Source organism: Calliphora vicina, chromosome 1 (assembly GCF_958450345.1).
Source record: "Calliphora vicina chromosome 1, idCalVici1.1, whole genome shotgun sequence".
In the NCBI taxonomy this organism is placed as follows: Eukaryota; Metazoa; Arthropoda; class Insecta; order Diptera; family Calliphoridae; genus Calliphora; species Calliphora vicina.
The window spans coordinates 26332626-26402367 of record NC_088780.1 but is presented as its reverse complement, the minus strand read 5'-3'; the positions used below and the strand labels follow the sequence as shown (position 1 = coordinate 26402367).

Genomic DNA, 69742 nt, shown 5'->3' with positions numbered 1-69742 from the left:
CAATTTAGAATAAAAAATTATTCGATCAATAATGGTCGATTAATCGATTACTCGAATAAATTTATGTTCAAGTTAAAATTGAAACAAGTAAGAGTGTTATATTCGGCTACGCCTACCTACCACCAATATGTGACAATAAAATATTTGTCTGATATAGCTGTCAAATCCAAATCTTATATACCCACCAACAATTTGTAGTTTTGTCCTTCTATGAGAATTTGATTGCATGAATAATTTCTTAAAACTTTAAATGACTTATGTTAAAATTTATGAAAAATGTAGAAATCACCAAAGGAATGACAAACTTATATATCGGTGGCTTAGTCGGCAAATATGCTAAGTTCACTTTATATGAAAATTGAGTTTTTAATGTAGAATGCTAGTGTAAATCAAAACACAAAAGAAAATGCCGTTATGTTGTTTTACAGTGGTAAACATGACAGATACATCAATATATCGGGAGATATAAGGAAAAAACCGCGACAACCTCTATTTTTGGCTTTTTTTTTTATCTATATCTGGTCATTAATATAGACAATATGGATATCTAATGATAGATAAACCGAATTTTTTTACCAAATATTTTTTTTGTCTTAAATATTTTTTCACTAATAAATTAAAAAAAACATCGAATAAAAATTTTAAATTTTTTTTAATTTTCAAAACAAAATTTTATTTTTTTTTATATAAAAAAATATAGGTCTCTTACTTGTTTTTTTAAATTTGAATACCGTCCAATTTTATAAAAGAATTTTTTCTGGATGCGGTAAAGGCGATACCAAAGTAACGGATATTCGTGGTATTAAATACACTCCAAAATGGATTTGACAGAAATTAACCCAAAAAAAAGTTATACTGAAAAAAAATTTACTACTTAAGCATATTTGTCGACTAAGCCAATAAATAATAAATAAATTTTAGGTCATTAAAATCCTTCATCAGCTTCAAAAGATACGAATATGTAAAGCTAAACCAAACCTTATTATACTGTATTTTTTCAAAAATCAAATTTTCGTAATTAGAAAATATTTAAATGGAAATGTCCAAACTACTCTAAAGAGTATGTGTCTACCGAATATGATCAAATGTGATATGTCAATTTGTTTGTGATGTCTGATGCAATATATGATATTGAAATTGTTTAGACTTTGTTCTCTAAAGATTTCAGTGATTTATTTTTAGTATACTATAATATGTTTATAATAGAGCTTAATTGAACTGAGTTTGAAAAAGCTCGTTTAAAAATGTGTCTACTCAAAATGCTATTAAGCATAGAAAAGAACCACGGCCGAAAATGAGAGAATAAAATATAAGAAATAATTACTCTCTCACAAATCATATGGCTGAGACAACAACTAAATCAGAGATATCCAAAGCTAAAACTGTAGTTGTGTTGGTGAGCGAAAGAGAGATCCACTGAAAGAAAAGTTTAGTGAACTAAATAAAAAATGCCAATATTTTTAAGGCTTTATTTGTTAATAATAATCAAGTCAACAATCTTAATCAAATTGTCGGCGACATATTATCTTAGCCCATTAATGGAGAGTTCGATATTAATCATTTTCGACAAATTTGTAAATATTTAGTATATTTTCTGATTTAAAGTTTTAAATTTAAATAATTATTTAAATATTTTATCTTAGAATTTCAAAGTAAACTTAATTTGGGGCAAGTGATTGATATTCTTTGAATTATTACAAATAAATTAAAATAAAATGAACTTAAGCATAATTGAAAAAGTCTGCTTCTGAGACTAGTCCATATATCTGGATGGTTATAGATAGAGGAGTCGATATAGCTATGTCCGTCTGTATGTTGAAATCTATTTTACGTAGTCCCCAAATAACTTACATACATGATTTATACATCAATATATAGCCGGGTCTATGGCTATTTAAAATCGATAAATGGCTGAGATGGAACTAACCAGGACAACCTGTATTTTCGTTCTATATCTGGATTACTAAGTCATCAATATGGACAATATCTATTGATAAATATTTCAAAGACGGACCTACAATGGATCAAAACTTTTTCACCAAAAAAAGATTTTTTTGCGTCACTACCAAATTTAAAAAAAGAAAAATATTTTTTTCGATAAAATTGTTCTCACTAATAAATTTAAAAATAAAATGTTGAAATAAAAATGAAAAAAAAAAATTTTAAATCATTTTTTTATTAAATTTTGTTTAGCTTAATTAAAAATATTTAAAAATGTTATTTTAATTTCAGAGATTTTTAGTAATTATTTGAATCGTTTTATATACATGCTTCTACATACCTATGTCCGCTATAGACTTCCACCGATGAGCTCCCGGTTTAATTAGAAAGGAAATGTGATGAATATGTTTTTATACACCTAAAACACTACAATTTTCCCAATCAAACATATTTAGCAATTTTGAACTAATAAACATGTTTATGTCTTGAAATTTTGTATATAGGCACCTCTACCGATGTATAGATCCACCAACAAGGGATGTTTTGAAGTTCTAATTTTAAGGGGGCAAAATCGGTATCTCGGTACCAAAATCAGAATTTATGAAAAACAAAATAAGTGGACAGGTTTGGTACTTTTTGATGACTGTGATGATGATGATAAAATGAGCGAAACCCCAGTTTTAGTACTTTCTTGTATCGCATTTTTCAGAAATTAAATTTAAATGAAATTCTTGTGCTTCTATAAAAATTTCAAATGGATTTTTTCACTTTTTTGAAATTTGAACGTAGGGTAGAAGGGGACCTTACGCCACTTTTTTTTTGAGGCGATCTCAAATTAAAACAACAATACTTATTCTTAATTTTTTTGTTGTTTCGGATACTTATATATGTTGGCTTTAGTTTAGGTAATTTCAATCTAGCCTATCTCATCTTAATATACATATTTTTTTAACATTTCTAGACTGACCAAAAACCGCGAAACCACCCCACCCATGGGATAAATACGCCAAAGGTGTGGGACAGTTTTGTCATTTGTATATTAAAACAAAAAAATCAAAAAATATAAATGTATTTTACTGTTTTAATCCTTAATTCACAAATCAAATTATAGTAAACAAGATATTTATTGTTTATTTCACATAATTTAACAAAAAAAAATTTAAAGAAATTGTGACTGAATTTTTCTATATTTTATTAAAATCAAAGGGATTCCTTGTATCTGGCGAATGTGCCCCAGGGGGAGTTATGATATTTAATATAAATTTTGTTCGTACCTCAAATTAAATTGTCGAAGAACCTATTGTTCACTATTATTGACATTATATCACCAACCAATATCTTTGTTGTATCACAAAAACTAAAGAAGTTAGCACAACAAATTCACACGCTGAAATATTTTCAAAAATTATTAAAAGCGTCTACCTCACAACATATATAAAATTAAACTTTCCAATTTTCAGGGATGATAAATAATCGATAAACTAAAACATATGGCGCATGATCCCCCTTCTACCCTATTGGTTGTTCCAATTGATCTCTCTTTTTGGTACTTTTTCTTACAAAAATATTTTTTATGTTTTTATTTTTTATAAAACACTTCCATTAATAAAGAATTAATGAAAAGAGTGACAGAAAATATACTAAAACGGGTCAATTACGTATAGTGCGGTTCTTTTTGAAACATCAACAAGGTTCCTCCACTAATTTTCGTAGTGGAGAAATATTAAAATAAAAGTTTATTTTTACTTAGAATATATCCATATTTACTTGTATATGAGTTTTTGTCTTCGTAGGATACCGCTAACCTATTCCCAGGTATGACTCCATTTTCAAATTTTTAAAAATTTTGTTAAACAAATTTCAGAATTTTTTGATCATCAAAATCATCAAAATATGACAATACCTCCTATAGTTTTTCCGTACCAGTGAGTTAAATTTTGAGATTTTAGAGAAAAACTAATATTTAGGCCATATTTTGGAGAATGGGCCGAATTTCCTTACTGTTATGATTTTAAAGTAAAAGCTATTCAGAATAGTATAATCCAGGTAATTCTAAATATAGTCTGAAAGTTTTACTAAAATCGGAAAACTTTAACCCTTAAATCGTGAAGGTCAAATTTCAAATTTTTCAATATTTCAAATTTCTCATGGAAAGATAGCGAAATGTTATATATTTTTGGGCCGATTTTGATGAAACTTAAGAAAAATGTAGCACAAAGTCCAGTATTTACAAAAACAACAGAAAAATTTAAATTAACCCATAATAGCACTTGGGATTAAAATGACCCCAAACTTCTAAAACCATTAAAAAATAGTAAATTTCAATAGAGCTGATGAAAATTTTATTTTTATAGGAAACAAACTTTAAAATATTGTGTTGTGTATTAGAAAATAGTATTACGAAGCCATTTTGAAAAATGTTCACAATTTTCTTCAATTTTGACCACACATTTTTCAAACGGCAAAATATTGTATTTATACCTGATTTTAGCTTTAATAATGTAATTAATATTTTATTGAGGATTTTTGAATAATAAAATTGATTTTAACCCTTTAGTGTACTTTTGATTTAATAGATTTAAAAAATAACTTGAATGATTGAATTTATTTAACTCTGAAAAACATTAAAGTTATCACCATTCATATTGAATGTATTTTTCGTGACTTTAAAAGTTGAGTGTCTTTTCAACCCCAAGTGCTATTAAGGGTTAATTTTAATTTTTGTGCTATTATTATAAATACTAGACATCATGTTATATTTTTCTTAAGTTTCATCAAAATCGGCCCAAAAATATATAACATTTCGCTATTTTTCCATGAGAAATTCCAAATATTGAAAATTAATAGGAGGAAAAACTATAGGAGGTATTGACATATTTTTTTCATATTTTTATTCCCTATTATGTTGTCAATAAATCCCCATGTGATGATCGAAAAATTCTGAAATTTGTTTAACAAAATTTTTAAAAATTTGAAAATGGAGTATTGAAACTGCCGTTAAAAAAAATATTTTTTTTTGGTCATACCTGGGAATAGGTTACCGATATCCTACGAAGACAAAAACTCATATACAAGTAAATATGGATATATTCTAAGTAAAAATAAACTTTTATTTTAATATTTCTCAAAATATGTTAATTTTGTTCCTACATTTCATGTTCTAGTGGCCCGAGACACGTTAATGGCCTGGCGATTTTTTAATAACTTTAACATTTTTTAACCAATTTTTGTCTTTTATTACAACGACAATTACGTACACATTTCGATTCTTTTAAATTAAATTGCTAAAGTAATTATTTAATAGAAAAATTTTTACAAAAACTGAAAAAAATGCATTTTTTCCCCTTGTAAATGCACCACAAAACTAAATCGCTAAGTCGGCACGGGTTGCCCTTCTTAAAACAAGCTAAACATTTTTTTGGTGGTATTTTATGTCATTATACAAGTTTTCAGGGGGTACCATTTCAACATTTCCAAAAATTTAATTCTAAGGGACACTCTAATGTATAATTATAAGATATGGCACAGCCGAATATAGCTCTCTGACTTGTTATAAAGTCCATTAATTTTTTTACTCGAAAACAATATGGATTTTAAATAATTTATAAAAACAATATCTTTCTTTATTAAGTATCTTAAAATAATGGCATTCATCAACATTCATTAAAAATTTATTCAATTAATTTTACTCTTATTTTTGCCCTTTCCAGAACTTTTCTTTGTTGTCTTTTTTGTGCACATAACTTTAACCACTAAACGTATACAAATTACTAAAACTGCAAAGAAAAGTAGGAAACCTCCAGCTAATATAGCAAATACATCAATATTATTTTGCTGGAAATAGTTTAGATCAAGACCAGCATTGCGCATATGTGGGGCACCCTCATGTCTCAAAACATACTCAACCCAATATATGGCCTTATCCAAAGGAGTCTGTGGCTGATCTCTATACTGTTTTGACAGCTGTTGCACTCTCTTAGTATAACGATCATTTATTAAAAGTTCCATTATGGTGGACTTAAATGATTCCTTAGTTAAGTTATTTAATTTTAATGATAAAGCATAACCGCCTTTAACAGCATTCTTAACATTCATGGGTTGATCACCAAATATGGGTATGCCCAAAATCGGTTTGCCATGGAATATAGTTTCTGTTGTACTCAGGAAACCACCATGTGATATGAACAGCTTAACATTTGGATGGGCCAAAACGGAGGGTTGAGGATACCAGGATTTTATGTAGACATTGTCTGGCTTATTGGGCAAAGTTTCAGCTTCAAATTTCCACAGCACTTTCAGTTTAAGTTCCCTAAAAGTATCCAGAATTTCCTTTAAAGTTTCTGCCGGAATATCTTTACTTTTCAGATTAGAACCCATAGAGAAATAGATGGCACCTTCTTTAGCATTGTCCAGAAATTCTTGTAGGTCTTGGGGCAAAGGGTCGGCTTTTTGTTTTATATGCAAACCACCCACTTCAATCATATTTGTGACATATGGCCTTGGATAACTTAAAGTGAAATGTTGATTTAATAATACCAAAGAGAAATTTGTGCGCGCCTCATCGAATGTTAGTTTGGAGTTGGGAAAATATTTGTGGAAAATTTTCTCTTGTGTCGGCAATCTCACATAGTTAAGATGTAAATCATCTATAATAGTGAAAACAGTATTCAAAATTCGTTCCTTAAGGCTCATGTGAGTGTCGTAAGGTAGGCCTACATGTGGTATATACGACAAGGGCGATATATTGCCCACTAAAACATCTATGAAATTCATGGTGCCAAAAGTAGATACACCCACCATGGGCGCATTAAAATGCTGACCAAAGCCATACAAAGCATCAGTCATTATGGTCTCCATAATAATCAAATCGAATTTTTCATTTTTCATAATATCTTTAACTTTTGGATTCTTCAGAACATTTTCCACCATTTCAGCGCCAATGTCGTTAAATTCACTCATTTCCTGAAAGAAATTGGATTCCTGTTCATCCACTATTGCTTCAGAAGTAAAACCTAAATTGGCAAAACAAATAAGTTTTATTTAATTAAGTGCAAATTAGTTAAGAAAATTTGTTCAACTTACCATCAAATAGTTTGGCATTTTCCATAACAGCTATATCTCTGAAATTTTTTACTGCGGTCTTTTGTGGAAACGTTGATATTGAGGTGACCTCATGGCCCCTTTCAGCTAAACCTTTTAATAAAGCCGAAGCCATTATATATTGTGAGGGTCCTGGATACCCAAATATCGATAATATTTTGGCTCCATTTGTTTCAGTTGTGAGAAATGTAAATGTAGTACACACTACTAAAATTTTAAAAACTGAAAACCAGTTCATTTCTATGACCGTGTGTTGTATAGCGGTGCGTTATGAGGAAATGCTAAACACCAACTGAAAATATATACTTGAATTCAATTGTTTAGTTAAATACTTAATACCTTATCTTGAAATCTATAAATTGTATTCGTAATCTAAAAATGGTATAAAAACACTATTTTTTAGACACAATGACGAAATTATTTTGTTGTGTTACTATGACATTTAGTTGCAGTTTCAGTCAATATATTATTGTTTGTTAAGTGTTTTCTACGTTATTGATATATTCACAATTGATTTAAAATCTGAAGATTTTTTTAATAAATATTTAAACAGATTCTGACAAGCTTTTTCTAAGCTATATTTACCTGCACTTGTTTATGCCACAAATTCATTGCTATTCCCATGTTATCTATTGGTGGTAAATTTACACCTAATTCTTCCTTTGCACTATAGGTTAAATGACTACTTTTTCTGTGCTAAATTAATAACGACTACAAAATCATTGTATTCAAACCAAAACCTTAAAGAATTTCGAAAGTAAGAATAATTCTATTAAAAAATAAAATTTAACCCACTAACGACCAAAAATTAACCCATTTACAATCATTAATGCAAACTTAATACATTAATTTATTTTAATTATACTAAAACTTTTAGTAATTGCTTAAATCTAATTCATTTTGTAAATTTAAATCAAAAAGGTACTCTTCGCTTTAAGAGGACAGTTGAATTACTTCTGGTAGAAGTGCGGAACGTAAGAGATTTATGCACATTGAAGTTATTTTCGGAAGTGGGTATTATATGGGAGCTATGACTAATTAAAATTAGCTGACATGAATTCCGTATAATTAAAATTTATTTGGAACAAAATTTGTGTAGATACCTATATAAATTAAACATTTATGACCGATAAAGTCCAATTACGGGAGGAAATTTGTATGGGGGCTAGGTGGTATAATGGACCGATTTCAGCCAATTTAAATAGGCTTCGTCCTTGGGCCGAAAAAATTATATGTGCCATATTAAGGTAGGTGTTAGACTAATATTCTTGGACTATGGTGGTGTAGGGTATAACAAATTTATTGTTTTTTTTATATGCTTCTCCACTTCATCTGAAAATATGTTTACTTCAATTTTGTCCACTACATGTTTGAAAAGTGCAAAAATTTTTTCTTTTTTTAATTTTCGTTAAGCTAAATTTCAAACAATAACCTAAAAATTATAGTATTATTCGAAAACGGCTAAAAATTGCTATTATATGTAAAAGAAAATTGGTTTATAATATTTCAATATATTCATTTCTGATTTCATTTAATCGAACTTTGCCGAAATTTTAAAAGCTTCCACGAAGTTACATTTTGAAAACAATCGCAGTAATTTTAAGGTTATGTTAAAAAAGTGGATTTATTTCAAGCAAGTTAAACAATTTTATCACATTTTTTAACAAAAAACATTACTTACATACTTAGTTTATTGTTCTCCATTTTCACTTTCTTGTTTGTAACTCAAGAAATTATTTAAACATGCAATTGAAAATTTGAAAGCAATAGAGGCTTTTCAACAAAATTTATTAAGTAATTACGATGCAATGTCTTTGACTGCTTGTTGTCAAATGGAATTTAATATTTACCAAAAACAAAAAGCTGACTTAGTTAATTTGGAGTATTGGTTACAAAATGGCATTAGAAAAGTGCAATATTTGCATTTGAAAAATTGGACTTTAGCACAGATTTTGTAGCCGTTTAACCTATAGTGCTTTATTGTATTTCACAGTGCAACACGAAAAAAATAACCATATACGGACACTACTACATGATAAAAGGCAAAAAATAAGACACGTGTCTCCCAGTTTTGCATAAATTCATGCACTTTTTGTTATGGTCTCCCAAAAATTTGGGGCTTCTGTGTCATTTTTGCAAAAAGTTATCATTTTCTCAAGCTCATATCTTGCAAACAGTTCGCCCCAGAGGGCTACAATTTCGCTCTCTGAGGTAGGTCAATATAAGTTAGTAAGAAAAAACTAAAGGAATTAAGTGTTTTGAGCCATAAACTATTAAATTATTATAAACTAAAGCATATTTTAAAAATATGTATTTCTAAATTTATTTCGAAAAGTTTTGCGATTTTGATCATGCAGATGTGCAAAAATGACACCGAGGCCCCAAATATTTGGGGGCCCATAAAAGTGCATGACTTTCACCGACAAAAATTTTTTGTCATAAGTTATTTTCACTAATAAATAAAAATTTTTTTTTTTAAAATTAAAAAATATTTGGAAAAAAATTTGTTTACCCAAAAATATTTAAAATTTGTATTTTAAGGTATAATTTGGTGAAGGGTATATAAAATTCGGCATAGCCGAATATAGCTCTTTTACTTGTTTTATTTGTCTTTTTATACTATATATTTAATCGTTCCCAAATTATCTATCACTTTACTGTTCTTTTGTGGCGAACAGAGGGATCAATTAGAAAGTAAACACAAAATAAAGAAATTGTAAACCAATTTTGCTTTCATAATAAAATAAGAAATCTATACTTTAGATTTTATTAAATACAAATTATCTCTTATTTCCGTTAATCTACGGTATGTAATGACCAGGGAAACCGGAAATATGCTCTAAAAAAAGTGTTTTAAGCGCTTTAAATATGCAGTAAAAACATTAAAATATGCTCTTAAAATTTAAAAAATATGCTCTTAAAAAACAAACTTTTACATAATTTTCAACCAAAAAATATACTTTTATTTAAAAAATAAACAAAAATAACATGAACTAAAACAAGTCTAACAAAAAATATAATAAAACATACATCAAGTAAATGAGTAAAAATATTTTTCTTTTAAAATATCAATAATTTATATTCGTGAGTGATTTTCGGAAGTGGGCCTTATATGGGAGCTATGACCAATTATGGACCGATCACCATGAAATTAGGTCGTGCGATTTATGTCTATATGTAAGTTATTTATGTTGAATTTTGTGTATATACCAACATTTTTAAGAGATTTATGCATGTTAGTGATTTTCGGAAGCGGGTCTATATGGGAGCTATGACTAATTATGGACCGATCGTAAAAAAATTTGGTGACATGAATTTTGTACATATAAAACTTATTTGGAGCAAAATTTGTGTAGAAACATGTATAAATTAAACATTTATGACCGATAAAGTCCAATTTCGAGAGGACATTTGTATGAGAGCTAGGTGAAATAATGGACCGATTTTAGCCAGTTTCAATGGGCTTGGTCCTTGGGCCGAAAAAGTAATATGTACCAAATATGATCGAAATATCTTCAAAATTGCGACCTATACTCTGCGCACAAGGTTTACATGGACAGCCAGCCAACCAGACGGACATCGTTTAATCGTCTCAGAAAGTGATTCTAATTCTCTCGGGCGTTACAAACATCTGCACAAATGCATAATACCCTCCCCACTATGGTGGTGTAGGGTATAACAATAGGAACTTAAGCTAAGAAAAGGCCTCGAAAGGTATTTTTTGATGATATTTTATATAAATATAAAGTCACATCTTCAATTAAGGTTACTATTGCAATAAACTACAAAATATTGACTTAAATTTTCAAATAAAAATCGCTGTCTATTGGATCTGAAAACATTTTTATACATAGAAAATGTTCTTTCGACATCAACTGATGTTATAGGAGGAAATTTAAAAGACAATATTTCTTTAACACTTAGAACGGTTAAGTTTGAATTAGAACTAAAATTTGATTTTAGATGGCGCTATTATGAAAATAGTGCTTATTTTATATTAAAAAAAAGCCATCTATTTTTCAATTTTGAATTTTAAACAAAGGAAGAAAGACCTGTAACAGAACAGCGAAAAATAAGTAAGACAAAATTTTTTTTTAATAAAGTCAAAATATGCTATTAAACAGTAAAATATGCTCTAAAAACGCAAAAATATGACATAAATATGCTCTTAAAACAAATATATGCAAAAATATGCATTTAAGGGTAAAATATGCAAAAATATGCACTAACAAATCGATGCCAAAATTCTTAAATATTTCTGAAACGTGTAAATATCTTATCCATGTGCTCATTAGACTCACCAGAAAAAACATGCATTTGCATATTTTGGTTTCCCTGGTAATGACCATTGACTGATAAAACTCTGTGGCATAAAGTAACGATTGAATTCCTTAAGTGTCTAACAGTTATGAAATTTTACGAAATATAATGAGCGTTAGTTGAACACTATGGACTGATGAAATTTTACAGTATGTAATAGAGTTGTCATTCGAATAAAAATTATTGGAATAATCGAGGTAAAATTATATTTTTCTTTCGAATGTGTACCATTTTTCCATTTAGAATAAAAAATTATTCGATCAATAATAGTCGATTAAGCGAATACTCGAATAAATTTATTTTCAAGTTAAAATTGAAACAAGTAAGAGTGTTATATTCGGCTGTGCCTAACTACCACCAATATGAGACAATAAAATATTTGTCTGATATAGCTGTTATATGGGGGGTAAGGTCAACTATGGACCGATCCTCACAAGATCTTGAAAGATTTAGATTCATATAAAACCTGTTTATATTAAATTTCATTGTGATATTAATTATTATAAGACAACAATGAATGTTCAATTGATTTTCTGAGGGGGCCATGTATGGGGACTAGGTACTATTGAAAAAAAAATTTTATTAGTTCGAATAATCAAGAAAATTTTAACAGTAATCGATAACTCGAATAATAAAAAAATTATGAAATTTTATTCGATTAAAATAAAACTCGAATAATTGACAAGCCTAGTATGTACCGACCGTTGAATTCGATGACCTCTTAGGATTAATAAAATTCAACAGTATATAGTGACAATTGAATTATTTGACCAATTAAGGCTGACGACAACACTCAATTGTTATTTAGTGATCGTTAAATTCATCGAAGGCATTGCACTGGTGAAATAATAATCTTCAAGGGGTTAAATTACTACCAGCTATGACACCCATTTTTTTAAAGTGATACGACAAATTGCCTGAAGTATTCAATGTTGATACTTTTTCGCCAGTCATACGATCGGTAGAGAACACAAATAAGTTTGTTACTATTAGTGTCAACCAACTACCTGCTACAAGCCACCTCTAATCTCTATGTACAAATAGACAAACTGTTTTCTTATCAACTATCAAAAACCTCTCGTATTATTTATAAACAAATAACAATTTCAAAATTCTATATTTGAAATCTTATCATTCAATGTTTAACAGTTGTACTAAAATTTTTATTATGTTTATTTTCTACCACCTGTAATTTAGTATTTAAAAACTTAATAAATTATTGAATTAAATATAATACTACTAAGTCAATAAACTGACGAAATATTGTTTCATTTGTGGTAATCAAATGTATTGACATTTAAATGATTTAGTGTAATGTTAACAAATTTAAAAAAAGACATAGCTGCACTTGGCTGGTATTTGGAATTTTATAATAAATAGGCTAAATCCAATTTTTCGACATAAAATGGTCACAATTTGGAAGAACCTATTGTACATTTAGTTTCCAGGGGCTTAGTTTTTTATGTGGGTTTTTGACTAAAATTCGGTAAAATTCTATCCCCCATATGCATAAACAGTTTATAAATTTATCAAAGGTTTATAAAACAGATTTTGTATGGAAGTTTTGTTTTATAAACCTTTTATAAATTTAAAAATTGTTTATGCATATGGGGGTATAACTTTAACTCAATATTTTTATAATATTTAACCAAAAATTTGGTCTCATGCTTTTGTCAATTGTGAACCAATCAAATAAATTTTATATGACCTCATAATTTTTTTAAATATTTCATTTGAAATGGGATTTAGTAGTTTCAGTACTGCTCAGAACAACTCTCTTGAGTTGAGATAGTCCTGTATAGAGTTTTGTGTTCGGTTTTATCCGTAGCCGAGGTTTTTCATGGAAAAAAATCGACCATTATTCTTCCGTTATCGGTTCCCTCTTTTTGAACTATTTTTAGTGGAAAAATTTTAAATTTTGAATTGGAGAACATATGTTCCAAAAACTGATTTTTTTAGAAAAGTGCCTACTGTGACGTTATTTACCGTGTGACAGTAAAAAAGCTTTTGTAAGTATTTAAGAAACATATATGGTTGTACTAATATGGAGCTTTTTCGAGGATTGCTGCTTTGTCTTTTAAGAACTTTTTACACAAACCTATTTTTTTTTTAATTTAGCCAAATTGGGATTGATCTAGGGGCTATTGTGTCTGCTGACACAATATTGAGCCAAATTAAGTTATCTTCCTGGATCATATAAAAATTGTATATAGTCCTGAAGAAATTTTTTTTTACAAAAGAAAAAATATATGGGCTCTTTTGGGGAAAAACGTAAAAAATACGGCCCTTTTTACATGTCCCAAAATTAGATGAGTGTAACTTTTCATAGAGACCATATAACTATTAGCAAGTTTTTTTTATTTTATTTATAATTGTATCGCCAATATAGATGATATTTTAAAAATAAATTTCGACCCTACGCACTGTGGGAGAAATCAACAAAAAAAGTGGTTTGGTATTGACAACTATTTAAATGTAAAAAAATTTTCAGAATTTTTTTTTTTATGAAGAATTGTTTTCAAAGTTGTTATTAAGCTGGATAGTACAAGGTTTTCTTTAAGATGTATTTTACTTTTTATTATGTAGATGGAATATGAGGCTTGGTAAATCAGAAAAATAAAAATATATTTTCCGCTATTTGTGATAACTAGGGGGCGGATTTATATGCAATTGCATGTTTTTTCTCTAACGTCCAAATACAATGTAGACTAATTATCTATTCGAATCGCACAGTTTGCTGTAAAATGGCATCGATTTGTTTTGTGCATGTTTTTGCATATTTTATTGAAACTGCATTGTTTGTTATATTTTACTTCAAAATTCATATTTATATGCATATTATCCAAGATTTTAATAGAAATATAATTTTTTGTCGTCAATGGACAACATATTGGCCAGACAAAAAGTTTTTTTTGTCGAATTTGTTATAGAAATAGTATTAAATGTTATCGATTAACTTCTTTCGATACCAAAAAACTGGCATTAGGTTCCTCATTTCTCTATCAGCAATTGAAAATTAAAAGTTCAAAACGTTTAGCTTCAAAAAAGTCTAGAGTTTTTTTTTTGAGTATCAACAATTCATTAAATGTATCGAAAACATTCATATTTGTTTTTATTGCAGTTTCGGTTTATAAGATTTTGTAACTTCACATTCACTATTGCCGGTAATGACACTAATTTCCCTGCAGTTCTAGGAGACTGTTCTGAACTAGTCGTGTTCTGTCGCCTCGGTATATTCTTGGTATTCATAAAAAAATATTATAATTAAATTAATATATCCATCGTTTGCTCCGAATAACAATTATAATTTTGTTTCTGGTATCGATAATTTAAAGAGTCATAACTGCTGAGAACACTGTTGTGTTTTTTTCGGACATTGCGCGATCCACAGTTAATTATTTTGTGTTTCTGCACAAAATATAAGTGCATATTTTTTAAATTTTTAGGTCATATTTTGATTTTTTTTGAAGCATATTTTAGGCGCATATTTTCCAATAATAAATGCATGAAAATCCGCCCCCTAGTGATAACCAATGGCCATATTCTTATAGAATTTTTTTTTTTTACTTTTTGAATTTTCGGAAGGTTGCCAGTTACTAGTAGTTCTAATTTTTTTTTACCAATATCAAGGCTACATTATTGACTACATATGGTGAACAATTTAGCTGCGAAAAAGTGGGAGGTGAATTTATATAATTGTTTTAAGAAATTATTATCGTTGGGACGATATAAAATCTCGTACTAAATTTGTTCCTTATTATACCCTTCAGCTTCGTGAGAAGGGTATATATAAGTTTGTCATTCCGTTTGTAATTTCTACATTTTTCATTTCCGACCCTATAAAGTATATATATTCTGGATCCTTATAGATAGCGGAGTCGATTAAGCCATGTCCGTCTGTCTGTCTGTCTGTCTGTCTGTCTGTCTGTCTGTCTGTCTGTCTGTCTGTCTGTCTGTCTGTCTGTCTGTCTGTCTGTCTGTCTGTCTGTCTGTCTGTCTGTCTGTCTGTCTGTCTGTCTGTCTGTCTGTCTGTCTGTCTGTCTGTCTGTCTGTCTGTCTGTCTGTCTGTCTGTCTGTCTGTCTGTCTGTCTGTCTGTCTGTCTGTCTGTCTGTCTGTCTGTCTGTCTGTCTGTCTGTCTGTCTGTCTGTCTGTCTGTCTGTCTGTCTGTCTGTCTGTCTGTCTGTCTGTCTGTCTGTCTGTCTGTCTGTCTGTCTGTCTGTCTGTCTGTCTGTCTGTCTGTCTGTCTGTCTGTCTGTCTGTCTGTCTGTCTGTCTGTCTGTCTGTCTGTCTGTCTGTCTGTCTGTCTGTCTGTCTGTCTGTCTGTCTGTCTGTCTGTCTGTCTGTCTGTCTGTCTGTCTGTCTGTCTGTCTGTCTGTCTGTCTGTCTGTCTGTCTGTCTGTCTGTCTGTCTGTCTGTCTGTCTGTCTGTCTGTCTGTCTGTCTGTCTGTCTGTCTGTCTGTCTGTCTGTCTGTCTGTCTGTCTGTCTGTCTGTCTGTCTGTCTGTCTGTCTGTCTGTCTGTCTGTCTGTCTGTCTGTCTGTCTGTCTGTCTGTCTGTCTGTCTGTCTGTCTGTCTGTCTGTCTGTCTGTCTGTCTGTCTGTCTGTCTGTCCGTCTGTCTGTCTGTTGAAATCAATTTTCTGAAGGCCCCAGATATCTTCGGGATCCAAATCTTCAACAATTCTGTCAGACATACTTTCGAGAATTTTGCTATTTAAAATCAGCAAAATCCGTCCATAAATAACGGAGATATGAGCAAAAATCCGAGACAACCTCTGAAAATTTCATCAAAAAACACAATGTATTGCATGCTTTGACAAAAAAACAACAAAACGTATGCTTGGATGTGCAAGCTTTGTGTATTTTGTTTTTTTTTGTGTTTTGTTTCTTTTGGCGTTGTTGTTTTTTATACAACTAAACTTTTGTTTGGTTGTGTGTTGGTTTTTTTGACAAAAAATCAACAAATCGTATGTTTGAATGTGCATGCTTTGCGTATTTTGTTTCTTTTGTCGTTGTTGTTGTTTTTTATACAATTAAACGTATGTTTGGATGCGTGTTGGTTTCATTGCCTTGCGTATTTTGTTTTTGTTTTTTCTTTTGGTGTTTTGTTTCGTTTGGCGTTGTTGTTGTTTTTTGTGTTCTTGATAAATTTAGGATGCTGTACGCTGAAAGTGGGCAATGTACATACATATATACTAATTATAAAAAATAATAATGCATCCACAACAAAGGTGAAGGGCAAGGCGTATTTAACAAGGTGACAGCAGTAGCGAATTCAAATAAATACAGGCGAATTCACTTATTTTTTATATATAGAGTTTGACATACGGACGTACGGGCGAATATTTTTTATATATGTAGTTTGACATTTGTGCGTGCTATTTCTATAATCAGCTGTGCTGCCGATGGTACCTTATTAAATGCACCTTGGTGAAGGGTATATGAGATTCGGCATAGCCGAATATAGCACTCTTACTTGTTTTTTTTAAGATTGTATATAAGAAGTGTTATTGGTAATTACCAGGGAAACCAAAATATGCAAATGCATGTTTTTTCTGGTGAGTCTAATGAGCACATGGATAAGATATTTACACGTTTCAGAACTATTTAAGAATTTTGGCATCGATTTGTTAGTGCATATTTTTGCATATATTTGTTTTAAGAGCATATTTATGTCATATTTTGCGTTTTTAGAGCATATTTTACTGTTTAATAGCTTATTTTGAGTTTATCAAAAACAAATTTTGTCTTACTTATTTTTCGCTGTTGTGTTACAGGTTTTTACTTCCTTTGTTTAAAATTCAAAATTGAAAAATAGATGGCTTTTCACCAAAAAAAAAAAAATTAAAAAAACAGAATTTTTTTTTTTAAATTTAAAATAACAATTCGAAAAATTTTTTTATCCAAAAAATGAAAAAACTCAAAAAAATGTTCACCTAAAAAAAAAAATTTTTTTTCCAAAAAATTAAAAAACTGAAAAAAAATTTTTGTTCACCTAAAAATATTTAAATTTTTTATTTTGAAGTATAATTAGGTGAAGGGTATATAAGATTCGGCACAGCCGAATATAGCTCTCTTACTTGTTTTAATATAAAATAAGCACTATTTTAATAATAGCTCCATCTAAATATCAAATTTTAGTTCTAATTCAAACTTAACCGTTCTAAGTGTTAAAGAAATATTGTCTTTTAAATTTGCTCCTGTAACATCAGTTGATGTCGAAAGAACATTTTCTATGTATAAAAATGTTATCAGATCCAATAGACAACGATTTTTATTTGAAAATTTAAGTAAATTTTTTTGGTTAAAAATTATGTAAAAGTTTGTTTTTTTAAGAGCATATTTTTTAAATTTTAAGAGCATATTTTAAAGTTTTTACTGCATATTTAAAGCGCCTAAAACGCTTTTTTTTAGAGCATATTTCCGGTTTCCCTGGTAATTACATTATATAAGAATGAAATTTATGCAATTCTAACTACTTACAAGTTGATAAATACAAATGCCCATATACCAAATTTGACATAAAATTATGACTCCATTTAAATATGGTAGTGCTTTATTTAGATTAAAAATATAACATTTGCAAAGCGTTTTATGTCAATATTAATATATTTGTGTTATCGCTGTATTATATTCACATTGTCAAGAACTTCATCTGCAAGCAATAAAAAAGTGGAACCGTTATCGAAACATGTTAGGCAACTTTTGTTTTATGCATTACTTCCTAGTGATTCATCAGACTCTGAAGACGACTAATTTAAATAAATTTTAAAAATCTCATAATAAAAATTCACAAAATTGTAACAAGTGTTAGTAAGCTTAATTACTCTTTATTTATAATAATTAAATAAAATCATTTCATAACTAATAATTGTTATTCGTTTTTAAAAATAAACTTATTAATAAAACTAAAAAAAAGTCTAATTTTATATGAATATTTCGACCTATGCCGGCAATAGGGTAAATGTCCGAAATCTATAGATTTGCATAGTTACTTGCAATAAATAAAATTATATTCAAATAATTTCTCACAATTGAAAATAGTATAGAATTTCTTCACAGGTAGTGTAGTTTAGCAGCCTCTCCCGCTCATTCTTCTGAAGTAGCAGTACCCATGTTGCATTATTTTATTAGCTTACCTCCTTGCCTGCAATATTTCCATATAAATGAAATTAATTTGGACAAGCGTATAGAAGATACGAATTTAATTCCACTAAATTAGGGTTTCCCACTGTGCTGCGTAGGCCTGCCATATCTAAAAAACCATACAAAATCCAGCAAAATTAAAAAAAAAATATTTTTTGTAGAACTTTTAGCGTAGGAAACTTAACAAACATAAATCAGCTAGAATAGACCTTAGCTCCAACCAGCTCTCGAGACACCGATTATTTCCAAAAAAAAAAAAAAGTTTCCAAACCACTGAGCCATTTTTGGGATTAATTAATTTGCCACGTAAACATTTTATATATCAAATGGGATTTTGACCATTTTTCAAAAATATATATGTAAAACTTTTGACAATTAAAAATTTCATGGAATACTTTTTTGAAAAATATGACCAAAAACGCTTTTTATTGAGTTTATGCAAAGATACAAACTTTTTAAATTGAAATTAAATTTTTATTTATGAATATTTTTTAATGAAATTTTGAAGTTGTATAGACTTGTCCATTGAAAATGTAAGAATTTCCAAAAAAGTTTTGAAAAATTCCAACTATGTCCATAATATCCATATCAGGGGCGGGGTTATTGAAAACCTTTACAAAATAATTAATTCAATAAATTTCAATTATGGAAAAAACAATTTTAATCTTAACTAACAGTGACCATAGTTTTTTAAAATTATAAATATTTACAAATGATAAATATTTACAAATTTTCAATTGATAGTTCATCACCGAGTTTTCAACATATGAGCAACGTATTTTATATCATTTTTGTATGACTAGTGAGTGAGTCTATAATAGCATAATATTTAAGAAACAAGTATAAAACCGATAATAACCCACACCGATCAGTTTTCAATTGTTTAAAACCGAAATCGCTGTTTTGAATTTTGTCGATTTTTTGGAGACTCTATTTCTATATGTACAGAGAAAATGTCAAAAATCACTCAAACACAGTGTAGGTTTTAAAATAATTTAAAAAATTTCTTTATTTATTAAATATCTCAAAATATTAACAATCCCCATCATTTATAATTTTTTCCAATTTACTTAATTAATTATTTTTTCTCTTGCTTCTACTTTTATCAGAACTTTTGTTTGTCCTCTTCTTGCCACACAATAATTTGACCACAAACCCTATAAAAATTACTAAAACTATAATGAATAGCAGGAAGCCTCCTGCTAAAATAGCAACTACATCAATATTATTTTGCTGGAAATAGTTTAAGTCCACACCAGCATTGCGCATATGTGGGGCACCCTCATGTCTCAAAACATATTCAATCCAGTAAATAGCTGTATCCAAAGGTGTTTGTGGCTGATCTCTATATCGTTTAGACAGCTGTTGCACTCTCTTGGTATAACGATCATTAGATAAAAGTTCCATTATAGTAGATTTAAAAGATTCCCTAGTAATCTCATCCAATTTCAAAGACAAAGCATAACCAGATTTAACAGCATTCTTAACATTCATGGGTTGATCACCAAATATGGGTATGCCCAAAATCGGCTTACCATGAAATATAGTTTCTGTTGTACTTAGGAAACCACCATGTGATATGAACAGCTTAACATTGGAATGGGCCAATACCGAGGGTTGGGGATACCAGGATTTTATGTAGACATTGTCTGGTTTATTGGGCAAAGTTTCAGCTTCAAATTTCCATAGAACTTTCAGTTTAAGTTCCCTAAATGTATCCAAAAATACCTTTAACGTTTCTGCCGGTAAATCTTTACTTTTTAGATTAGAACCCATAGAGAAATAGATGGCACCCTCAGTAGCATTGTCCAGAAATTCTTTTAGGTCTTTAGGCAGAGCATCAGGTTTTTGTTTTATATGCAAACCACCCACTTCAATCATGTTGGGCACATAAGGCCTAGGATAACTCAAGGTGAAATGTTGATTAATCAGTATCAAAGAAAAATTTCTTTGGGCCTCATCAAGTGTTAGTGAAGCGGAGGGAAAATATTTCTTATACAGTTTCTCCTGAGGTGGTAGCATTATATAATTAAAGTGTAAATCATCTATAATGGTGGTTATCACATTAAATATTCTTTCCTTAAGTGTCATTTTATTATCATATGGCAGTGAAATGTGGGGTACGTAACACATGGGCGATGTATTGCCTACCAAATAGTCTACAAAGTTAATTGTACCAAAGGTTGAAACACCCACCATGGGAGCTTTGAAATGTTCACCCAAACCATAAAGAGCTTCACTTAATATAGTTTCTACTATAATTAAGTCAAAGTTTTCAGTCTTCATTAAGTGCCTAACTCCGGGATGTTGCATGACATTGCTAACCATTTGATAACCGGTTTCACCAAATTCACGCATTTCCTTAAAAAAGCCTTTATCCTTTTTATCACCCACAACATCTGTCATTAAGGCTGAAATATAAATCAAAATTCTTAAAAATAAATAAAATTTATTAAGTTTCTTTTACCTACCATCAAATAATTTGGAATTTTCCATTACCGCTATATCTCGAAAATTTTTAACCGGCATCTTTTGAGGAAATGTTGATATGGATGTCACCTCGTGACCCCTTTCCGCTAAGCCCTTTAATAAGGCTGAAGCCATTATATATTGTGAAGGTCCCGGTAAACCAAAAACTGACAAAATTTTTGCTCCATTTGTGTTGGATATTTGAAAAGTAAGTATTGCACAAAATATAAGTATTCTAAATGCCAAAATTTTTTTCATTTTAGTTCCGCTATGTTTTTTTTAAGAATATTAGAGAGGAAAGTTTTGTGTGAACTAAAGATGTTTGTTTTCTTGATAAGCCAGCAAACCACAACACTAATTAGTATAATAATTAAATGCTTTATCTGAAGATATACAAATTTTTAAGTGTTATGAAATGTTAGCTAAACTCTTGCGCTACATGTTTGTATTAGGCAATGGTAAAAACCTTAACATTCTTGTGAAAATTAAGATTCCTAAGAGTGTAAATTTTTATAACTTTATATTTTGAATAAATTTAGTGGCCACAGTTCGAGCTAAATTATCCCAATTGATAAAACGTATCTTCAGATTAATGCTTAAATGAATCAAGCAGTGAAGTTTACTGGTGCCTGATACCTAGACATGTTCAAATTTTTAGATTTAAAGTTTTCAATTAAATTATTTTTCAAATTTTCTAAAAAAAATCTTGTAAACTCGTGAAATTATAGAATCTTTAGTACTTGAATCTATAATTATACCCTACACCACCATAGTGGGGAGGGTATAATGCGTTTGTGCAGATGTCTGTAACGCCCAAAAATATTAGTCTAACACCCACCTTAAAGTATACCGATCGACTTAGACTCACTTTCTGAGTCGATTAAACGATGTCCGTCCGTCCGTCTGGTTGGCGTGCTGGCTGGCTGTCCATGTAAACCTTGTGCGCAGAGTACAGGTCGCTATTTTGAAGATATTTCGATCAAATTTGGTACATATTATTCTTTCGGCACAAGTACCAAGCCTGTTGAAACTGGTTAAAATCCGTCCATTATTTCACCTAGCCCCCATACAAATGTCCTTCCGAAATTGGACATTATCGGTCATAAATGTTTAATTTATAAATGTATCTCCACAAACTCCGCTCAAAATAAGTTTTATATATACAAAATTCATATCACCAAATATTGTTACGATCGGTCCATAATTAGTCATAGCTCCCATATAGACCCGCTTCCGAAAATCACTTTAATGTGCATAAATCGCTTAAAAATATTTGTATACTCACAAACTTCAACATAGTAAACTTTCATATAGACATAAATCACACTACCTAATTTCATGGTGATCGGTCCATAATTGGTCATAGCCCCCATATAAGGCTCACTTCCGAAAATCACTCAAAAATATAAATTATTGAAATTTTAAAAGAAAAATGTTTTTGCTCTTTTACTTAGTGTAGGGTATGTGGTATATGGTCGGGCTTGACCGACCATACTTTCTTTCTTGTTAATATTAATCATATGTCTACGTCTACACTTTTCCACATAGAGCGGAAATTAGAAGAAAAACTCAAACACAAAAATTACTTAAAATAATCCCACGAACGCGTGATTTACCCTACACCACCATAGTGGGGAGGTTATAATGCGTTTGTGCAGATGTTTGTAACGCCCAAAAATATTAATCTAACACCCACCTTAAAGTATACCGATCAACTTAGAATCAAAAAACTGAGTCGATTAAACGATGTCTGTCTGTCCGTCTGTCCATGTAAACCTTGTGCGCCAAATACAGGTCGCAATTTTGAAGATATTTCGATAAAATTTGTTACATATAATTGTTTCGGCCCAAGAACCATGCCTATTGACAATGGCTTACATCGGGCCGTTATTTCACCTAGCCTCCATACAAATGTCCTCCCAAAATTGGACTTTATCGGTCATAAATATTTAATTTATATAGGTATCTACACAAATTTCACTCCAAATAAGTTTTATATATACGAAATTCATGTCACCAAATTTTGTTACGATCGGTCCATAACTAATCATAGCTCCCATATAGACCCGCTTCCGAAAATCACTTTAACGTGAATAAATCTCTTAAAAGTGTTGGTATACACACAAAATTCAACACTAACAACTTTCATATAGACATAAATCACACGACCTAATTTCATGGTGATCGGTTCATAATTAGTCATAGCTCCCATATAAGGCCCACTTCCGAAAATCAGTCACAAATATAAATTATTGATATTTTAGAAGAAAAATGTTTTTGGAAAAACATTTACTTTACGTCGTGCTTGACCGACCATACTTTTTTACTTGTTGATAACTGAGTTGGATATTTGACAGGAGAGTGTATTCATCTAGTTTACATATAAATTTGTGTACTTAAGTAACTGCTATACTTTTAAATATTTGGAGTATTCCCACGGTGTGCTAGCAAGCCATATTGTCATAAAGTAATAAAGTTTTACAATAGTTTTAAAAATTTGTTGTTATGCTTCAAAGAAAATAGTTCGAAAATAATAAGACTTTTTATGCTGTGTTTATAGTTATGTCATAACTAAACAGTGTAAATCTAAGTCGAAAGGAAAAAACTCATCATCAAGTAACGACGTACATAACGCCATAATAAGTCGGACCTACAATGGCTCAAAATCGGTAGTATTATTTTTAACCCGAATTTTTTTCACAAAATTTTTTTTTTTTTATAATAAAATTTTTAACTAATAAATTTAAAAAAAAAGTAAAATAAAAAAAAAATTTGCATACATTTTTTTTCACTAAAAATTAAAAATTAATTTAAGAATTTTGAAATAAAAATTTAAAAAAAAAAATTAAAAATGTTGTTTTCTTTTTTCAGCTGACTCAAATTTGTAATAGAACACTCACTTTTGAGGGTTACTCACATACGACTTCATGACTTTAGGGTATTCACACTGTAGTTTTTTATATAAGGTTATATTCTGTTTAAAAAAAATATATGTTTAAAGTTGAAATCCCCAAAAATTTACAGAAATTATAGCTAATTTAGAAAAACAAGTCATAATTAATATCAATCATACGCCATTGTATACTTGTTAATACAACTTATTATAAATAGAAAATTTTTTCGATTTTTTTTGAATTTCATTAATGAATGTTAAATGTTGGTCATATTTTTTCTTAACGATTTAGGAGTTTTATTAAAATTATTTCTAAATTTTCTAAAAAAATTTTGATCAAAAATATTTGTCTATGTTTTTCTATATAATTTGGGTGTATGCTCGGTTTTTTGTTTTTAAGCCAAAGATCACACAGTCCAGCCAAAAAACTTTTGAAGGTTGTTAACTGCGAGCAGCAGTATTCATCCAATAGCAGGCAAATTGGGTACCATACGAATTGCAGTCGATAAAACTTGAAAGACGATTTTGCATTACCGAAATTATGTTTGAACGCTATAAAAGAAAATCATTTTTGCACCAAATTATTTGCTATGAAAAAATGTAGCGAGCGTTTGCCAAAAATGGCCTAGAATATGCGGCCAGACATGAATCCGTAATATTACAGCATGAAAACGTTCGGTCACATTTCGCAATGCCTCACAGAGGGATTTTTGTGTCAAAAACCCTATTTTTCGACCACTCAATTTCAAAAATCAAATGATTCAGTTTTGTAGAGAAATGTTTAAAGATGAAATGTGCATTTATAGTTTTTAGAAAAAATTGTATTTTATTTTTACAAAATTGAAGTAAAGTCCATGCAAGGGTGTTAAGCTAAAATTGACTTATATTTTCACGCAGGTCAGTGGTTTACTTATATTTTCACGAAAGTCGGTGGTTTATATATGCATAATTTTCCTGATAATATAATTTACCTTTAACATATTTGAAAAATATAGCATTTCTCCATAAATACAAAAATATCATAAACCGTTAAGAAGATATGGCCATATCTATAAGCCTCTAAAAATTATTTTATTTTTGTTTTTCCATGGAAAAAAATAATGTAGCCCTACTTTCCCCCAATCTGTTGTTTTAATAAAATGAAACGTGAAAGTGTCTTGTTTCGATTAAAAAAAAATTAGTTCTCAGAAGTTTTCGGAACAGGATGAAAACTTAACAATTTTTGCCGATAATAAACGAAATATCAAAAAAATTCTTATCTATGTATGGGTTTCGTGGGCGATGGGCGCGACCGATGTTATTGAAACTCGGCATGCATAGTTTTTTGTTTCAAAATATATATGTACCAAATTTCTGGACTTTTTCTTGTATATCAACAATTTTATGAGAAAAAATCGATTTGGATTGTATGAGCAGTGCGCATTGGGCTTAGAGCATTTTGATAAAATTAAAGTTTTTTCTTAATTTAGTCCATATAAATCTCGGTGCCAAATTTCAATGCTCTACGACCACTCCTTATAATTTTTTCACAAACATGTATGAAGCCATCCCTCTGTGTGCCTGTTCAAACTATTTAGAAAAAAGTGTTTGGGAAGCTTTACCTCACCCGCTTTATAGTCCAGAACTTGCCCTGTCCGAATATTTTTTTTTCTAGAAAACGCTTTACTTTGGAACGGAGTATCCGATATTGGCTTGATTTATCCTTGGACTCAACAGATGAACAGTTCTTTTAACTCGGAATATATGTTGCCAGAAAGCTAAAAATTTTAAAAAAAAAATTCTCATTTTTAAGTCATAGACCCATATTGTGAAATTCATTTTGAAAGTTTTCTACGAAAAAAAATATTGTATTTTATAAAAAACTAAATTGTATTTATACCTTTAAATTGTTGAAATCCCTTTAAATTTCCAGACATTATATATAATTTAGTAAATCAACTCATAATTAATATTAATCATACGTCGCGATACACTTGTTTATACAAGTTATTATAAACAAATTAATTTTTTTTAAAAAATTTTAGTATTTTTTTAGATTTTATTAATTTTAATGTTAAAGTCATTTAAATATACATACATTCCTTCACTTATTTTAATATTTAAAGTCTCAGAAACCAACATTTAAAACGACAACATTTTGTTAAGTTATCCATAAAAAAAATACTTTATTAAAATCTAATGAATCAACACAGTTTGTATTATTACTGTCAAAAGAAGCAGACATTCTGATATGAACCCCAATAGGCTGAAAAAAACCCAGCTGGAAAATAAAATCAAAATATCACAGTGGTCATAAACCAAAGAATAACCCGTAAACTTTTAACTTATTAATTGGTTTTTCAAAGTGCGTATAAAAACGCACTTTTCCATATTGTTAAGTTTTATTAAGTTCATTCAATTAACTTTCACTTTCTTTATCGACTTCTTCCCTAACACAAATTTAAATACTTTCCATACAGCAATAATCACTATTGTAATACACAATATAAATGCAGCAACTAAAACTCCCACCGTATCTATGCTGTGTTTTTGTATAAAATTCATGGATTGAGCAGGATTTTTCAAATGTACTGCACCTTTATGCCTCAAAACATATTCCGTCCAATAGATGGCCAAATCCAATGGTTTCATAGGTTGATCGTGATAAATGTTCGATATAGTTTTAGCATTATTAATATATTTTTGATTATTCATCATTTCCAAAATGCTAGACTTAAACTCTTCACGGGGAAGTGTATGAAAATTGAGACCCAAAGCAAAACCTGATTGTATGCCTTTTTTGATATTCATTTGTTGATCGTAGAACACGGGTAGACCCAACATGGGTTTACCATGGTATACCGACTCAGAGGTGCTCAGCAGGCCGCCATGTGAAATGAAAAGTTTAACACGAGGATGAGCCAGCACATCGGGTTGAGGAAACCAGGAATTAATAAAGACGTTCTTTGGTTTCCCCGGTAAAGTAGGGTTTTCAAATTTCCACAAAATTTTGTAAGGCAATGAGCCGAAAACCTCAGTTAGCATTTTCAGTTTCTCTGGAGGAAAATCCTTTGATTTCACATTAGATCCCATGGACAAGTATATGACATCTTCCGAGGAGGAATTCAGGAATTTCATAATGTCTTGGGGCAAAGGCTTGGGTTTGTAATGTATTTGAAAACCTCCCACTTCCACCATACTGGGTACATATGGTCGTGGAAAGCTCAAGCTAAAATGATTATTCAGCAACATTATGGAGAAATTTGTGCTCAAATCCCATATATCATCTTTAATGTGAGGCAGATAGGTTTTAATAAGTTTCTTTTGTGCAGGTATGAGACGAACTCTTACATGTATCAATTCCATGAATGATAAAATTACATTTTTTAAACGTTCCAGATATGTCATGCGTTCCGTTAAGCCAGCTGTTATTAAAGGTGAATATGAAAGTGGCGACATGTTGCCCATTAACTCATCAATAACAGGATCTATGCCGAAAGAGGAGATCCCAATCATAGGTGCTTTAAAATGTCTGCCAAATGCATACCAAGCATCTGTGTGAAGAACTTCTAATATAATAAGATCGAATTTTTCAGTGTTTAGTAGTTTCTGTACTCCGGGATTTTTTATGACAGTTTCTGTAAGATTTAGAAAAAATCCAGCCAAAAATGTCATCGCATCCCATTTGTTGCGCTTAATCTTGCCTTGTTCAATCAACTCTTGAAGAAAATAATTAATGATTTTTAGTCGAGTATTATGATTTTAATAAAACAATGCAAATAATAATTTAAATTTATAATATTTGTTTGTCTTTTTCTATTATATGTTCACGATTTTTCGTTTTTATTATTAGTTTAACTCAAAATTATCAAATTCTAAATGAAACAATTGTTCAGTCAATTTAAATTTATTAAAGCTATCTGTCTGTTTGTCAGTGTAATACAAATTTCAATTAATATTTACCCGCATAATTCTCATGCACTTCCATTACCAGCACATCTCGATAGTTAGCAATCGGTTGCTTTTGAGGAAACGCATTGATCACGGTCACCTCATGACCTTTGGCAGCTAAAGCTTTTAAATACGGTTGCACTAAAATATATTGTGAGGGACCGGGAAATGGAAAAACTGCTAAAATTTTAGCACTTTCTACATTTTGTATAGTAAAACTTAAAATAAATAATAAACTCAACAGCAACGTCTGTGTTATTGATAATTTCATTGTTTTTAACAAATATTTAGTCCTGATTTATTTAGTTGTAGAAATCAAATTTTCCGATTGATATTCTTGCAGATGTTCTCAATGCGATCTTATGTTTGTATCTGATCTTTCGTAAAATCAGAAAACTAAAATTGCAACTTTTTATTAGCATTTCAGTGTATTTTTGTTTATTAAGTTACGTTTTTGTTTGGTTACATGTTACATAATTTTATTATTGTTTCACTGCGGATGCACAGTAGATAAGTAACACAAACAAAAGCAAATCAGATGTAATAAAAGCAAGTAAAAATACCATGTGATACCCTACACCGAATATATAATTACCAATAGTTTTCTTGTAAAATTTGTGAGGGAGCTATAACTAATTATGGACCGATCGACGTAAAATAGGTGAATTTTCTTTGTGTACTAACATATTTCAAAGATTTATTCGCATTAATGAAACGAGAGTGGTCCTTATATGGCAGCTATGGAAAACTGTTGACCGATGGGTACTTTTCGTAATTTTGGTAGTGCGAGTTCAGTTCCCCACTATGGTGATGTAGGGTATAACAATGAAGGGAATAACCCATAGCAAATTCGACCTTAAAATAACCTACCAAATCATCAAATGTGCAGTAGTAAGATGCAACTTATAATTTAAGAAGATTTAGAAAATCAATAGCCTAATTTATAATCTTGTGCAAATGGTCTTGCATCCTTGTATATGCATTGCGTTTTTACTTTATACTAACAAAAATATACAGAAATACACCACTGCATAAATTTGCAATACAAATACACAGTGCAACACCATTACGTGATAAAAGCCCAAAGAAAAACCCGTGTCTCCCAGTTTTGCCCAAAGTCTTGCACATTTTTTATGGGCCCTCAAAGATTTGGGGCCTCGGTGTCATCTTTGCAAAAAAGTGATCATGTGGAATTTTGATTTACACTCTGAGTCAAAGTTGTAGCCCTTGTGAACATATAAAATCAAAAAAACTTCATATTCAAGATCGGAAAAAAACTTTAAAAAATTAATTTTTTTTTTACCTTTTTTTCCCTGTTCAGGTCCATATGTCTGTGGTTCCAAATCAAAATCTAGGTGGACAAAATTATTTGGCGCTCTTTTTATGTAGAATTGGTATCTCCGATTCCAAAAAAATGTTTAAAAGATCAATATAAACTTTTTTTCAAGTTACAGTGGGGTCTAGATATATATATAAAAGTCATTAATAAAAAATTAAAAAAAATACGTTTTCATGTGTTTTTGAAACTAAATTTTTAAAAAGATTTGTATTTACTATATTTCAACTTACAGTAGGGTTTAGATATATAAAATTCAATAATAAATAAAGAAATATTTCTAAAAATTCCATTTCGTAAAAATTAAAAAAAGTAGTTCGGCGGATGCTGGCGGCTACAATTTGAGACACAAGTTTAAGGTCTATAACAGGAAAATTGAGAGGCCCATAAGTATAAGATATACACTTTATAAAAGCCTATATCAATGTTTATCTATGTTTTGAAGTATGAATTTCTATATGGTAAAACAATTGAGATATATCTAATTTAGTAAAACAGTAAAATATTAAAAAACCGTTCAAAATTCAAGGCAACAATCAACTACAAAAACGTACCTAAAATCTCAATAAACAACTTTCTAGAACAAAATGAGCTTCCTAGGAATAATTCTTAACACCATTTAGGTAGGTCAATTTAAGTTAGTAAGAAAAAACTAAAAGAATTAAATGTTTTGGGCCATAAACTATTAAATTATTATAAACCAAAGCATACTTTTAGACAGCTTTTAAAAAAAGTGCATGACTTTGGGCAAACTGGGAGGCACGAGTTATTTTTTTTTTGTATTTTATCACGTACCTCAGGGCCGCCAAAGCTCCCTTTGTTTCGTAAAATTTAGAAAATTACCCAAAATTGGTATATGGGGGTTTTTTGGGTCGCCGATTATATCAGAATTAGCAAATTCAAAATATCCGACCTAATATGACGTCATGTCATACGAAAAAACGTATAAAAAATTAAATGAATTTGCTAATTGATTAAATTGATTAAAAATTAACAAATTTAAAATTGTGGAATGCAATATGGCGATGTTACATACTAATACAAAAAACGAATTTCAAGTAATTTCAATAATTTATTTTCGTGAATGATAATGTAGAGATTATCCACGAATAAAAATATAAAATTTTAATTAATGTAAAATTTTAACGCTTAAAGATATCATAAATAAATTTGTAACTAATTTAGATCAAAATGTCCTTAAATTGATGGCTTTATATTTTTTTTTTTACTCAAACCTATTTTTTTCTTAAACAATTTTAATAGGTCTGGGGCTAACACCCCCCAGACCTATTAACTGAGCCATATTATTCTTTAATTTTATTCCAATCTAATCACTCAATACACATAGTTTATATTTCTACTGTCAAAAGACATTTTGATACGAACATGAATTGTTAACTCATTAAAAGGTTTTCAATATTTATTTTCGATTAAGTACAAAAACAAACATTTCCATATTTTTAAGTTTTATTATTTTTATTCAATTAACTTTCTCTTTCTTTAGCGACTTCATGTCTAACACAAATTTAATTACTTTCCATACAGCAATAATCACTATTGTAATACAGAATATAAATGCAGCAACTAAAACTCCCACCGTATCTATGCTGTGTTTTTGTATAAAATTCATCGATTGAGCAGGATTTTTCAAATGTACCGCACCTTTATGTCTCAAAACATATTCCGTCCAATAGATGGCCAAATCCAACGGTTTCATGGGTTGATCGTGATAAATGTTTGATATAGTTTTAGCACTATTAATATATTTTTGATTATTCATCATTTCCAAAATGCTGGACTTAAACTCTTCACGTGGCAGTGTATGGAAATCGAGACCCAAAGCAAAACCAGCTTGTATGCCTATTCTGATATTCATTTGTTGATCGTAGAACACCGGTAGACCCAACATGGGTTTACCATGGTATACCGACTCAGAGGTGCTCAGCAGGCCGCCATGTGAAATGAAGAGTTTAACACGAGGATGAGCCAGAACATCGGGTTGAGGAAACCAGGAACTAATAAAGACATTCTTGGGTTTGCCCGGCAAAGTAGGGTTTTCAAATTTCCACAAAATTTTGTAAGGTAATGAGCCGAAGAGCTCAGTTAGCATTTTCAGTTTTTCTGGAGGAAAATCCTTTGATTTCACATTAGAGCCCATGGAAAAATATATGACATCTTCTGAGGAGGAATTTAGGAAATTCAAAATATCCTGCGGCAATGTTTTGGGTTTGTAATGTATTTGAAAACCTCCCACTTCCACCATACTGGGAACATATGGCCGTGGAAAGCTCAAGCTAAAATGATTATTCAGCAACATTATGGAGAAATTTGTTCTCAAATCCCATATATCATCTTTAATGTGAGGCAGGTAGGTTTCAATAAGTTTCCTTTGTGCAGGTATTAGGTGAATTCTTACATGCAGCAATTCCATAAATGATAAAATTACATTTTTTAAACGTTCTAGATATGTCATGCGTTCCGTTAAGCCAGCTGTTATTAAAGGTGAATATGAAAGTGGCGACATGTTGCCCATTAACTCATCAATAACAGGATCTGTGCCGAAAGAGGAGAGCCCAATCATAGGTGCATTAAAATGTCTGCCAAATGCATACCAAGCATCCGTGTGAATAACTTCTAATATAATAAGGTCGAATCTTTCAGTGTTTAGTAGTTTCTGTACTGCGGGATTTTTTATGACAGTTTCTGTAAGATTCAGAAAAAATCCAGCCATAAATGTCATGGATTCCCATTTGTTGCGCTCAGTCTTTGCTTGCTCAACCAACTCTGTTAGAAAATGATTAATGTTTATAAGTTGAGTATTACGATTTTAATAAAACAATGCTAATAATAATTTAAATTTATGTGAGGTGTTCCTAGCGGGTTCCATAATATTTGTCTTTTTCTATGTTGTTTGTGTTCACTCTTTTCCGTTTTTATTATTAGTTTAACTCAAAATTATCAAATTCTAAATGAAACAATTGTTCAGTCAATTTAAATTTATTAAAGTTTTCTGTCTGTTTGTCAGTGTAATACAAATTTCAATTAATATTTACCCGCATAATTCTCATGCACTTCCATTACCAGCACATCCCGATAGTTAGCTATCGGCTGCTTTTGAGGAAACGCATTGATCACGGTCAACTCATGACCTTTGGCAGCTAAAGCTTTTAAATACGGTTGCACTAAAATATATTGCGAAGGACCAGGGAATGCAAAAACTGCTAAAATTTTAGCACATTCTACATTCTGTACCGTAAATGTTAAAACAAATAATAAACTCAACAATAACGGCGGTGTTGTTGATAATTTCATTTCTTTTAATAAATATTTAGTTCTGCTATCTATGGTTTTTAGAAATTTTCCAATTTATTCTCCGACAGATGTTCTCAGTACGATCTAAAGTTTTTAACTGATCTATCGTAAAATAAGAGAACTAAAACTTTGTATTTGTGTTTGTTTAGTTTGCACTTGTTATCGAGCATGTATGTAATACTTTCGCGTAAATTTATTAATGTTTAACCCACTGGGGACACAATAGATAAGTAATACAAACAAAACAAGTAAGAAAGTATGTCGGTCAAGCCCGACCATATAATACCCTACACTAAGTAAAAGAGCAAAAAAAAATTTTCTTTTAAAATTTCAATAATTTATATTTTTGAGTGATTTTCGGAAGTGGGGTTATATGGGGGCTATGACCAATTATGGACCGATCACCATGAAATTAGGTCGTGTGATTTATGTCTATATTAAAGTTAACTATGTTGAATATTGTGTCTATACCAACATTTTTAAGCGATTTATGCAGGTTTAAGTGATTTTCGGAAGCGGGTCTATATGGGAGCTATGACTAATTATGGACCGATCGCAACAACATTTGGTGACATGAATTTTGTATATATAAAACTTATTTGGAGCGGAATTTGTGGAGATACATATATAAATTAAACATTTATGACCGATAAAGTCCAATTTTGGGAGGACATTTGTATGGGGGCTAGGTGAAATAGTGGACCGATTTCAGCCAGTTTCAATAGGCTTGGTCCTTGAGCCGAAAAAATAATATGTACCAAATTTGATCGAAATATCTTCAAAATTGCGACCTGTACTCTGCGCACAAGGTTTACATGGACAGCCAGCCAGCCAGCCGACCAGACGGACGGACGGACGGACATCGCTTAATCGACTCAGAAAGTGATTCTAAGTCGATCGGTATAATTTAAGGTGGGTGTTAGACTAATATTTTTGGGCGTTACAAACATCTGCACAAACGCATAATACCCTCCCCACTATGGTGGTGTAGGGTATAACAAGAAAGAAAATATAGTCGGCCATGCTCGACCATATGATACCCTAGTATGTGATTATAAACTGTTTTTTTTTAAATTTATAAGACTAATTACACGGTGATATGATGGGCTTGCTGAGTACATTACAAATTGTGTCAAAAAATTTCAAAAACACCCTCAGAAACACCCAAATTCAGAAATTATTCTGAAAAACCCGTTTTCAGTGATGTTCGTCAACTTATCGATCTGTAACTCAGTCAGTTTTGTCCGACTTTAAATTAGTTAACAGTTTTTTATACATTTGTAAGTCATAAGTATTGTTTTTCTTAAGAATATCTAAAAGAAAAACAAAATTTATCAACTTTTTTGATTTCCGTCGCTTTTCATTGCTTATTTTTTGATATGAAAGTTTATAAAACTTTATACCAATATACATTAGTTCTTAATAAAACATGGTTTTAATTATTCAAATCGGATTAAAATTGTAAAAGTTATGCAACTTTTAATTAACACCATTTTTAGTATTTTCTCCCCCAGCGCATATGAATAAAAAAAGTGTAGAAAAAAAAATATTTGTAAAGTTTTGAATTTACAAGGTAAATTTTTTCGAACTTTTTTTAAAAAAAGTTTAATAACTTTTGCAAATATAAACCGATTTTAAAAAGTAATATCTCATTTTTTCCCATATAAAGTTGTAATTAAAACACTGTGCAAAAAAGAATAAGTTTTTTATAGAAAACAATTAAAATAACTATTGTTGAATTTGAAAAATTATTAAAAAAATAAAAAATAAAGCGAAACTTTTTATAAAAACTTACGCAATTTTTTTGATATACATTTTTTTCATACATTTTATGAAAGCTTAATTCTTTGTCTATCCATGATTGTTTAAAATTTTGAAATCGGTCTAAAAATGTGTGAGTTATAGGTACTAAAGTACCCTACAACAGTTTTTTCAAAATATTTTAAAATTTTGAGGGTGTTTCAAAATCTTTGAAAACGGTTTTAGTATGTCCTCACCTAGGACTACAACCCCCATTAGGTCGCTTTTCAAGTTCTGACAAAAAGTGTTATTTTGTAGCAGAGTGTTATTGTCCGATCATCATAAAATAGGTGACATGGCTTCTGTACATATGAACCTTAAATCAATACTCGTTGAAATGATTTTCGGAAGTGGGCCTTATACATGAGCTTTGACTAATTATGGACCGATCGCCTCAAAATTTGGTGGCGTAATTTGTGTATATATGCAACTTATTTGTGTTGAGTTTTATTTGTGTAATAATATATTTCAAAGATTTATTAATGAAATTAATAAAATGTTTGACAGTGGTCCTTATATAGCAGCTATGAAGAATTGTGGATCGATCGGTACTAAATTTTGGTAGTGCGAGTTCAGCTTATATAAAACTTACTTGTGTTGAATTTGGTTTGGATATCTATATAATTAAAAAATTTACGAGAGCTTATCTATTTTCAGATAGTCCAGTTGTATGAGGGCTACCAGAAATAATGAACCGATTCCAATAGAATCCAATAGGCTTCATCCTTGCGTCAATATAAAATCTTGTGCCAAATTTTGTCAAATTATCTTTGAAAGTTTGACAGACTAACATCGCTCAATCGACTCAGAAAGTGATTCTAATCGGATTTGTACACAGAGAAAACAGATTCGTGCTAGCAACTGAATTTGTTGCCAATCGAATGGTTCTATCTTAGTGACCGAATTTTACAGTTATGGCTACAGTAATTTGGAAGGGATAACTAAAGTTTGGTTGCATCAACTGAAATTCTTCTTTATCAACTGACTTTCTATTGGTAGAACTGACAAATTCTATGTGTGCAACCGAATCATTCGATTGGCAACAAATTCGGTTGCTATCACGAATCTGTTTTCTCTGTGTATACTTTAAGGTTGGTACAATAGTTTTACACGTTAGTGAAGAACAATGAAGAGAATAGCCCTGAGTAAATCCGTCTTTAAAATAATCTACAAAATTATCAAATGAATTATTTTCAAATTTGCAACTTGTATTTTGAGAAGATTTAGAAAATCAATAATTTTCTTATCTATTTTTATATAGGCCTATAATGCTTTTTTTTATCAAATTATACTCACATCTTTTGTTTTCTCTCTCGACAAAGACGTGATCAAGTTTTTATAGACTGACAAATACCCACTGATTTTTGGAAAAAACAAGAGAGCTATATTCGGCTGCGCCGAATCTTAGATACCCTTCACCAAATTATACTTATACCCTACACTAAATAAAAGAGCAAAAACATTTTTCTTTTAAAATTTCAATAATATATATTTTTGAGTGATTTTCGGAAGTGGGCCTTATATGGGAGCTATGACCAATTATGGACCGATCACCATGAAATTAGTTCGTGTGATTTATGTCTATATTAAAGTTAACTATGTTGAATTTTGTGTGTATACCAAAATTTTTAAGCGATTTATGCACGTTTAAGTGATTTTCGGAAGCGAGTCTATATGAGAGCTATGACTAATTATGGACCGATCGTAACAAAATTTGGTGACATGAATTTCGTATATATAAAACTTATTTAGAGCGCAATTTGTGGAGATAGACATATAAATTAAACATTTATGACCGATAAAGTCCAATTTCGGAAGGAGATTTGTATGGGGTCTAGGTCAAATAATGGACCGATTTCAGCCAGATTCAATAGGCTTCGTCCTTGGGCAAAATTTAAATTTTGTTTACACCAAAAAAAAGTATTTTGAAATTTTTTCATTTTTTTTAATAAATATATATAATTTTAATTTTTAAATTTAAAATTTTTTTTTTAATTTTGAAAATTTTTTTTTTAATTTTTAAAATTTTTTTTTTGAAAAATAATTTATGACAAAAAAATTTGTATGAAAAAAAAATTCGGGTTAAAAAATATTTTTCCCGATTTTGACCCATTGTAGGTCCAACTTACTATAGCTTTATATACATCGTTGCAATGGACTTCAAAATATCTATCATTAGATATCCATATTGTATATATTAATGATTTAGTAATCCAGATATAGATACAAAATAAGCCAAAAATCGAGGTTTTCCCGGTTTTTTCCTTATATCTCAGCGATTTGTGGGCCGATTTTGTCGATTTTAAATAGTAACCGAACCGAATTCCCGACATGTTGATGTATGAATCATGTATGTAAGTTATTTAGGGGCTACGGAAAGTTGATTTCAACATACAGACAGACAGACGTACATGGCTATATCGACTTTGCTATCTATAACGATCCAGAATATATATACTCGCAAATGAAAAATGTAGAAATTACAAACGGAAGGACAAAATTAAATATTGCCACTCATGGATGGCTAAGGGTATAAAAAATCTAATCATTTGGATTAGATTTTTCTACACCTTCACACATGAGTTCCAAATAGCACCCTGTTAGTTAATATTTGTATAAATGCAGGATCCAATGTTTACAATTTGATCAAAATTGGCTCGATAATTTCAAATAAAATATATTTTTCCGTTTATATAAAGTGGTCTATATTAAAAAATAAAAATTTTGAAATAACAAACGAATGTAAGAGTTTGTAGTTTGATGAGTACTGAAATAAAAACAAATTTTTTTAAAGTTTTTGTGTGATATTTTTATACTAATATTCTTTTGTGGCATTGTGACTTATATCTTACGCCTCACTATTTATTCAAATTGGAGCTTTTCCGATTTTTTCATTCATTATTCAATTAACTTTTTCTTTATTCAACGACTTCTTCTGTAAAACTAGTTTAACAATTTTCCATACAGCAACGAACACTAAAATTATACACAATATAGCAGCTGCTACTAAAACTCCCACCGTATCTATGCTGTGCTTTTGTATAAAATTCATCGATTGAGCAGGATTTTTCAAATGTACCGCTCCCTTATGTCTTAAAACATATTCCGTCCAATAGATGGCCAATTCTAAAGGTTTCATAGGTTGATCGTGAAAAATGTTTGATATAGTTTTAGCATTATTAAGATATTTTGGATTATTCATCATTTTCAAAATACTGGACTTGAACTCTTCACGGGGCAGCGTATGGAAATCGATGCCCAGTGCAAAACCTGCTTGTATGCCTTTTTTGATGTTCATTTGTTGATCGTAGAACACAGGGAGACCCAACATTGGTTTACCATGGTATACCGACTCAGAAGTACTCAGCAGGCCACCATGCGAAATGAAAAGTTTAACTCGAGGATGAGCCAGAACATCTGGTTGAGGAAACCAGGATTTAATAAAGACATTCTTTGGTTTTCCCGGCAGAGTGGGTTTTTCAAATTTCCACATAATTTTGTAGGGTAATGAACTAAATACCTCATTTAGCATTTGCAATTTTTCTGCAGGAAAATCCTTTGATTTTACATTAGAGCCCATGGAGAAGTATATGACATCTTCCGTGGAGTTATTAATGAAATTCAAAATATCTTCTGGTAAACCTCCCACTTCCACCATACTGGGTACATATGGCCGTGGAAAGCTCAGGCTAAAATGATTATTCAGCAACATTATGGAGAAATTTGTTCTCAAATCCCAGATATCATCTTTAATGTGAGGCAAGTAGGTTCGCAGAATTTTCTTTTGTCTAGGTATTAGGTGAATTCTTACATGCAGCAATTCCATAAATGATAAAATTGCATTTCTTAAACGCTCCAAATATGTCATGTGTTCCGTTAAGCCGGCTGTCACTAAGGGTGAATAGGAGAGTGGCGACATGTTGCCCATTAACTCATCAATAATGGGATCAGTGCCAAAGGAGGAGAGGCCAACCATGGGTGCATTAAAATGTCTGCCAAATGCATACCATGCATCTGTATGGGCTGTTTCTATTATGACAAGATCGTATTTTTCAGTGTTTAGTAGTGTTTGAACATTGGGATGTTTTATAACTGTTTCGGTTAGATTTAGTAAAAAACCGGCAAAAAATGTCATCTCATTCCATTTGTTACGCACTGCCTTGGCATGTTGAATAAACTCTGTAAAACAATAAGAAACTTTTATTTTTTTCTTGCGATTAAGGATGGGGCAAAATTAAAAATTTTTTGAAAGTTTACAACTCAATAATAATGATAAACTATTGATTTTGTAATGCAGTTTGTTTCTATTATAATAACTTCAACAAATATTTACCCGCATAGTTGTCATGAACTTCCATTACCAGCACATCTCGAAAGTTATTAAACTGTTGCTTTTGTGGAAATGCATTGATCACTGTCATCTCATGTCCTTTGGCAGCTAAAGCCTTTAAATACGGTTGTACTAAAATATATTGTGAAGGACCGGGAAATGGAAAAACTGCTAAAATTTTGGCACTTTCTACATTTTGTAAAGTAGATGTGAAAATAAATATTAAACTCAAGAAAAGCGGCCGCGTTATAGACAATTTCATTTTATTAATAAATTATTTAGTCCTTATTTGAATTAGAAATTTAAATTTTATTATCCTGAAGTTGTTTTTGAAGCGCTCAAATGTTTGTAACTGATCTTCCATAAAATTAGGCGATATTTAAACTAAATATTTTTATTTGTGTGTTATCAAAATGTAATGCAATTAATTCACGTTATTTTATTAATGAGGCCAGAGAGTAGATAAGTAGCACAAACAAAAGAAAATAACACCTAGAAGGGATGTGAAAGAAAACATACCTGGGAAAAACCATTCGAATTTAATCATTCAATCAAATTATACACACAGAGAAACAGATTCGTAATAGCAACCGAATTTGTTACCAATCGAATGATTCAGTTGCACGCATAAAATTTTTCTATTCTATCAATAGAAAGTCAGTTGATAAAAAAGAATTTCGATTCAAACTTCTGTTACTCGTTCTAAAATTTGATAGACAAAATTGTAAAATTCGATTGCTATCACGAATCTTTAACTATTGGTAGACACGATCAATGGCCTTATCCACAAAATATCTTGTACCGAAAATGTCATCAAATTTGAGACATTTAAATTTACAAATGATTTATCTACAATTTGTTGGGATGTAGTGTCGAACAGTATGTAATACAAATTATTCCGAACAGTGTTCTTTTTATCAATTTATACTTCAAATCTCAACTGAAATCTGCCCCTCACTTTCCTTGTTTGTTGCAAAAATTAAAGTAATAATTTTTTTATAGATTTATATCACTTGCTCTCGTATTCACGTGTTAGATTGTAACAATAACTTTTATTTTATGTTTTTATTTTCTATATATTTTAATCTTTATATTTAATTAAACGTGAAAATAGTTTTTATAAATGATTTTTAATGATGACTTTTGTAAAATTATAATCTTTTTAATTTAGAATCTTAAGTAGTCACACGCAGAGGAAAAATATAAAATATTGTTGTACATGCTTACAGTAACCATTTCAACTTTTTTACAAGTAATTATTTATATGATTTTGATAACCAGAAAGTGACGAAAAAAGTGCAGCTGAAGCACAACGATTCCTCACCAAAGCTAATGGGGAATGTGTTCCATCGGTTTCAAAGTGCAAGAGATAGATTTTTCGGTACAGAAGTTCGGCCAACCAGCCGAATGGACATCAAAGCCAAACATCCATGGTTCTAAGGTAATGCTCTGTATTTGGTTTATTATGAGCTGCTGAAATCTGACATGCCCATTACAGCGAATCTGTACCGTACACAACGGATTCTTTTGAAGCAAGAATTGGTCAAAAAAATGCCCAAAATATGTGGCCAGACATGAAACTCGGCCACATATTAAAAACTTTTTAGAATGAAGTGGTTAGGAAGTTTTGGCTTACCCGCTTTATAGTCCAGACCTTGCTCTATCCGATCGAAGCGGAACGCTCTCTCTGGGATACGCTTCACTTGAAATAAAGTCACGTCCACTGTTCCGATCACACTTACTTTTGGCACGACAACGGATACTGGCAACAAAGCAATTTATACGATGTTTTAAAACTCTGATTACACTGTACAACACAAAAAAAATTAAAAGACACGTGTATCGGCGTTTTGAAAGTTTACATCTGATTTTCATTTGAGTGGGGATAAATTTTCCCAACTCTGGCACATACTTATTGTAAATCGGCATAATAAACCATGCGATTCTTACATTTTAGGTACAAAATGTGTTCAGCAAATTTATGTAAAATGTTACGGAAAACATTTTTGTAGAATAGTAAGCCCTCTAAATCCTCAAGGCATGGGCCGTTTTTGTTCTTCTTTTAAAATAGGGATTTAAGGGGTTAAAATGTTCCGCAAAAATATTATCCGTGAAATTTTACTATAAGTCCTTAAATACACCAAAACGGATAATTCAACCAGAAATTCAAAAATAAGACACAACAATAGAGAGCATTTATTAAGAATTTAATTTTAAAGTACCCCAAAAATTTAGCATGCAAAAACAATAGTTCAAATTTAACTAAAAATCACTAATATCTCTATTATTTTACCTTAGATAGCAAATTTAAATAGGAAGTATTCATTAATTACGTTTTTTTTAGTCTTAAAAAAAAATAATTTTTTTGGATCAGTGTTCAGTTATCAAAGCTAATACTTCTGACATGTACAGGTCAACCAGTATTTCTAGTGGTTTCAACAAAAACTTCTATAAATTAATTAATATATAAAAATATGCATGTAATGAGTTAAAATGCAAACAGTTTCACCATCAAACTTTATGCGAACGTTTCGATGAATGTTCACCTGTCTCTCCGTTTTTAGTAGCCAAACCTTCATTCTCAATTGATTGAGTACGCTAACAATAACGAATCGATTTGTTTACTATCACAAGGATTCTTTATTTTCAAAATTCTGTACAATTCCTTTGATTTAAATTTCGAAAAATTACACAGAGGAACAAAATTGACATTTTGGTTTGGTGCAGCGAAAATTGTAATTGATAACACATATATGGGACATTTCATTATCAAAACTGTCTTTAGTTTTTTTTGGGAAGCTCTTGTTTTTAAAATATCGCGGTTTTAATTTTTTTGGATAATCTGTATTTTTTCTCTTATTGGTTGAATATTTCATAAATGGAGACTAAAATTAAAAAAAAATGTATGTATTGGTATTCTACACAAAAATATCTTTTCTTTGACATCAATATTGTTTATCTAAGTTCCAGGAATATATATTTGTGATATCGCAAGGATGTTGAAAATTAACTTTTTTCAGTTTAATCCTTACAAGTTTGACATATGGTAAAAGGATTAAAAATTTGTTCATGGAATACAATAAAAACATATCAATAAAGTAACTTATATAAAAAAATTAAAAATTCGCTGAATATATACTTAACTATTTGACAAATAACTCGAAGTTTCACAATATTTTTCTATGTTCTTCGTATAAAAAAAATAATGCAAATTTTCGTAACCTGAATGTTTAACACCTACATGATTATACTTAAACTAAAGATTTATTTTTGTAGATTAGCGTGATCATAAAATATTTCCGAATTTTTATAAATTATAAGATAAAACTACTCAAACTTCAATATTTTTGTTATATATTTCAGAAATAAAAAACGCTTTCATTTCCTTCTTTTTTTAGAAATATAATTTCTCTTATTATATTATTTCATTGTGGCTAGTAAGATGAGATGCTGTGTTAAAGATCCTAATATGTTTTGTTACATTTGTCGCGAATATTCGCTAAAATCAATTACATACACTGTTCTCCAATTGTATTTTGCTTACTTTGGTATTCAAATTCGCAACCTAGGCAATTCCTGGATATATTCCTGTAGCAATAAATCTGTATGTGTGCAAAAATTAATTTTTTTCTATAAAAAAAACTAGTGTTTTTAATAAAAATTTTAAGATATTTTCACCAAAAACACTGTATATCACGTAAATACAAAATTCGATATATTTAAAAAACGCCAAATGAAGTATTTCTATTGCTGTAGTTAAATTTAAATATGTATTCAGAAATAAGACTAATGACCACCTAAAAATTTATTTATAAAAAAAATATTTTTTTAGGATGAAAAGTTCAGAGTTTTATCTAAATATTTCATTAAATTTTTAACTAATTTTTCATTTCAATCAAAAACTATGTTCACTGTAATACCTTGAATTTGAAGTGTTAAATTTTTATTTAGAATTTTCGGAATACAACATTTTATTAAGCATAAAGCTAAAAGAATCAAATTTCAACATTCTTGAAAGATCTGACAAATATGCCAAAACATCCACCAGACTTATTTTACTCAAAAGAAACATATGTTTACGCTGATCAGTTTCATGCTAAAAAAATTTCACATTCTAAGCTGCATTACCCAAAATTTTAAAGCAAAACACCAACAAATAGGGTATTCAATAGAATTATAAAAACCGCGTTATTTCGAAAACGCGAGCTGACTGGAAAAAAACAAGTATGACATAGTAATGAAGGTTCATCAACTTGTACAAAACGCAGTTCAAATCTCGGGCACCAAAATGTCTGTTCCGCAGTGTTATCAAACATTTTCTGGTATTACAAACACATAGCTGTAAATTGTGAATATTTTTATTCAAAATATTTCCAAAAATTTAATTATTTTTGAATTTTAGTTATATTTGCAAAAATAAATTTATATTGAAATCATTCTATATGATTCAAAATAGGATACTAATTAATATATATCTATTCAGAATATAAAGCAATAAATATTATTTGATTTAAATAGAATACGATATTAAATATATTATACTGAAAAGTTTTGAATAAACATTCATAAAATTATACTAATATTATTTGTATTTTAGTAACAATAAGTTGTATTTTATTCAACATATAATGAATAGATTTTAAAATATTTTAATCAATATGAAAACATGTAATTATTTTCAAATTATATTTTTATAGTAAAAATTAAATATTAATTTAGTTTATTCAACTAGTTATAAATGAAATATTATTATATTTATTCGAAAATTTGTTGATAGATTTTATTCAAAGCAATTTTCTTTGAATGATTTTATTTCTCCAAAAAAAAGAAAAATATTTAAATATTCAATAAAAAAATTTAGAATACTTTTATTCATAGAAATTTTCTTTGAATAATTTTATTTGTAAAAATAAAGTCAAATATTTTAACAACAAATTTTTAAACAGTTTTATAAAAAAAAATTGTTGTGGGTGAAAATGAGCTCGGACGATGAAGATGTTTCATCCGTTGCTTATGAAAAAGATCCTTCGTTTTCTATGAAAAAACAAAAACAATGCTCAAAAATAATTCAACGATAAATAGCCCTAGGAGGAATGCCATGTCAGACGATCATTTTGAACAACTAGTTACTTTAAAAACAGTTTTCAAAAATAATTCATGAATTTTGTTCTTCACAATTTAAATTAATAATAAACCTCCAATTGAAACCATAAATCTGTGTTCATATTCTGATAATCAATGATTAAGTAGTAGTTTTTAAAAATAGAATATTAGATATCAGAGAATTAGGGTCTGAAAAAAATGTGTAATTCGTTTTGAAAATAACTTTTTCAAATCAGAATGCAATCAGAAGACATTTTACATCAGTATTATTGTGAAATAAAAATATTCTTTAACATTTATTAGAATTATTTCTATTCAGTAATTTTTGGAAAAATAAATTTATTTGTTTCAAATTTGTGAGAAATAAAAATATTTCTAAAGTTTTATTAGAATTATTTCTATTCAATCATTTTTTGTTTGAATAATTTTAGTTTTTTGTGTTTTGTTTGAATAAATATTCCAAAGAAATTAGTTGATTTTTTTGTATCTAAATGAAATAAATTTAAATTTTATTCAACTTTGTTTTATTTGAATATATAAAATTTTTCTATTTTCTAAAAAAATATCAATATAATTTTATTAAACTAATATAAAATGATTATATTTATAATTTATTTGGTTTTAAAAGATATAAATATGCATAAATTTAACTGTAAATATTATTAATAAATTAAACAAATACTTTATTTAACTAATAAATAATTTGGAAAGTAAATATTTATAATTGGAAACAAAAACTAAAATAATATAAAAAATATTTATATTTTGTATTTTATTCACAAGTTACAGCTATGTACAAACATATCTATATTTTTACAAACATAGAGAAACAACAAGAGCAGAAACTAGAAAAAAATTCAAACCAAAATTTTACTCAAAATAATCACACATACGAGTGTTGTTTTTTTTTCAAATTGTTTTATTTACTAATACATTCTCACCACTTAGGGTTTTGACAACTGAGTTAGGCCTTTGACAGGAGAGTTTCCGCTCTATGTATATTTATCTATGTTTACAAATTCTCGATAATTTTACGAATAATTTTGTTCAAGAATTATTCGATTTCGCTATGTTTTGTAAACTTTTGATTGTACTACTTACAAACAATACTTTATACTACTTACAAACAATACTTTAACTCTTTATTTTAACACGGTGATCTCAATTGAGCAAATACTTACCACTACTGCTTACAAATTACTCAATCTGCTTTGGCAAACGTAGAACAAATCATGCGAAAAATATTCTTACCTAAAGTCGAAAGAAAATTGATTCGAAAAAAATTTGTATGAAAGAATTTTAAAAACTGAGTGTTTTTCATAAAATTTTTTTTGAAAAATTTTTCTTTCGACATTGTGGAACAGGCAGTGATTTTTTATGTTAAGTTACAATTATGTGTATGTGTATTTAAGATCTCATGAAAATTACTAGTAATATCTGTCCGTCTGAACCTAATGAAACTAGTGGAAATCTTTGACTCTTTTTGTCCTAAATGTCTGATTTCTGTTTCTGTAAGCAATTCCAAAGTCTCTGTGCTACAATTACTAACGGTATCCTAATCTTATTATATTAGAAATTTTAAATTTCTTGACAGAATTTTCCAAATTTTTCTCCACAATTAATTTTTAAATAAAAAAATTTTATTTTTCAATTAACTTTTTCTTTATTCAACGATTTCTTCTGTAAAATTAATTTAACAATTTTCCATACAGCAACAATCACTAAAATTATACACAATACAGCAGCCGCTACTAAAACACCCACCGTATCTATGCTGTGTTTTTGTATAAAATTCATCGATTGAGCAGGATTTTTCAAATGTACCGCTCCATTATGCCTCAAAACATATTCCGTCCAATAGATGGCCAATTCTAAAGGTTTCATAGGTTGATCGTGATATATATTCGATATAGTTTTAGCATTATTAAGATATTTCGGATTATTCATCATTTCCAAAATGCCGGACTTAAATTCTTCCCGGGGCAGTGTATGGAAATCGATGCCCAAAGCAAAACCCGCTTGTATGCCTTTTTTGATGTTCATTTGTTGATCGTAGAACACAGGGAGACCCAACATAGGCTTACCATGGTATACTGCCTCCGAAGTACTCAGCAGGCCACCATGTGAAATGAAAAGTTTGACACGAGGATGAGCCAGAACATCGGGTTGAGGAAACCAGGAACTAATAAAGACATTCTTGGGTTTGCCCGGCAAAGTGGGGTTTTCAAATTTCCACAAAATTTTGTAGGGTAATGAGCTAAAAACCTTATTTAGCATTTGTAGTTTGTCTGGAGGAAAATCCTTTGATTTCACATTAGAGCCCATGGAAAAATATATGACATCTTCCGAGGAGGAATTAAGGAAATTCAAAATATCATGCGGCAAAGGCTTGTGTTTGTAATTTATTTGAAAACCTCCCACTTCCACCATACTGGGTACATATGGCCGTGGAAAGCTTAAGCTAAAATGATTATTCAGCAACATTATGGAGAAATTTGTTCTCAAATCCCAGATATCATCTTTAATGTGAGGCAAGTAGTTTCGCAGAATTTTCTTTTGTCTAGGTATTAGGTGAATTCTTACATGCAGCAATTCCATAAATGATAAAATTACATTTCTTAAACGTTCCAGATATGTCATGTGTTCCGTTAAGCCGGCTGTCACTAAGGGAGAATACGATAGTGGCGACATGTTGCCCATTAACTCATCAATAACGGGATCAGTGCCAAAGGAGGAGAGACCAATCATGGGTGCATTAAAGTGTCTGCCAAGTGCATACCAGGCATCAGTGTGGAGTGCTTCTAGTATGACAAGATCGTAATTTTCAGTGTTTAGTAATTTCTGAACACCAGAATTTTTTATAACAGTTTCGGTTAGATTTAAGAAAAAACCGGCTAAAAATGTCATCTCCTCCCATTTGTTACGCCCAGTCTTGGCTTGTTCCACAAACTCTGTAAGGAAATATTAAATGTTTATTAGGTTATTAATTAGGTAATAATTTATAATAACACTGAAAATTCTACAACAATTGACAATTGGCCAAATGTATGAAATTAATCAGTTTTCTTATCAAGACACAAAAACTGCTAGCCACAATTGTAACAATTTACACAAATATTTACCAGCATAATTGTCATGAACCTCCATTACCAGCACATCTCGAAAGTTGGAAATCGGTTGCTTTTGTGGAAAAGCATTAATCACCGTCAGCTCATGTCCTTTAGCAGCTAAAGCTTTTAAATACGGCTGCACTAAAATATATTGTGAAGGACCGGGAAATGGAAAAAGTGCCAGAATTTTGGCACATGTAACATTTTGTACAGTAAATGTTATAACAAATAATAAACTCAACAACAACGGCCGCACTATATTCAATTTCATTTTGTTAAATAATTATTTAGTGCTTCTAAAAATTTACTAGCCCGCAGATGTGGTCAATGCGATGTAATGTTCGTAACTGATCTTCCGTAAAATTAGACGATATTTAAACTAAATATTTTTATTTTTGTATATTTGTAGTTGTTGTGTTTGCACTTGTTATCAAATGCAATGTAATTCAATTAATAAACGTTTAACCCACTGGGGGCAAACAGTAGATAAGTAGCGCTAACTATAGTGGAGGAAATAAAGCTGAACAAGTCTGTACTTAAAGTAACCTACTCTTTTAATTAAGAATAATTATTGAAACGTCATCTGCAGAGAAATATTCGAAAATGTTTAAGTTTTGGTTATTCTATGAGAAATAGAGAATGTCATTAACACAGTCCAAACAATTTCATTGGTCTAATCCAAAAATAGCTTGTGTCAAAACTGTCATTAAATTTGTACTCAGATCAGGTATAGATCGATTCGGAATCAAATCAATTCAAACATTCGCATAATACTCTATCATTAGTTGCGCTGTAGGGTATAATACTATATGGGAGCGGTAATAAAAATACTTCTGGTTCTTGTGGTCACGTGTTTGATCCTAGCAACAATTTTGTTTTTGTTTAGCTTTTTATTTGCTATATATTTTAATCTTTATCTTTTTACATTTAAATGATTTTTAATGATGACTTTTGTAAAATTTTAACATACCTTCAATTCATGACAAGAAAAATTGCTGATTAATTAAATTCGAGCGAATATTTTAAATATTTAGAAACTTAAGTGCGAGGGTGAGCCAAGAAGTTCGTGCCTTTATGAATGAAAAACTGGTTTTCTTTATTAAAATTATGTTATTTTTCGCAATAGTCTTCTGTGTGCTCTATACACTTTGTTCAACGTTTCTTCAATTTTGTTGATCCCTTCCAAAATGTAAGATTTGTCGGATGTCATCAAAATAGATATTTTTTCTGAGATAATTTCATCGTTGGAGTCAAATCTCTTTCTGTCAAGACATTTCTTCAGGTTTGGAAAAAAGTGACTAGTAAAACTCCGGAGAATAAAGCGGAAGAGGAAGCATTTCGTAGCTTAATTCATGGATTATTTTCATTGAAACTGCACATGTGTGAACCCTGTTGTTTACCCGTAAGCTGCGAAATTAATTTTTTCCCAATTTATTCTCAAGTCACGGGGTAGTCTGCTATCAATGTCTGTCAAACACAAACTAAATGAGGCAGCTTATTCCAATTTTGATAGGATTCAACTGACAGATGAACGTTGACAGGAACAGTTTTTCTCTTTCAGTTAAGAGCCGGAAAATTAAAAAAATACCGGACTTATTGACCCACCCTCGTCGTAAGTAGTAAAATTATAAATGTTCACTAGTAAACAATAACACTGTACAACACAAAAAAAATTACAAAGTCCAACCAATAAATTTTAATAGAGGAGACAAAAAAAAAAGACACGTGTATTTATTTAACCCTTTAATGCATATTGTTACCAATTGTCTACATTCCAGTTCCACTTAATATTAGACGAATATAAGCTTGATACTAATTCAAATTCTAATTCAGAAAAATCAAATGAAGTACAAAAAGTTTCAGCTAACGAAATTCTAAATCAAACTAAAGCTAAAGGAAATATCTATATATATAAAAATGAAATGTACCATGTATGTAATGGCATCACGTGAGAACGGCTGGAGATGGTTTGGAAAGAAAAACAATACAAAAATTCTGGGTAAAACTCGGAATTTTTTTTATTGAGTCCAGTCAACTGTAATAAAAAAGCTCCCTAAAGTATGCAGTACAAATTTAGATATTTTATTTGCTAATAAATAAGAACAGGGAGGGTTGAGAAACTTGAAGAACTAACATTAGTAAACGCTACCGGGCGAAGCCGGAGCGTTCAACTAGTAATTAATAAAAATCAACTAAATATTTGATACTTTATAGAAAAATATAAGTAAAAATCATGCATTTAAGGGTTAAAGTATCCCAAAAATTTAGCAGGAAAAATTACTATTTCAAATTTAACTAAAAATCGCTAATATCTCTATTATTTTAACTTCAATAGCAAATTTGGATAGGAAGTATTCACTAATTACATTATTTAAGCTCTAGGCAATTCCACTTCATTACAATGCGAAATTAACCCTAGGCTCTCTTTTGTTATGTCTTATTTCTGACTTTTTGGTTGAATTTTCCGTTTAGGTGTATTCATGGACTTATAGTAAAATTTCATGTGTAATATTTTTGCGGAACATTTTAACCCCTTAAATCCATGTTTTAATGGTGTTTTAGCTCTTTTTTTAAAAGAAGTACAAAAAAGACCCATGCCTTAAGGATTTAGAGGGTTAACATATTCTACAAAAATGTTTTCCGTAATATTTTACATAAATTTGCTGAACACATTTAAAACCTAAAATGTAAGAATCACGTGGTTTCATATGCCGATTAACAATAAGAATGTGCCAGAGTTGGGAAACTTTAACACACACCCCCCCCACCCCTCAAATGAAATTCAGATGTAAACTTTCAAAACGCCGAAACACGTGTCTTTTTTTTTAGTCTCCTCTATCAAAATTTATTGGTCGGACCTTGTAGTTTTGGGAAAAAATTTGATTTTGTTGTATAGTGTAATTTAATCATGATGATAAGAGTATTTTAATAACACGTGCAACAGCCTTTATTGATATGAATAATAAGGTATATTAATATGAATTAGGGCAGCCAAACGGGACAGGATTTTTCAATGCTGATACACGAGACTTTATAATTATAAACACGGGATTTATGTAGTAGTCATTATAAATTATCTTATTAAGTATGTAATTTCTAATCAATTTGTTGAATATGTAATGTATACCTTTGCGTTATTGCAACTTATATCTTCCACTTTTATCACGCATTATTTTTTAACCATTATGTGCTCGGTAGTCTATATTTGTAGCATTTTTGCAGAAAGTGTCGTGCAAAGACTGGTCTACCTTTTGGAAAACAGCGGAAGAACCATAATTTGTGCCAATTTTTTCACATCATTGAATCTGGGTAGGCATTTGATGTCCAAAAACCACCGTCTTCTTTGTAAAATGAAAGCAGACCGCACACGAGCATTAGAGTCTACAGTTTTTCTCGAATCAAAGTTTTCGTTGGTGTCCTACGTGACAAAAAATGGGAAAGCTGTTGTACTACTTTCCAGTACAGAAAAACAAGCCACAATATATACTTGACTACAAAGTAGCCAAAGGAGGCTTCGATGCGATGGACAAAATGCTTTCGCATATTCAACTAAAAGCAAAACTTTGTGCTGGAAATGTTTATTAACTTGCTACACAGAGAAAACAGATTCGTGATAGCAACCGAATTTGTTGCCAATCGAATGATTCTACCTTAGTAAACGAATTTTAAAGTTGTTGCTACAAAATTTTAAAAGGGGTAACACAAGTTTGGCTGCCTTAACCGAAATTCCTCTTTGTCAACTGACTTTCTGTTGGTAGAACCGAAAAATTCTATGTGTGCTACCGAATCATTCGATTGGCAACAAATTCGGTTGCTATCACGAATCTGTTTTCTCTGTGTAGATATAAGCGCTCCAGACGTATTCGTTATATATTTGGAAAACAAGGACCAAACAGACAAACCACGAAAGTTCTCGCGAAGCCTTGGAGAACAACTATTCATGCCACCAATTGAACAGCACTCTGAAAATCCAAGGATATTATTCCATGCTCCAACTCCCCTGGCTATTGAAATGACACTCGGTAGTGCGTACTAGTGTTTTTTTCATATGTTAACATAGTTTTCCATACAACTAAATATTTGCTACAAATGTAGACTTCCGACCGCCAACGTAATTTTACAATCCCGAGCACATAAAGGTTAATAATGAGTAATATTCCAAGCCAATTTTTGTTTTCACACAAAATTTGTTTTCCCCAATTATTGTTTTCCAAATTTGTGTTTACCAAAATTTGCTTAATGTATGCTGATAACGACCATATCAGATTCGACAAAGCCAAACATAGCACTCTTACTTGTTATACCCTTCACCATGAGTGGCATTTTTCTACATTTTTCATTTGTGACCCTACAAAGTATATATTTATGTATATTCTGGATCGATATAGATGCCGACTCGATATAGGCATATCAGTCTGTATTGAAATCAACTTTCTGTAGCTTTCAAATAACTTACATGATTCTTATAACAATATATCCGCTTTCGATTGCTATTTAAAGTCAAGAAAATCGGCCCACAATTGGCTGAGATATAAGGAAAAATCCAAGACAATCTCGATTTATGATATATTATTGATCTATATCTCGATTACGAAGTCATTAATATAGACAATATGGATATTTAATGATAGATATTTCAAAGACCTTTGCAATAAATAAATAAACGGCCATTGTTTAACACGAATTTTTTTTCACAAAAAAATTTTTTGTCACTAAATTTTTTTAAATAAATTAAATTTTTTTTAAATAAATTAGAAAAGAAATTAAATTTTTTTTCATAAAATTTTGTCACAAAAATTGAAAAAAAAAAAATAATTTTATACAGTATACAGTGAGCCTCAAAAGTGAGTATACACCAAAAAATATTTGATTTTTTTTTTAAGATAACGAAAATCCCAAAATTTATTCGTCGATTAAATTTTGAATGTTTCGGTTTGTTGGAGATTGAGTTGAATAATACATTCCGTTGTGAAAAAATTTAAGTCGGACTATAATAATTTTCATGATCCTAAAAAAATCAAAAAATTCGCGGGTGTCTACTCACTTTTGAGGCTGTGTGTAATTTGGTGACGGGTATATAAAATTTGGCAAAGCCGAATACTTTTTTTTGGAATTGCTACTCTGAATAAAATTACAGTTTTGCGACTTTTTTCGATCTTTATTCAATTAACCTTTTCTTTATTCAAAGATTTCATCTGTAAAACTAATTTAATAATTTTCAATATAACAATAATCACTATAGTAATACACAATATAAATGCAGCAACTAAAACACCCACCGTATCAATGCTATATTTTTGTATAAAATTCATCGTTTGCGCTGGATTTTTCAAATGTACCGCTCCCTTATGCCTCAAAACATATTCCGTCCAATAGATGGCCAATTCTAAAGGTTTCATAGGTTGATCGTGATAAATGTTCGATATAGTTTTAGCATTATTAAGATATTTTGCATTATTCATCATTTTCAAAATACTGGACTTGAACTCTTCACGTGGCAGTGTATGGAAATCAATGCCCAAAGCAAAACCAGCTTGTATGCCTTTTTTGATATTCATTTGTTGATCGTAGAACACCGGTAGACCCAACATGGGTTTACCATGATATACCGACTCAGAGGTGCTCAGCAGGCCACCATGTGAAATGAAAAGTTTAACACGAGGATGAGCCAGAACATCGGGTTGTGGAAACCAGGATTTAATAAAGACATTCTTGGGTTTGCCAGGCAAAGTGGGTTTTTCAAATTTCCACATAATTTTATAGGGTAATGAACTAAAAACCTCATTTAGCATTTGCAATTTTTCTGCAGGAAAATCCTTTGATTTCACATTGGAGCCCATGGAAAAATATATGACATCCTCCGAGGAGGAATTAAGGAAATTCAAAATATCCTGCGGCAAAGGTTTGGGTTTGTAGTGTATTTGAAAACCTCCCACTTCCACCATACTGGGTACATATGGCCGTGGAAAGCTCAAGCTAAAATGATTATTCAGCAACATTATGGAGAAATTTGTTCTCAAATCCCAGATATCATCTTTAATGTGAGGCAAGTAGGTTCGCAGAATTTTCTTTTGTCCCGGTATGATGTAAACTCTTGCATGCAGCAATTCCATGAAGGATAAAATTACATTTCTTAAACGTTCCGGATATGTCATGCGTTCCGTTAAGCCAGCTGTAACCAAGGGTGAATACGATAGTGGCGACATATTGCCCATTAACTCATCAATAATGGGATCTGTGCCGAAGGAGGAGAGCCCAATCATAGGTACATTAAAATGTCTGCCAAATGCATACCAAGCATCTGTGTGAAGTGCTTCTAATATGACAAGATCGTAATTTTCAGTGTTTAGTAATTTCTGAACACCGGCATTTTTTAGCACGGTTTCGGTAAGATTTAGAAAAAACCCAGCATAAAATGTCATCTCATCCCATTTGTTGCGTACAAGTTTGGCTTTTTCAACGGTTTCTGTAGAAAAATAGAAATTATATAATCTATATTAGTTTTTTTTAGAAGTTTTGGATTAATGTTAAAAGATTTGGTTTCTCAAGTGTTTGGTGTAATATATTCAATACTCATATTAGTATTGAATAGAATATGGTTAAAAATGAAGCAGTTGCAAATGCTTAAGTTTTTAAGTTCTTTTATTATGTTTTGTATTGTTGTCCTTTTGATATTTGCACACTTTTTGTTTATTATTTACACATTTCAATTAATTAATATTTACCGGCATAATTTTCATGAACTTCCATTACCAGCACATCTCGAAAGTTAGCTATCGGCTGCTTTTGTGGAAAAGCATTGATCACCGTCACCTCATGTCCTTTAGCAGCCAGAGCCTTTAAATGCGGTTGCACTAAAATGTATTGCGAAGGCCCAGGAAATGGAAAAACTGCTAAAATTTTAGCACTTTCTACATTTTGTATAGTAAAAGTTAAAAAAAATATTAAACTTAACAACAAAGGCGGTGTTATTGATAATTTCATTTTCGTTAATTAATCCTTTAGTCCTTAATAGAATTAGAATTTTCTGATTTATTATTCTGAAGATGTTCTCAAAACGATCTTATATTTGTAACTGATCTTCCATAAAGTCGATGATTTTTAAACTAAAAAATTTTGTTTGCTATTTTGTGTGTTTGTGTAAGTTTAGTTTGCACTTGTAATTATTATTGTAATTATTACATGCAATTCTATTAACGTTTAACCCTCTGCGGGTAAACAGTAGATAAGTAGCACAAACAAAAACAATCAAGTCATAGAAGAAACTAGGAAAAAATAATAGTAGAGCTAGACCGACCTTAAGAAAATCTACTTTTTTAATGAATAAGAATTTATAAAGGCTTAAAATGTTCTTGAAATATTTAAAATAAATTAATAATTCATTCTAGCCATCATCTGTGTACAATAGTTTAAACAATTTTGAACTTATATGTTCATTTTTGGCACTTGCTTCACATGTTCTTTGAAAAATTAAGGTCAACGTTTTTTACCCTTGCGAAAGTTCCTATTTTCACAAGATTAAAAAACTGTGACGTGAATTGCCTTATTGTAATCTTTGAAATTACAAACTGTACTTTAAGTAAAATATTTGCTATAATAGAATAATGAACTATTATTGTACATAGATTTGATCCCCCATAATCGTTACAGTCAACCATCTACTGTAGTGTAGGGTACAACAGTATAGGATAGTGGAATTGAAAGCTAATCCAAATATTGTTATACCCTACACCACCAAAGTGGGGAGGCTATTATGCATTTATGCAGATGCTTGTAACGCCCAAAAATATTGGTCTACCTTAAAGTTTACCGATCAACTTAGAATCACTTTCTGAGTCGATTAAAGGATGTCCATCCGTCCGTCTGGCTGGTTGGCTGGTTGTCCATGTAAACCTTGTGCGCAGAGTACAGGTCGCGATTTTGAAGATATTTCGATAAAATTTCGAAAATTTAATTCGACCCAAGGATGAACCCTATTGAAACTGGCTGAAATCGGTCCATTATTTCACCTAGCGCCCATACAAATGTCCTCCAGAAATTGAACTTTATCGGTCATAAATGTTTAATTATACCCTACACCACCATAGTGGGGAGGGTATTATGAGTTTGTGCTGACGTTTGTAACACCCAAAAGTATTACTCTAACACCCACCTTAAAGTATACCGATCGACTTAGAATCACTTTCTGAGTCGATTAAATGATGTCCGTCCGTCCGTCTGGTCGGCTGGCTGTCCATGTAAACCTTGTGCGCAGAGTACAGGTCGCAATTTTGAAGATATTTCGATCAAATTTGGTACATATTATTTTTTCGGCCCAAGGACCAAGCCTATTGAAACTGGATTAAATCGGTCCATTATTTCACCTAGCCCACATACAAATGTTCTTCCGAAATTGAACTTTATCGGTCATAAATATTTAATTTATATATGATCTCCACAAATTCCGCTCCAAATAAGTTTTATATACACAAAATTCATGTCACCAAATTTTGTTACGATCGGTCCATAATTAGTCATAGCTCCCATATAGACCCGCTTCCGAAAATCACTTTAACGTGCATAAATCGCTTAAAAATGTTGGTATACTCACAAAATTCAACATAGTAAACTTTCATATAGACATAAATCACACGACCTAATTTCATGGTCATCGGTCCATAATTGGTCATAGCCCCCATATAAGGCCCACTTCCAAAAATCACTCAAAAATATAAATTATTGAAATTTTAAAAGAAAAATGTTTTTGCTCTTTTACTTAGTGTAGGGTATTACATATATGGTCGGGCTTGACCGACCATACTTTCTTACTTGTTTATATATGTATCTACACAAATTTCGCTCCAAATAAGTTTTATATATACAAAATTCATGTCACCAAATTTTGTTACGATCGGTCCATAATTAGTCATAGCTCCCATATAAGACCCGCTTACGAAAATCACTTTAAAGTGCATAGGTCTCTTAAAAATGTCGGAATACACATAAAATTCTACATAAATATCTTTCATATAGACATAACCACACGATAGAATTTCATGGTGATCGGTTCATAATTCGTCATAGCTCCCATATTAAGGCCCATTTCGAAAATCACTCACGAATATAAATTATTGAAATTTTTAAAGAAAAATGTTGTTGCTCATTTACTTAGCGTAGGGTATTATATGGTCGGTCTTGACCATACTTTCTTACTTGTTTTTGTTTATATTAAGTTATATTTTAAATCGCGACTGAAATTCCTTTCTTTAAAATTACCCCTTAAAATTATATACTTTTTATAGACTTATTGCACTTGTTCTCGTGTTGATAATAATGGGCATTTGCGGTCACGTGTTAGATCGTAACAAAAACTTTGTTTATTTAAGATTTTTATTTGCTATATATTTTAATCTTTACAATTAATTTTACGTAAAAATATATATTTTTTACAATAATTTAAATGATTTATAATGATGACTCTGTAAAAGCAAAACACACCTTCAATTCACGAGTGGTGAACAGAGTATTTAATCACGAGCGCAAGCAATAAATATTTCAAAATAGATTTTAACAATACGTGAGACAAAAAACAAGTAAGAAAGTATAGTTGGGCATGTCCGATCATATTTACCCACCGAGTAAATATATGATTATAAACAGTTTTCTTTTGATATGAAACATTAAACATATTTGTGTTGAATATTATTTGTATACTAACATATTTCATATATTTATACACACTAGCATAACCCGGTGCACTTCGCTACCCCTACCCTAGTAAAATTAAAAATATATGAATGGAAATACGAAAATAACACTTCACTTGATATTCGAAAATAACTAACTAATTTTGTATGGGTGATACCACTCCACTGCTCTGAACCCAACCATTTTTAAGCTTTTATGTAAATATCAAGCTTTACTTTAAGTTTCCTTTATAAGGGAGGGGTCATTCCTACAAAGCCGATCATGCTTAGCTAAACTTCGAACAGGGAACAGGAATAACTTAATTTTTAGCTAACCTCCGTAGAATGGTAATAAATTGATTGACACAGAGTTTAAATTCTTTTAGAATCTTTTAGAATCCAAATATTCAAAATTACTTATTTACTTTATGCCACAACTACTAATGCAATCCCGACCATTTTCAGCCAATCTGTGTAAAATGGTAAGAGAGCTATGCAGACAAAGTTTGAAGAACCTTGCAATTATGACTTTGTATGGGAGGTGACTCACCTCCTTTTCCGAAACCTCCCATTGCGCAGATATTCGAAATAAGTATTTACTCTGTATGGGAAGTGATATGCCCTCTAATCCAATTCCGTCTATATTCTTCTAAACTCCGCACAATTTAAACACTTTTACAATTATAGTTCTACATATATTCGAAATTAATTATATATGTACTTGGTATAGGGTGTGCCATGCCCACTATTCCACAGCCAAACTAAGCAAAATTATAAAAGAGCCATTTAGACTAAGTTTGAAGAATCTTGCAATTATAGTTCACAAAATATTAAGAAATAACTATTTACTTTATATGGGAGGCGACTCACCATTTTTTCCGATCCGTCCCATTTTTGATTAAGAAATTGATTCGTATGAAGTTTGAAAACCGCCACAATTATAGTTCTGCACATATTATAAAATAAATATTTACTTATGTACAATTACATATTTAACCCCATATGCATAAACAGTTTTTAAATTTGTCAAAGGTTTATAAAACAAATTTTTAATGGAAATTTTGTTTTATAAAAATTGTTTATGCATATGGAAGTTAGAAAACAAAAAAAAAACACTTTCAAAATATATTTTTGTGACTTTAAAATACTAAGGTCTTCTTCATTGTTTTCTATAACAACTCTCACTTAAAACAGAGCGAAATCAATATTTAATTGTTTCTCTTATTTATTTACAACAACAAATTGGACAAACACGCATTGCTTTGTTTACATTTTAGCTTAAGGTTCACATGTACACGTTTTTGCATATGTGTTAGTAACAACTTCAAACGCAATCACTGAACCGATTTCAATAAAATATATATTCTGCACTTCTGTGAATAAATCCCTTTAAAATGGTACATTTCTTGCCCAAATTGAATGTATAATGTGAGCGTAAAAGGGGCCTAAAGAAATCGACTTGCCTATTAATATTATGATTAATGAAATTTTGGAGAATGGTGCTACAATTGGAATATTGTGGAACGATCGGTATTAAATTTGGTAGTACGAGTTAGGCTTATATAAAACTTATTTGTGGTGAATTTGGTTTGGATATCTATATAAATAAGATATTTATGAGAGCTTAACTATTTTCCGATTGGGCAGTAGTAGGAGGCTAGGAAAAATAATGGATCGATTATAACCAAATTCAATAGTCTTAGTCCTCGGAGCTATATAATAGTTTGTGCGACATGTAGTTAGATTACAAGGTTTACAGGGACGGATAGACGGACGGACATAGCTTAATGGACTCAGAGAGCGATACTGAGTAGATTGGCAGGTTACAAACAACAGCACTAACCCAATATACCATCCCCACTATGGTGGTGTAGGGTACAATAATAAAATATAAATATATGGGAAGTGAACAACAAGAATCAGGTTTTGATATTTGAAAAATACATCCAAAATCTTGAGATATGGGCATTTAAGTATTGCGTACTTATTTATAGCCCTTGACTTAGTTGAATATAAACTCAGTTTTGAATACAACACAGATTTCTCAAGGTTACTTAAATAACATATGGGCAATTCCACGAGAATGACAACTACGACTGAAAAAACAGAAACTTTTGAAACTTTTTTTCATTATGATTTGAATAGGAAAAACACAAAAATCTATGTCGCAGACCCACATAAGGATATATATTCCGGGTCAGTATAAGATTCTATGATGATCTAGCATACCCGTCCGTCTATCTGTCTGTTGAAAACACGATAGGGCGCAAAGAAAAGGAGCTAGCCGGGTGAAATTTTCAATATAGGTCCATAATTTCAGCTAGGCTCCGCACAAATGTCCCCCCGAAATACAGTTGGAGCAGTCATAAATATCTGATAAAATTTGACAGAAAATAGTTATAAGTACTCTAAAATTATACTGTAAAGTAGGCCGAAAATCGGGCACTACTTGTCCCTAGTCCCCATATAAGGTCCCCCTCAGAAAGACTTGAACATAATTGTTTTCAATAATTAATATCGTGATGAAATTGGGCACAAACAAGTTTTTTTATGAACCTGAATCTTTCTACAAAATTTTGTGGCCCATAATTCACCCTAGCTCCCATATAACCTCTATATGAAAACAATTTTTGATTGTCACATATTCATGGTGAGTATACAGCACAGACGAACTTAATACTCTTACTACTTTTGCTTAGAATCGTCTTTTGTCAATAGCAAAATTGGCCCTTGTGTGGAAAACCACACAAAATTAATTTTTTATTATAAATTTTAAAAATATGTTTATGAATTCCCTGCCGTATCAATTTGGCACAGAGAACGCATTAATTGATTCAAAAACACTTTATGATAACGAGATATTTATTAACTTACGTTATTTATCCTGTTGTGTGGTTTTACACACATATGTAATGTCTGTGTATTTTGCATTGGGAACAGCATCCAATCTAAATAATTGTTTAATGTTAAGGTAAGGAAGAACTTAACTGACATATGTGATTTCAGTGACTTAAGAATACAAAAACATAAAATATAAAAAATACCGGAATAATTTAATTAACTTTCTCTTTATTGGACACATTTTTAGCTAAAACAAATTCAACAATTTTCCAAACAGCAATTATCACTAATATATCACCCAAAACAGCTGCTGCTATTAAAACACCTACCGTATCTATGCTGTACTTTTGTATATAACTCATTTTCTGGGCAGGATTTTGCAAGTGCGGCGCACCTTTGTGCCTCAAAACATATTCCGTCCAATAAACGGCCACTTCCAAGGGTTTCATGGGTTGATCATGATGTATTTTCGATATAGTTTTTGCATTATTAATATATTTTGGATTATGCATCATTTCCAAAATGCTGGACTTAAACTCTTCGCGGGGTAGGGTTTCAAAATTTAAGCCCAAAGCAAAACCCGATTGTATGGCTTTTCTAATGTTCATAGCTTGATCGTAGAACACCGGCAGTCCCAGCATGGGCTTGCCATGATATATCGCTTCGGTTGTGCTCAGCAGGCCACCATGCGAAATGAAGAGTTTAACACGAGGATGAGCGAGAATATCAGGTTGCGGAAACCAGGGACTAATGAAGACATTTTGGGGTTTCCCCGGCAAAGTGGGACTTTCGAATTTCCACATAATTTTATAGGGCAAAGAACTAAAGACTTCATTAATCATCTGCAGACGTTCGGGAGGAAAATCTTTTGACTTAACATTAGAACCCATGGAGAAGTATATGACATCTTCCGAGGAGGAATTAATAAAATCCAGCATTTCCTTTGGTAGTGGCTGGGGTTTGTAATGTATTTGAAAACCTCCCACTTCCACCATACTGGGTACATAGGGTCGGGGAAAACTCAAGCTAAAATGTTGATTTAATAACATTAACGAGAAATTTGTTCTTAAATCCCATATATCATCTTTTATATGGGGCAGGTATTTCCTTATAAGTCCTCTTTGTCTGGGCAAATGTACTACTCTGACATGCAAAACTTCCATTAACGAATACAGGGCATTTTTTAAACGTTCTGGATAGGTCATGTGTTCCGTTAGGCCAGCTGTTACTAAGGGCACATACGATAAAGGTGACATGTTTCCCATTAACTCATCAATAACGGGATCCGTACCAAAGGAGGAGACACCAATCATAGGTGCTTTAAAATGTCTGCCCAATGCATACCAAGCATCAGTGTGAAGTGCTTCCAGTATCACTAAATCGAATTTTTCCGTTTTCAGTAAGTTTTGAACATCGGGATTTTTCAACACAGTTTCAGTGACATTTGAGAAGAAGTCACAATAAAATGTCATTTCTTGCCATTTGTTGCGTTCGTATTGAGCACCTTGGATGAGATCTGAAAGAATAAAATAAAAGTTTATTATTTTTTCAAAATTAATGAATCCCTGACTGATATGTAAAAATAAACATTGTGATTATTTGCGAAAAAAAAATTCAAAATTATTTAAATTTTTGTTAATAACTGTTGATTAACATATTTTTTGATAAAAAAAACATTTTCTAATAAATTGAAGAAAATTATTTTATATTTTTTCTGATTTTCACCCATTGTTGGTCCGACTTACTATGGCGTTATATACATCGATGCAATGGCCTTTGAAATATCTATCATTAGATATCCATATTGTCTATATTAATGATTTAGATCTAGATCAAGAAAAGGTGAAAAATCGAGGATGTCTTAGTTTTTTATATCTCAGCCAATCTCATTTTTATGCCAATTTTCTAGATTTTATATCGAGAATATATTGATGTATGAACAATGTATGTAAGTTATTTGGGGGCTACGGAAAGTTGATTTCAACATACAGAAGGACAGACGTACATGGTTATATCGACTCCCCATCTATAACGACCCAGAATATGAATATTTTGTGGGGCCGCAAATGAAAAATGTAGAAATTACAAATGGATTATCTCTTGTCAATCATGGTGAAGTGTATAAAAATATATGGCTGTTAGATTTATCGAAAAAAATAACTGTTTACGACTTTTATCGACCATTCGAAATTTTTAGTTAGTCTACTCTTTTAGGATAGCTTAATCGATTGTTAGGCTTTTTTCTGAACAAAAATTCGATTTCGACTACTTTCAACAAAAAGTCGGTTGTTCGAATAATCGGCTAATAAAGATTATTTTTTATAGAGGCTCAGAATTTAAATTGGAATAAAACAGAGAAAACCGTCTTTAGTATCCAACTAATTAGCTTTATAAATCATATAAACGCCGCACGGCAGCTCATATCGCAATTTCCTTGGATGATTTTTCTTTTCTTATGTTGGTAGGACAATAGTCTTTAAGAGCTGATATGATTTGTCACTGTACCATTTATATCTGATGTGTTATTAATTTTTTTCTCAGGTACTATATTTTAGCCAAATATAGTCAAGAGGGATTAAACAAATTTTACTACCAGGAGAAAGTCCAAAGTGTCCTCTTTAAGCCTATATATACTTGTTGACCTGTTTGTTGAACACTTTTTTCATTTGAATGAAATTACTCCCAAATTGTTGTTATATTTTTATTTTACTTGTTCATATGACTGGCGCAAAGTACAAGTCGCAGTTTTGAAGATATTGCGATAAAATTTGGTACAAAAAAAAATTTTTTTTGGCCCGAGAACGAAGTCTATTGAAAATTACTGAAATCTGTCCACTATTTCACCTAGCACCCATGCAAATTTATATATATATCTACAAAAATTTTGCTCCAAATAATTTTTATATAAACTGAATTAATGTCACCTAATTTTATGATGATCGGTTCATTATTAGTCATAGCTCCCATATAAGACCCCCTTCCGAAAATCGCTTTAACGAGCATAAATCTTTTAAAAATGTTGGTATAAACATAAAATTCTACAGAAATAACATTCATATAGACGTTAATCACGCGACCTAATTTCATGGCGATCGGTCCATTATTAGTCATAGCTCCCATATAAGACCCGCTTCCGAAAATCACTTTAATGAGCATAAATCTCTTAAAAATGTTGGTATAAACATAAAATTCAACAGAAATAACACTCATATAGGCGTAGATCACACGACCTAATTTCATGGCGATCGGTCCATTATTAGTCATAGTTCCCATATAAGACCCGCTTCCGAAAATCACTTTAACGAGCATAAATCTCTTAAAACTGTTGGTATAAATATAAAATTCAACAGAAATAACTTCCATATCAACATAAATCACACGACCTAATTTCATGGCGATAGGTCCATAATTAGTCATAGCTCCCATATAAGACCCGCTTCCGAAAATCGCTTTAACGAAAATAAATTATAGTGTAGGGTATTATATAGACGATCTTGGCCGAATATACTTCCTTACTTGTTTTTATCTGCTGATAACTTTTCTAATCAGTATAGCTGATTCAAAAAACATAAAAATTGCATTTTCATACTAAATGCTATACAAAAATTAAAAGTTCAAATTTAACCTTAAATTGCGCAACAACTGCTGAACCGATTTTAATGAAATTAAAACTGGAGAAAAATTCAAGAAGTTATCTGTCCATCAAAAATTTCTAAAATATCTCTATCGATTCAAAAGTTACAGAGATTTGGCCGATGAAACACAATAATGAGCCACTGTGCGCCGCGGCTATCGTGCACATGGCGTAACCTAGATATCCAATTCTCACACATTCTTCTCACTTAATCAGGCTGAATTTCATCATTAACGCTTTTTCGTTCCCAAGTGCTCCATCGTTTCTGGATGGACCTGGGACTGGCGACAAATCATATGAGCGAAGTGGTCAATTAGCATTTCCAGAAATTATTCGTTCACGAAATGTTTCTTTCAGTAAAATGTAAATTTATTGTATAGCGCGTTTTATCTGGATGTAATTTTGTGAGGATTATCATCGCTACAAATGCGGCAATTCTGTTTATTGACATATTCATTTAACCAAAAGTGTGCTTCATGTACGATCAATGATCGTGAGGCTTCAATTCCTGTTCGAGTTGAAATTTGTAAGCACGCAAACAAGGACACTGAATAAAAGGGTGTATGAAAATTGAACCTCCAAGTTACTCTATAAGCGCTGTATACTCGGCGGCCACATACCCGAAATCGTATTTAAAAATTCATGCCAAACAAGTATCTAATTAATACAGCCAATTTGATGGTTATTAAAAACTATGGTCTCTATTTTGTTTAAATTTTAAAGTTCTCCGCCTGTACAAAAACACCCTTTATATCCTTTCATATCTCCTTAACTTAAGTTCTGGAAAACAATTTCATAACATCAATGATAATATGCTGGCCTGAAGAGTGCTGAAGATGGCTTTATCGGGCCGAGTTTTATGAATAAAAAATTGGTAGTTATTTACTTAGTGTTTGAGAATTGGTGTCAAAATTATAAAAAAAAAATTGGAAAAATTTTTCTTTTCATAATTTTTGCAAAAATCCACTAATAAATTTAAACCCATAAAATATTCACAATTGATTTTATTCGAGTCAAAGATTCCGAAATAGTTTTAACAAATAATAAATGCTTTAGAGCATTAACATTATTGTGATTGCCAACAATGTTTTATCAAAAAATTTTTGAAATAAGGACAGTATTTTTGAGTTATTTTCTTTTCTCCTAAAATCCTTTTAATTAGGAAAGTAACTCCATAGTTTTTTTTTATTAATTTTTATGATTTTTTTACTTAATTCAATGTAATATTCACCCTCATAATTTCCATGCACTTCGGTGACAACCACATCTCGATAATTAGCAATCGGTTGCTTTTGTGGAAAGGCATTGATCACCGTCAACTTATGGCCTTTAGCTATTAACGCTTTCAAATACGGTTGCACTAAAATGTATTGCGAAGGTCCCGGAAATGCAAAAACTGCTAAAATTTTGGCACTTTCACTACTAGTTAAAGTAAATGTTAAAATATATATCAAATTCAAATACAATGGCGTTAAATGAAATTTCATTTTATTTTGTTTTGTAATTTAATCCTGATACATTTATTTCGAATATTTTTAAATTCCGGCTTAATATTTATGAAGATGTTCTCAATGCGATCTAATGTTTGTAACTGATGTTTTGTAAAATTTTAAAATAAAAACAACTATTTATAACATATTTATATATTAATAGAGACAGTTATAGGTTTGTGTTATTGTTTGTTATATCAAAAAATCATTACAAAAACAAGTAAGAAAGTATAGTCGGTCAAGTTCAACCATACACTGAGTATAAGAGCAAATAATTATTGTGGGTCATATGTAGGAGCTATGACCTATTATGGACCGATTGTTCTGACGGACGGAAGGACATTGATTAAACGATGTGTATACTTTAATATTTTTGGGCGTTGAAAACATCAGTTGTAGGTTATAATTAATATAAATATATTTACATATGTATATCGCAGATCTTTATGAAAATATTTCATATATATATTTTTAAAATATACTTGTAACTGGTGTAGGGTATCATTGTATGAGATTTACTTAACTGTTTCTAAATTCTTTCATGTTTGAAATTAAAACTTTTTATTTGCATTTTAATTTGAATGTTTGCATATGAATTTTTGGAATATACTTGTTATCGTGCATGTAATACTTTCTGTCTAAGATGAACGCTTAACCTACTGTGGACAAATGTAGATAAAAATATAGCACATCATAATAGATTTATAGAAATGGGGTATGTTTATATTAAAAAATATGGGTTGGTAGTCATAATGTTTTGTTTACAAACCAAACTTTGTATTTTATCAACTTAATTACAGTAAGCTACACCAAAATATGCGGGGGTTCTCACGTAGCCATTCGATTTTATTGGAGTCTGCTATAAGCAATTCTCCTTTTTTTTGTAAATTTTATTATGTTTTTTAGTCACAACTCGCCAGAAAAGCACCATGCTCGGTGTTTATTTAAATTAATATCTGTATCTCTTTTTTGATCAAACAAGATATTAGTAAATTATTTAGTTTTGAGTTCATTAATTTGTTTTCCTTAGAACATCTTTTCTATAACTGGAAATTTCTATAGAACATTTCATAGCTTAATCGAATTTGTATAAGAAAATTATCGACAATGTTAAATTTGTGTAGAAAAATTAATGAAATTTTAAATTTAGTGTAGAATGATGCTCAATAACAAAGTAAAGATAATAGAAAATTGTCGATAAAAAGAACTGTATAAATAATAACACTGTCCAGCAAATTGAGACTTTTTGATTGGAACACAACAGCGACCCGATAATTCTGAAAGGCCATGTTGAGTAGATCATATTTGTAGAATAAACTTATAGTCCAGCTGGTCTGAATTTTTTTTTACAGTGAGTCCAAGTTTTAATTTTTTGATCGAAGGTAGCATTATACTAACTGAAAAAAATGTTGTAAGTTAATATCTGAGAGAATTCTTATTATCAGAGTTATATAGTGGAATTTTATGGGGATCATTTTTGTGGAAGATCTTAACCCGCTATCTCCTATCTTTAGAGGTCAAATTGACACCTTTTTCGAGAAAATCGAAAAAAGTCATTTCAAAAAGGACATTTAAGGATTAAAATATTCTACGAGTCTTTTTGCCGTAAAATTTCATTGGGGGTCACCAAAGACAACAAAGTTGTAAATAGAGCCCTTTACGCTTAATTAGCAAAATTACACGCCATATGGGGTCTCACATTTTTTAAAAATATCTCCAAAAATCCAAGTATGATCCGAATGAAGATCTACAAAATATATTTAAATATATGTAAGTTATCTCTTTTAGTTCAAGAGATATTTAGTTTTATTTGTTTATTTTTTTTAATTCTGCTCGATCTTTTTTTGGTTTTTTAGATATGGCGGGCTACGAAGGTTCGAAATTTTTTTTAAAATATTATCTATATTTGCTATAAAATTTCGAAAACAATAAAAATAACATGCTAACAGTTATCTCATCCCTATAAAAAGTAACACGCATACAAAATTGGAACATGAAAAAATGCCCATATTTTTAACTTATAACATACTTTTCAATTAGTATAATGCTACCTTCGATTAAAAAATTAAAACTTTGACCCACTGTAAAAAAAAATTCAGACCAGCTGGACTATAAGTTTATTCTACAAAAATGATCTACTCAACATGACCTTTCAGCATTATAGGGTCGCTAAGTGACAGGTCTCCTACATATAAAGCGTTTGGACTACAGCCGGTCCCTATCACTTTGGAACTAGTCGCGTGACAAGTTTTCTGATAGTTCCTGTTCCCCTAGGGAGGTTATTTTGTGCTGATGTTTGTAACGCTGAAAAGTATTAGTCTTATCACCTCCTTTAAGTATACGTATCGACTCAGACTCAATTTCTGAGACGATTAACGATGTCCGTCTGGCTGTCACTTCCGAAAATCACCCACGAAAATAAATTGTTGAAATTTTAAAAGAAAAATGTTTTTTCTAATTTATTTATACTCTTTATAAAGGTTCTGTCGAATTGGCTGCCATTTATTCACCTTGTTTAGCCAAATTACTAGCCAATATAGCGTTCAACAACATGTGTAAATTATAAAATTGTTCTATCAATGCCTTGCGAAAAAGTCAGTGTTTGATGTGGATTTTGAGGTGGTGGTTTCATCTTTCAGATCGGCGTTGTCAAGGCCATACCCGTCAATGGCGTGGATGATATGGACACAAACGACATGTGATTTCAACAGAATGGCTCTACGCATTGGACATTCTGTACCGAGCGATTTGAGGGCATGGTCATCTCATGTGGAGATGATGTGAAGTGAATACCAAGATCGTGTGATTTGAACTCGTTAGATTTCAAATCACACGCATGTTTACTATAACCATGCGCATGTTTACTATAACCATTTAAACATTTTTACAAGTATTTTAACAATATTATGGTCTCAGTAATTATTTATATGATTGCGGTAATCATAATATGGTTACTTTATGATTCACATGTTTGTGTCAATCATATATAAGGTTTCAGTAAACAAGTATATGTTTGTGACAACCATATTATGTTGTTCTCGGTATATGTATATCATAATCTGATTCATCATAAAAATTGTTGTCACAAACATATAATGGTTTATTCGATATTTCGATTTTTATTATTTTAAATTTGGAAAAAATCACGATTAAATTTTTCTAATAAGCTAAAAAATTTATTTGGAATTTATCATTAAATATTTGTAGGAAGCTGATGTCGGATTTGATTGATTTAAAATGAATTTTGAATGTAATATTATCCACTTTCAATAATTAATAATTATAATTAAGCAAGTAAGAGTGATATAATCGGCTGAGCCGAATCCTGTATACCCACCATCAATATGTGAGTATACATACACATTTTCCTGATATAGGGGTTATATGGGGCTAGGGTCAATTATGGACCGATCCTCAAAAATTCTAGACCGATCCTCATATAAAGCTTATTTATTTCCAATTTCATCACGATGAAGTCATTTTCTGAGGATGACGTTGTATGGGGACTAGGAACAAATGAAGCCCGATTTTCGCTATTATTTACAGTATCATTTCACAGTACTTAGCAGCATAATCAACATATTTATGACTGTTCAAACAATATTCCGGGGGACAATTGTATGGGGGCTAAATCATGGACTGATATTGCCAATTTGCGATAACAAACAAATATTACCAAGGGAGAGTATTTGTGGTAAATTTCAGCCAGCTAGCTGCTCCCTATCGTGTTTTCAACAGACAGATAGACAGACGTAGACACGTACATAGCTAGATCGTCTTGGAATTTCATAAGGATCCAGAACTGATCTATTTTGTCTATAAGTTGTGTGAGATGCATATTTTGATGTGTTACTAATGTTACCATTCATCTTTTGACATCATTAAGTTTTTGGTTTTAAGATGTAACAAATCGCTTATGACTCCGAAATTCAATATCGAATTTAATTGCAATTATGTTGTGTTGTTTAAAAAGGACTTAAGAACAGACTTGGACTTTATAGGGTTATAAATTGATATTATGAAAACTACGCACGGAATGATAAATATAAGTATGTATTTATTTATATCTCATTAAAATAAATAACAAATTTCACAAGCTCGTGTGTTCATTTCAAACGCTTACAACCTAGACAAATATTATAGGTACTATGTAGATATGACTTGCATTTAAAAGCTAACAATAATTTAAAAATAAAACGTATTTAGAACTTGTTAGACATTGTTATTTTGTATTTTTTTTAACAGTTAAAATTTACAAATAATAGGTACTTAATTTTTCGAAAGATTAGATTAAACTGTGAAATTTATTTTTTTTATTTTTTCAGATTATTTGCCCCACTCATTTTTAGTAGGTTAATAACCTTCACTTTCATTCCCTGTTTGCTGGGAGAACAAATGATATTTATTAAATTGTCAGTCATGGTGCCACCTTATCAAGTCAAATACAAAACACACAATTGCAATAATAATGAGATAAAAGTTAAGTGAACAATGACTTTAGGAAACCGTATACGTTTTTAAACTAAATAATATTTATTAAAGAACTAATAAAATAATAAGTATTTCTAGATATTGCAAAAAGCAATAAAAGTCAACTAAAATTTATTAGTTTTTTTTGTGTGAAATTTACTTAAATGATGACAAACATTAAATTACTGTTTTTTAAGTGTAGAGTACAGTGTTATAAAATTATATGAGCGACATGAAATCAGCCAATTTTATTTCAAAATTACCATCATTAAAGGGTTAATAAAATTGAGATGCGGCTAATAAACAAAACACAAACGACATGCATTATTTTTTTAATTATTTTGTAAAATTGTACACATCATACGTCCACTTTCTAAATACAAATTTGCAGTGTCATTATCATGTAACAGTTACAAACAAATTATTTTATTAAGAAATTACTTAATAACGTTTACGTTATGATAATCTTATTTGAACTTGGCAAATTTTGATGTGCACGCGATTGAATAATCAAATTAGTAGAATTCAGTAGAATTGGAAAATACTTTGAAATAGATGAAAACAACGCTTTGTAATCTGGTGAAGTTTAATTAATACATCTTCGTAAGACAGTTGAAATAATGAGAAATTCTATGCAATTGTGGTTTTAGTTCGTATACCTCACTTTTCGCTACTCCTCATATTAACTTTAATCGAAGTTCAAACTAATTTCTTTATAGATATAGAAAATTTAACTATAAATAGCTTAATAATCTATAGAAGATTTATCGATAACTTAATTTTCTGTGAAATTTATTTATAGTTGAATTTATTATAATGATAACTTTAATTTTATATAGAAAAATTATCAATAA

General features: G+C 30.5%; 8 protein-coding genes across 8 annotated transcripts; all 8 read right to left on the bottom strand.

Annotated features, from left to right (window-relative positions):
- Positions 1–5539: 5539 nt before the first annotated feature.
- LOC135948862 (UDP-glucosyltransferase 2-like) lies at positions 5540–7337 on the bottom strand. Its single transcript, XM_065498316.1, has 2 exons — positions 7024–7337; positions 5540–6953 (listed from the first exon to the last, which is right to left on the bottom strand). The coding sequence occupies exons 1-2, from the start codon at positions 7277–7279 to the stop codon at positions 5617–5619; spliced, it is 1593 nt and encodes a 530-aa protein (XP_065354388.1). The 5' UTR covers positions 7280–7337; the 3' UTR covers positions 5540–5616.
- A 12242-nt stretch (positions 7338–19579) lies between these two features.
- On the bottom strand, positions 19580–21251 carry LOC135961167 (UDP-glucosyltransferase 2-like). Its single transcript, XM_065512683.1, has 2 exons — positions 20977–21251; positions 19580–20916 (listed from the first exon to the last, which is right to left on the bottom strand). Exons 1-2 carry the CDS (start codon positions 21230–21232, stop codon positions 19580–19582), a joined length of 1593 nt encoding a protein of 530 aa, XP_065368755.1. The 5' UTR covers positions 21233–21251.
- A 4757-nt stretch (positions 21252–26008) lies between these two features.
- On the bottom strand, positions 26009–28157 carry LOC135948861 (UDP-glycosyltransferase UGT5-like). Its single transcript, XM_065498315.1, has 2 exons — positions 27810–28157; positions 26009–27565 (listed from the first exon to the last, which is right to left on the bottom strand). The coding sequence occupies exons 1-2, from the start codon at positions 28066–28068 to the stop codon at positions 26262–26264; spliced, it is 1563 nt and encodes a 520-aa protein (XP_065354387.1). The 5' UTR covers positions 28069–28157; the 3' UTR covers positions 26009–26261.
- Positions 28158–30613: 2456 nt separating this feature from the next.
- On the bottom strand, positions 30614–32528 carry LOC135948860 (UDP-glycosyltransferase UGT5-like). Its single transcript, XM_065498314.1, has 2 exons — positions 32187–32528; positions 30614–31917 (listed from the first exon to the last, which is right to left on the bottom strand). The coding sequence occupies exons 1-2, from the start codon at positions 32443–32445 to the stop codon at positions 30614–30616; spliced, it is 1563 nt and encodes a 520-aa protein (XP_065354386.1). The 5' UTR covers positions 32446–32528.
- Positions 32529–37147: 4619 nt separating this feature from the next.
- On the bottom strand, positions 37148–38837 carry LOC135961083 (UDP-glycosyltransferase UGT5-like). The gene is made up of 2 exons (XM_065512601.1): positions 38579–38837; positions 37148–38424 (listed from the first exon to the last, which is right to left on the bottom strand). Exons 1-2 carry the CDS (start codon positions 38835–38837, stop codon positions 37148–37150), a joined length of 1536 nt encoding a protein of 511 aa, XP_065368673.1.
- Positions 38838–45325: 6488 nt separating this feature from the next.
- Positions 45326–47132, bottom strand: LOC135948859 (UDP-glycosyltransferase UGT5-like). The gene is made up of 2 exons (XM_065498313.1): positions 46801–47132; positions 45326–46629 (listed from the first exon to the last, which is right to left on the bottom strand). Exons 1-2 carry the CDS (start codon positions 47057–47059, stop codon positions 45326–45328), a joined length of 1563 nt encoding a protein of 520 aa, XP_065354385.1. The 5' UTR covers positions 47060–47132.
- A 4813-nt stretch (positions 47133–51945) lies between these two features.
- LOC135948857 (UDP-glycosyltransferase UGT5-like) lies at positions 51946–53847 on the bottom strand. Its single transcript, XM_065498310.1, has 2 exons — positions 53514–53847; positions 51946–53254 (listed from the first exon to the last, which is right to left on the bottom strand). Exons 1-2 carry the CDS (start codon positions 53770–53772, stop codon positions 51951–51953), a joined length of 1563 nt encoding a protein of 520 aa, XP_065354382.1. The 5' UTR covers positions 53773–53847; the 3' UTR covers positions 51946–51950.
- A 5659-nt stretch (positions 53848–59506) lies between these two features.
- LOC135955210 (UDP-glycosyltransferase UGT5-like) lies at positions 59507–64473 on the bottom strand. The gene is made up of 2 exons (XM_065505540.1): positions 64160–64473; positions 59507–60810 (listed from the first exon to the last, which is right to left on the bottom strand). The coding sequence occupies exons 1-2, from the start codon at positions 64413–64415 to the stop codon at positions 59507–59509; spliced, it is 1560 nt and encodes a 519-aa protein (XP_065361612.1). The 5' UTR covers positions 64416–64473.
- Between the last annotated feature and the right edge of the window lie 5269 nt (positions 64474–69742).

What these genes read in the sequence shown, in the direction of transcription:
- LOC135948861 (XM_065498315.1), bottom strand. Translation starts at nt 28,068, where the DNA reads ATGAAATTATCAATAACACAGACGTTGCTGTTGAGTTTATTATTTATT. An exon ending in AGTGCATGAGAATTATGCGG is followed by an intron (nt 27,566 to 27,809) that starts GTAAATATTAAT and finishes ATTTTCTTCAAG; the next exon opens with AGTTGATTGAACAAGGCAAG.
- LOC135955210 (XM_065505540.1), bottom strand. Translation starts at nt 64,415, where the DNA reads ATGAAATTTCATTTAACGCCATTGTATTTGAATTTGATATATATTTTA. An exon ending in AGTGCATGGAAATTATGAGG is followed by an intron (nt 60,811 to 64,159) that starts GTGAATATTACA and finishes TTATTCTTTCAG; the next exon opens with ATCTCATCCAAGGTGCTCAA.
- LOC135948857 (XM_065498310.1), bottom strand. Translation starts at nt 53,772, where the DNA reads ATGAAATTATCAATAACACCGCCTTTGTTGTTAAGTTTAATATTTTTT. An exon ending in AGTTCATGAAAATTATGCCG is followed by an intron (nt 53,255 to 53,513) that starts GTAAATATTAAT and finishes ATTTTTCTACAG; the next exon opens with AAACCGTTGAAAAAGCCAAA.
- LOC135961083 (XM_065512601.1), bottom strand. Translation starts at nt 38,837, where the DNA reads ATGAAATTGTCTATAACGCGGCCGCTTTTCTTGAGTTTAATATTTATT. An exon ending in AGTTCATGACAACTATGCGG is followed by an intron (nt 38,425 to 38,578) that starts GTAAATATTTGT and finishes ATTGTTTTACAG; the next exon opens with AGTTTATTCAACATGCCAAG.
- LOC135948859 (XM_065498313.1), bottom strand. Translation starts at nt 47,059, where the DNA reads ATGAAATTGAATATAGTGCGGCCGTTGTTGTTGAGTTTATTATTTGTT. An exon ending in GGTTCATGACAATTATGCTG is followed by an intron (nt 46,630 to 46,800) that starts GTAAATATTTGT and finishes ATTTCCTTACAG; the next exon opens with AGTTTGTGGAACAAGCCAAG.
- LOC135948860 (XM_065498314.1), bottom strand. Translation starts at nt 32,445, where the DNA reads ATGAAATTATCAACAACACCGCCGTTATTGTTGAGTTTATTATTTGTT. An exon ending in AGTGCATGAGAATTATGCGG is followed by an intron (nt 31,918 to 32,186) that starts GTAAATATTAAT and finishes ATTTTCTAACAG; the next exon opens with AGTTGGTTGAGCAAGCAAAG.
- LOC135948862 (XM_065498316.1), bottom strand. Translation starts at nt 7,279, where the DNA reads ATGAACTGGTTTTCAGTTTTTAAAATTTTAGTAGTGTGTACTACATTT. An exon ending in AAATGCCAAACTATTTGATG is followed by an intron (nt 6,954 to 7,023) that starts GTAAGTTGAACA and finishes TTGCCAATTTAG; the next exon opens with GTTTTACTTCTGAAGCAATA.
- LOC135961167 (XM_065512683.1), bottom strand. Translation starts at nt 21,232, where the DNA reads ATGAAAAAAATTTTGGCATTTAGAATACTTATATTTTGTGCAATACTT. An exon ending in AAATTCCAAATTATTTGATG is followed by an intron (nt 20,917 to 20,976) that starts GTAGGTAAAAGA and finishes TTTATATTTCAG; the next exon opens with CCTTAATGACAGATGTTGTG.